General features: G+C 36.0%; 4 protein-coding genes across 5 annotated transcripts in view; 2 read left to right on the top strand and 2 right to left on the bottom strand.

Moving 5' to 3' along the window:
• Positions 1-7,518: 7,518 nt before the first annotated feature.
• On the top strand, positions 7,519-8,150 carry Smp_128610 (cytochrome-c oxidase; the record flags this gene model as incomplete). Its single annotated transcript, XM_018788866.1, has 3 exons — positions 7,519-7,746; positions 7,780-7,978; positions 8,011-8,150. 3 exons carry the CDS (start codon positions 7,519-7,521, stop codon positions 8,148-8,150), a joined length of 567 nt encoding a protein of 188 aa, XP_018654366.1.
• A 151-nt stretch (positions 8,151-8,301) lies between these two features.
• Smp_012050 (bola-like protein my016) lies at positions 8,302-8,607 on the top strand (the record flags this gene model as incomplete). Its single annotated transcript, XM_018788865.1, has 3 exons — positions 8,302-8,389; positions 8,427-8,515; positions 8,551-8,607. 3 exons carry the CDS (start codon positions 8,302-8,304, stop codon positions 8,605-8,607), a joined length of 234 nt encoding a protein of 77 aa, XP_018654365.1.
• Positions 8,608-19,207: 10,600 nt separating this feature from the next.
• On the bottom strand, positions 19,208-46,691 carry Smp_128600 (putative chromodomain helicase DNA binding protein; the record flags this gene model as incomplete). Its single annotated transcript, XM_018788863.1, has 18 exons — positions 19,208-19,800; positions 23,225-23,512; positions 24,416-24,737; positions 25,427-25,559; positions 26,245-26,397; positions 28,335-28,597; positions 29,665-30,330; positions 33,470-33,753; positions 34,715-35,210; positions 37,389-37,539; positions 39,230-39,547; positions 39,682-39,855; positions 41,114-41,235; positions 41,993-42,155; positions 43,151-43,287; positions 44,345-44,536; positions 44,974-45,463; positions 46,375-46,691. The coding sequence occupies 18 exons, from the start codon at positions 46,689-46,691 to the stop codon at positions 19,208-19,210; spliced, it is 5,262 nt and encodes a 1,753-aa protein (XP_018654364.1).
• A 21,210-nt stretch (positions 46,692-67,901) lies between these two features.
• Smp_012030.1 (putative zinc finger protein) overlaps positions 67,902-72,089 on the bottom strand; it is a gene marked incomplete at both ends in the record, with an annotated part of 15,466 nt that continues 11,278 nt past the window's right edge. The window contains 2 exons of one of the 2 annotated variants that reach the window (XM_018788861.1): positions 67,902-68,275; positions 70,278-70,506. In XM_018788861.1, the coding sequence (XP_018654362.1) occupies positions 68,145-68,275; positions 70,278-70,506 (360 nt within the window). The remainder of the gene's footprint in view (positions 68,276-70,277; positions 70,507-72,089) is intronic. The other variant, XM_018788862.1, reaches the window with a different exon arrangement.

The raw sequence follows: 72,089 nt of genomic DNA, 5'->3' as shown, positions 1-72,089 counted from the left end.
GTACGGTCTATGCTCCTCCACGAGCGTAACAGATATGAGTGAGCCAGAATGTTGTTCCACACAGCCTTCCGTGGCTCATGTGCATTTTAGCGGTAAATAAATCTCCAAAATCAATATCTCTGTAAGTGTTTGACATTGGATGTTGACAACACCAATGTAATAGACTCACCTAGCTGAGGGCGCCCGGTAGTGCATCCGTACTAGACCACGAGTGGTCTGCGGCAATTTTTGATAGCGCTGTCCGACTTCATTAAACGAATGTCATGCATTAATCTTCTCACTAAAATCGAGTTCGTCATGATCATCTACACGTATCAGATAAACGTTGGTCTGCTTTACTGTGTCAGTTGAACAGCTTTTACCTGTATCTATGAGACACTCGTGTATTATCTCACATAAGTATGACACTTATTACACATTCACTAATGATGTACCGCTGCCCTCTATCAGAAACGGCACAATTTTTCGCCACATTTAAAGTCAATCATATACCCCCTCAATGTTATTTTAAAAAGTAGAAGTATTTCTAAAAATTGACACATTATTTTGTACAGGGAGGCCTTGTAGTGATTAGTTCCATGTCAAACGCATATCGGTTATTTTAGTTTCCGGACGGACCAATTTATTCATGCTTCTTGAGTTACCTTTTGACCTTGTCCATTAATCACTTATAAATATTGATTGTTTTAATATGAGAGTATATATGTATTACTCATCCTATTCATTGACGTTTTTGGTTACTTTTGTCTGGCCATAAATATTGAGGCTCAAATAAGGAAACTGAGTTTACACACTTGCCTTCCACGATCTAATCCTCCACGTTGTTACCATTGTTGACTATCTGGATCAATGAGTGTATGAAATATACGTATCACGAACTCATCCTACCATTTGACGCACTTAATTTAAATAACCTCCAGTGCGAAATAAGTGGATGATAAGACTAATCCGTTGATAGTGTGCATATTTTTTAACATCGTCAATCGGTCGGACTAGGGTCAGATCTACTTCTGTTCTGAGAGAAACGAACAGTTAATGCGAAATTCGAGAACAAGTAAGTCCTATTGCACTTAATATAGTATTTTTACTACTATTGTTAACTTTATGTTCTTGACTGTGTTATCACAATGTCGGGGTTTGATAGTCAAACTACAGAATGTGTTATTTTTATTCCAAACTTAAGCTTATATATGCTGATACCTATTAATTGATTATGCCCGAGTACAGATAGTACATCATAATTCAGCGAGTGTGTAAAACCCAAATTAGTTATTCCACATAAAAGTACATATTTGGAAATAGAATAGCCTACCAAAGCCCCTCTGTGTGGACTTCCGTTCAGAAGTTTATATACATAATCCTACTTTGAGAGCAAACAGTTTCTGACCTGTTTTCCAGCTTGAGTAAGTTCACAATGAGATTATGGTAGGTTAATGAACGTTCAATTGGTACCAATCAGTGATCTTAGAGTCAGAGGTCGTCACTTTTTCATCATTACAAACGTCGTACTTCTTTCATCCCCCTTAAGCAACATTCTCAATAGCTCTGAATAACCGCCGTAAGATAAGGTGAAATTGAGAGAAACTTCTCCTCCTCGTTTCCGTTTCGCTATGTTTTTGGAGGGATAAAAACTGTTTCAAAACACAAAACGTAACACAGGAGCACGACAGGACGCAAGTTTTTTCTGTTCTTCTAGCCTCGGATTTGAGACGAAATAGAACAAAGCAACCGAATCACCTTGGAAATAAGTTCTATGCAAAATTGTATACACCATAAGTATCTTAGGGTGAATCGTTCGTGCGTACAGGTCAGCAGAAATTCGCATGCTCTTTTCTTGTTGTTGCAAATACTCAATTAAAATATAGTCCATTCAAGGGTGTCTACCGCATAATCCCCGACTGTGTTGATCCTTAGATGAAAACAATGGTATACAATGATCGGCCCATGAAATTGCCTCTGTACATATCACACATAAACAACTGATGTTTCTATTCACATATATATGTATGAAACGGACTTAGTCAACTTTAGAAAATTGCGATGTCCAAAAAAGGAATGGCTTTATCCGTTAAAACTGATGCAGCGGTCTTAAAAATAAACAGTTCTGTCGGTCATAAATAAAAATATATTTCTAATGCCCCAAAAAGTAGAAAAATTAGGTTTTCTGACGGTTCGTGACTCAGCGTAAGCCACTTCTCCAGAGAAAAAATAACCAAACTAACATTAATCCAAGTTTAAATAGTACAACAGACCAACACGAATAGTCTGTGCGGTCAATCACAAAAGCCGAAAAAGGCAACACAACGGTGGTCATGAATAGAACAGACAAAACTAGTAGAGCTCTTGAACATCTCTCAACAGGACCATATGAAAAGACCAATCCAATAAATTCTCAAACGATTAAAAATAAAGTCAAGCAGAAAGAAGTGAACTTTTGAAGGAGCCAAAACCAGTCGTTTGGGCCTCGCTTGGGTTCGCTCTGTATTCCAAATCATGTAATACTTCACGGTTCTATGGTTTGCCTAAAATTCATAAACCATATATACCTCTAAGAGCGATAGTAGACTTTACCAACACACCCACATACGCTTTATCGAAATATATAAGCAAAATATTATAGCCACTACAGCTTAACTTACATAATATGATTAAAGATACATATGACTTTAAACCAAAATTATTGGAATTAATTATCGAGAAGAATGAAGTCATGGTAAGGTTTGATGTCGTCTCTTTATACACCAGTATTCCCATCGATAAATGCTTGGAATTCGTTAATGATTTACGAGAGAACGACAATATCTTTCTGACAGATGTCCTTTAAGCATCACTCTAATCATGGGATTCTTGAAACTCTGCTTAAATTCGACTCTATTCACTTTCAACAGATTGTTATACAAGCAAACTAATGGTGTAGCAATGGAATTCCCCGTGTCCCCGATTGTGGCCAACCTTTTTATGGCACACATAGAATCGAATATTTTCACCAACGACATTAAACCACGAATTTGGCTTAGATATGTAGATTATACATTTGTGGTGATAAAAAAGACTCCGCTTTCAAAACGGATAAATATAATTTCATCTCACATGAAACTCGCGAAAGAGAATAAAAATGAACATGGTGAGCTACTTTTCTTAGATTGCTAAGCGAAAAGAAATGTAAATGGAGTTTTAAATCTATCCATCTACAGAAAGCCCACGCACTCTAATCGCTATATTGACTCCCATTATTATTATTAGCTTTATTCAACATTATATTTTTGATACAATGTAGAATTCTCAGCACAAAGTACTTCAACACGTTTCCGTTTCTTACTTCTTCGTCCTTCCTGACGATAAATATTGAGTGATCGCCAGTTAGAAGTTAGCAGCCCAGTCAATCGACATCTGAATAATGTACATTCTTTTCGCAGCATAATGCGAGCAACCACAATATCTCTGATTAGGCCTTCTGTAACCTTTACAGCGAAAGGTTGTACACTTTTCAGAAACGCACCTGAATAGGTCGTGCAATTAATATCTATAATGATGTATTAAAACAAACAAAATTAGATAATTTGTTGAAATATCTAGATGACAGGAACAGGCAGCACAGATGTTTAAACAGGCCTCCAATTTCAAGTGTACATCTTTTTTTCAGTACATCTTTTAAGTGCTAAGATCTCGTTAGCCTTAAATCTTTTTGGGGGAGCCAACAAGATCACCCCTTCAGAAGAGGACAAACAAAAAGAACAAAAGAATGTAATTAGTATCTTACAATTTAATACTTTTCCTATAAAGAATAATAGAAGTTTATTGAAACGAGACAGTTCAGTACGTAATAATAATAATTCTAATGAAATGCTATGGATTGGTGCTGCAGCCATAACATACCGTCATGGCACGACAGAAGAACTCCTAAGAATCCTAAAACAACACTGAATTGAAGTATATTACAAAACAAAAAACACACACTTCATAAAACTTTAGTTTGATTAAAGGAAAAAGAATCCCATTCACGTCTACACAGAACTGCTTCTACAAATTAGGTTGTGTCAATTGTGATGTCTTCTATATTGAAGAGTCATCTCGTGAAATCGTGACTCGTGCCAAAGAACATATTAGGTACACATAGAAACCTCCTAATAGTCCTGTAGGACTGGATAGGCGTCAAATCAGATCGGCGATAGCAGTTCACGCAATTTTCAACGATCATCGAATCGATTTCAAAAATATCAAAATACGACAAAAAGGCTTTTCCAATTACAAGGAAGGAAGAGTCGCCAAAGCTTTCCATATAATGCATAATCCTACTGCTCTCAATGGAAAGGAAAGCCTTACCATACATCCTACTTGGATTATCTATCCTAGTCACTTAGTCTGATATCATTTAAATTTCACACTATCACCTTACAAATTAAATTCTATCCCTTGTCATTATAAAGGTCACACATTTTTCATCCTTAACAGTGCACACATACACACGCGAACTTACATACATGTCGTTTATGAATCACCTTGACCGAAATGAAATGACACGACACTGATTTATTCAGACCTGTTTTATGATTGATCGCACAGAATATTTATGTCGTTCCGTTGTACTATTTAAACTTGGATTAATTCGGTTATTTGTTCTCTGAAGAAGTTGTTTGCACTGAGTCACGAACCGTCAGAAAATCTCATTTTTCTACTCATTGGGATATAACAAATATATTATTTATTTATAACAATCTCCTCTATGCTCAATTTATTCAAAGTTGTCAAATCGAAGTTTGAAAGTGATATCTGGTTCTTCCGGTCTTTAACATTGATGCCAACATCACATCTAGGTTTTTGGACTCATAATCGAATTCGTACCGCCGTTAGGGCTGTGGTTTAAATTTTTTGTCGTCATTTTCACATGTACAAAACGTATGGCCGTGGGAAACTCGTAAGCACGCATATATCAATCCTTATGCGCACAACATACATATGATCATCGCATTTCAAGGGTCTTTTCTACATGTCATATGAATTGGTGACTTGTTTACGCACAGTTACACCTAATCGTTGTAATATACGTCACAAGTTATGATTTTTGTCTTTGTTGGCTGTGTTAGAACTTAACACTTCAAAGGATCGGCGATAATATATTGATTGGAACATTGATGGCTTGCTTTGAAAGTTGTGCACAACGATGTTTAAATCCCAGGCGATGGTTGCTACCAACGTACGTTGGCAGTACGAGGACTGAGAGTTGTGTTTTACGACTACTTTCGGACAGCAGTCCGTTTATATGACTGTATTCTCATTCAGTGTTATAATCCAACTTTTGGAAAGATGGGAGAAGTTCTGTTAGGCATGAAGTGTGTGATGAATTTTGTGTATTTCTATCATCTCTATGATTTTCGTAACATTAGCATTTTAATTGTATGAACACTTGTATAGAAGCTCTTTCTACTGCGCGAGTATCAGTCCAAGCCCTTCAAATGTGTGCGAGAATGAGGGAGTTTAAGTGTCAAACAGATGACTGCAGAGCCGTAACATATTTAATCATCGAGCACCACTACGTACAGTTAACCCAACGAAGCACAAACCAGTTTATGATGAGCCGTGCACTGTGGTCTAATATGTAGAGTGGAAAAATAAAGGTCGTGAGCTCCGAGGCATGAACTAAAATCATACGCAAAACAAGTCTTTAAAGTGTTGCAGCCAACAACTGAACGCGATGAACAATACCATATACAACACACTGTGTTTGTATAGCAGCATGTACTCATGTCTTATAACTCCTGAGTACTAAGAAAATCCTCTTTCTCCGGTAAAGGACGATCCTGAGATAACAGTTGCTTGAATTTAACGCTCGAAACTCAAAGAAACCGATAGAGGTTAGTGAAATAATATATATTTTGTGGCATATCTGAATAGACAAACATGCGGAAACGGACTAGAGGAATTTGATCGTCAGTGCGTGTCCGAAAATGCACCGACCTGATCCAGATCTAGCACTTCGTGCAGCAACTACGAGTTCGAGTGACATGCGTGAACATTCAAAAAAGTTTACAGCTCTTATTGCAATTGCTTTGAAATGTAGTTCTATACTCTTATCAGTTTGGTTTTGTCATACATTGTTATACAGGTGAAATGGTCCATTAGATAGTGAATATCCGTTTAGAGTTATTGTCTGAGATATCATTTGTATTAAGGCGGCCATGATAATCGATTAGACAATAATTATAAAGCCATTCTTAGGAACTACTTATATTAAGACCTAATACATTATTTAAGCAATACAGTATATATATATATATATATATATATAGAGAGAGAGAGAGAGAGAGAAAGAGAAGGAGGGAGTTGGGGCAATATATCATAAGAAATCAGTTGGGGAGTGAAGTACTTGAGTCTCAACACGAGAGTGGATCCCTGATGCAAGCTATCGAGGATTATGTACCCACTCATGTCTGTTGGGAATGGTGTGACCCTTCAGCTTTGGTTGAAGTCACACCCCCCTAATTAAAGTGCACAAACCTTCCATCGTATCCAGGTACTGTGGCTGCTTTGATGAGCGCAACTATCATATATAACGGTACGACGGTAATGTAATAGTAATATTAGTTAGAAGAAACAGAGTACAACACTCACTGCTGCTGCGGGTCTAAAATCATTTCTTAACATCTCTACATGGAAATCGGATCTACTTATCTCCTGTTAGATAGCGTAAAGAGATCTTGCTACTTCAGCCTCATTCCATACAATGATCAACGAAGATCAAAGATTGCGTGCGATGCTATCCTTTGTGTTTTTTAAGGAATTCGAATCGTCTTTTCAAAACCGGCCTGCCATCTCTATACAATTACCTGATTTGGGACGCATCAGGGTTGTCCGAACCATGTGGAAAATACTTGTATCCGAATGGGTGAGAGTTTCTGTTGAGTATACAGTTCTGAACGATCTTGAAATTCTTATTGGATATCATACAGGATTTTTTCTCGCTAGACCATTGATGTTGACCTATGGAATCGACGTTACACTATGTTGTAGTTCCTGACATTCTTGTGTGAAGTGTACATCTCGGAACACCTAGGGGCATTAACAAGCATGAAGAACAATTTGATCTGCGGTTATAGAATATCCAGGTTGGCACGTAGTCAATAAACATCTGCATAAGTAAAACAATACGTGATATAATTGTGAGTTCTCTCGATAACACGGTTTTTTCTGCTTAGAAAATACGAAAATGTTGCTCAAATCTCATCAAACATTGTAAAGCTTCAGGATTTTACAACTCGCAGAGAGAAGAAATCGTCCTTGTCATGAAGCCTTGTAGGCTAGCCAACCATAATAATATCTAGGACAGTGAACGAATCCTCAAGGGTGGAAGCATGAAAATGAAGTAAAACGGTGTTATAAATCGTCATTTTTACTAGATTGTATCATTTAGGCAGTAAACACAGTGTCGTTTATTCGACATCTACTTTAAACGAGCTCATATTTCGGACCATTCCTATTGAACATTGAAAGCCGCCCGGTTTTTGTTTCGAGCGCGTTGCAATGGTGTTACGGACCTGTCCTGTGTACTTTACTTTATGTAGGAGAGCAACGGCTGCAGCAGTCGCTCCAAAGGACTCATGTTCAGTGCTTTCGCCATTGGAGCAAAAATTCTACCCACAAATAGGTAACCGTGAAATAGTGGGTTTCGGTAGGAATGGGATTCCTATGTATTATGATGATTTGGCGTACCCTTACCCTTCAATCAGATTTCGCAACCATACCCCTGAAGTAAAACGTTTTAGTGGGTTAACTTTCAATTAGATTGCTAAACTAAGGGAGAAAGAACAAGGGGACTGGAGTAAATTGACAACCGAAGAAGTAAAGACATTATATCGTCATAGCTTTCAACGTACTTTTGCTGAATTAGCCGCTCCAAACGGCCAATGGAAACTTGGACTAGCATATGGTTTAATTTTCATTAGTATCGGCCTTTCCTTTTACATATACATCCGTACGTTTGGTAAGTTGTGGTCATAGAACTCATAACTGTAGTTGTAATACCGCCGAAAAACGTACTCGAACTGCCTGAGTATAAAGATGCAGTTTTATACAAAAAAGTGTTCAGTCGGTCAGGATCAATTGGTGATATCTATAAGTTTGATATTTCTAAGATGCGTTGGAGAGAAGAATAACTTGTTATTAATTCGATGTAGTGTTAGATGTAACATTTGAAATAAACTGTGTTAGTACTACTTGGTCTTTAGTTATATGCTTACTTATATATAATGACGATTTGTATTTCTGCAGAAGTTCTTCAGTTTGGGGCTTCGATTTATTCGGTGCATGGCAACTGCCAGAGAGACAAAGATTGAGACTATTTTGAAAGAAAACTTCCCGAACGCTAGGCTTGTGTCTGTTTCCGACGTGAGTGGTAAGAACCAAAGGTTTTTTCTAAATTTCCGTGGCAGGTGGTTGTGGAGCTATGTTCGAAATAGTTATTGAAGCCGGAGAGTTTGCATCCTTGTCCGTTTTACAACAGCATCGAGCTGTTAAAAAGGTGTGTAACTGTGCAAGCATGTTTATTTGTTTTAGGCCTTGAGGGATGAAATAAAGGACATGCATGGACTTACGATCAAAACTAAGGCATGAAATGACTTGTCAGTCGTCTTATCATCTATATATAATATTTACTTGTTCGAAAATGTAGAAGTACTGATTTCCTATCTCAACATATGTATGTTTGCTTTTCGTGTAAAAATATTTAATTAAAGATTTGCATTTGGCTAAGAATGGTATTCTCTTTGCGGCTGGGAATTTTCGTCTGTAATGGCTATTATGAACGCCTCGATCCTTGAGAAATCAGACGAGGAGGGCATCATTTTTAACAACGCCTATGATAAATGAGAAAAACAGATGACCCTAACGAGCACTACCTGAAATTATAATTCTAGTGGTAGTTCACACGGTTCACTGAACCGAGCAGTATATTAAAGTTTAGGAATGCAGCTATGACTGTGAGTTGATGTATATGTCTACATTCATAAACTGGCAAAGGGTAGATATTTGTTAACATGCTATGCCTCGTTTCCCAGTTAGTCGTTGGGTGGTTGTCCAAACTATTATTCTAAACACTGTTTTATTCGACCTAATTTCAGAGGACTATTTGTCGTTTCTCATAAGCTGAGACTATCAGCGATCGAGACCAGTTAGATGGGATTACTTCAGTTCCCATATTCTCGCTAGAACTTAAGTCGATTTATTCTGAAACCTGACCTCCATTCTTAAAGATTTTAAGAACTAATCTATTCGAACCTACTCTCCCTAGTTTTAGATTATCCATAACCTTCCCAACTTCTTTCAATTATGTGCCTTTTGGCTTTCCGGCTTCCCTTTTGTTACTTCCTGTGGATAGCATACTAAGGATAAAGGGTCTGAAACACCAGGAAATATATCAGGAGTCGTTTTCAAAGCTTATTAGTTCCAGATATTCCCCACATGATGTGTAAACTTCTGGTGCAAGTTATCTTAAGAGCATATCGTTGATGACAGTGTAGTTGTCAAGTCAATTTCACTGAAAATATGAGTGAATGTGATCTATATTGCGAAGAGTCGTTGTGCTAAAAACCTCTAGATTGTGACTAAATTACCGTGTCATTATTGGCATATATGGTTCTGTACTTCTCTTTCCAACTATGTCTTTTATGAGGTATTTTTTATTTCTATGTAGAATTAGACTGCTGTAATCTACGTATGAGTTGATAAGTTGTAACGGGAGTTATTACCTAGCTTTACATTAGTCTTATAGGAATCCTTATTTCAGCATTGTTCGTCTGTTTAATGTTTTCAGTTTAACTTTTAATCCAGTATTGTCATTCCATATTTTCAACCACTAAAATCTTAACCCCTTGAAGCTTGTAGTTGTGATCTCTTTAATCTGAATTAAAAACTGGGATCCAGTATAGAGAGAACTCCAACTCTTGATAGTCTGCTTATCAAAGTTTCTTCTTTAAATATGAGTTGACTACTATTGCTGTCAGAAGATAGGCTAGCACTGACTTGCGATGGCGGTATACCGACTACAGTACGTTGTGTTTTCATATTCTCCCTGGCAGATGCAGACTACCTGGTTGGGGTCCGCGTGACTATCGTAACCAATGGTTGGAGACTCTGTGTGACATGGCTCAGAATCGATCACAATGGCGTAGGTGTATACACTCTTTATCTTCCCTTAAACCATGAGATTAAAACTGCTTCATAACTTTTTTCCTTCCTATACTATATCCTTATATACAATCTTTCTTTATGTACTACCTACACTAAATTAACTACTTCTATGAATCCGGTGTTCATCTTGTTGTCCTTACGAGGTATGTCAATTTGGACCGATGCATATATGTGCCTGGTCCTACGTTGTAACTGACTGACTAACTGATTCTCCCTAATAAAACCGTCACGGTTTTACTCTTGTGATTTATTGCATGGTAAGAACCGTCGACCAAGAATCGAAGTTTTCTTTGGCAACCCTACACACGTGCCCCCAAATGCCCTGGTACGGCCGAGAGTGGGGAGAGTCCGCTCTCCCTCTCGAAATGCTCTCACATGGCCACGCGAATATATAGCCTCTGCCAGGGAAGTCCTACTCACTGCCTTCTCGTGGCGGGGGTGTTGTTTACGAAATTGAGAGGACGAAGAACGAATGTCCGGCGCTTTAACCGGGTTGGTGGACATGGCGAGTCCACCTAGGGGAGCTGGAAAACCCTGATTCCAAACCAATGGTGCACACGGCCTCTAGTATCCTGAGGGAACAAATGGTGTATGAACCAATCGTTGGTCACCGGCTACCATGGGACTGCATCTCCTTACGATGCTCCACTGCCTTGTGGACTAGACCTTCAGGTCAAAGGCTCGGGGTGTGGCCCCCTAAGAAAACTACCTGCTTCGGTTTGGGCACCTGGGCAGTGTCACAGCCCTCACACAAATCGAATGAGATTTGTGAGGCGCATATTTTTCTGGTGCTTCCTTGTACCAATAAGTATGTGTTTAAATAAATATACTATTGGCTTATTAAGACAAAAAGGGACCCGCTTATTACTCTACTTCCATTTATTTGCCTGACAAACTTTCATACACAGGGTATTCATCTGTTAGGCAATTGACTGTGCCATTCCTTATCGTCCAAAACGTATCCTATATCACTGACTTAAAAAAACTCACGTTTTCTATTGAGTTTGTATTCGTATGCTTTCTGCCATTATTTACTCTTATGTCTTACCACAAATTGTAACCTGTAGCTTGGAGGAATTTCCATTTAAGTTCCCAAAGTTAGTGCTATAATTGATAACCAATTAATTGTAGCAAAAGTGACTAGGGTAGTTGTTATGCCCAGTGACAACAACAGTGTGCCTACACTATAATATACTGTGAAATTTAGTTGTGTTCATTTATATTGCTTACTTACGCCTGTACGTTCATTTGTATTACAATATACTTAATTCACTACTAAAAATTGGCACGTCGCCATTCTGAAAACAGCACTAATGTAGTACATTTAGTTGTTTATTATAAAAAAAAATAGACAACAAGTGAGGTGAAAAACTCATTAATCTGAGGCTTTTTTAGTTATTTAATTTTGCTCACTATGACTGGTTATGGTCGTAGATCGGGGTGGTACTACTCAGTGGCTTGAGATTCTGTCCGACATGGTTCAAAGAAGTCAACAGAGATCCTGTGGTAGTTTTCTTTTTCACTTTTCATAGGACTGGAGTGAGGCCCCCTAAATGAAACATAGTTCCTCAATCTTGTTAATTGAACTGTATCTGCCCAGTCAATCAAGCATAACATAGCACCTAACACATTTGTAGGTTGGTTCAAGTTTCCATAACCCACTAGTACTGTGAGACGAAATTGTGAGGGCAAATCCTAGATTAGTAGAGGTTTCTGCTACAATATACTATTCTTGATCCTTCACTCTTTTTCAGTTTTTTTCTTGATTTTACTCTCCTTTAGTTCTCATTCTTATCATTTTGCATAGCGCATACCATATCTTAGTTCCCGGTTGTGTGTATTGTGTATCGAAAAAATAAACGTAAGCAAATGAGAGAACACGACTTTGCTTGACACAAGCTTGTTTTCATGACACCCTTTGGCTTGTAGGTATAACTAATTGAACAGTGGAATAAAGAGCTAATTTGTTGTAGGTAAAGCATGATAACATCAGTAATGAAAATCCACATATATTAATGGATGCGACAAAATTCCCAAACAAGTTCAAACTATCTTTGGGTTTATACGAATATTCGTCAAGGTTAGAACGAATAGGTTGACAAAAATTGGGCGCCGAGTATAGAGAAGTCATTATGTGTGAAGAATTATATTTGAAATAGTCTCAGATATTAAAATTTAAATAATTCCAACGTTTCGTCCAGCTTACTTGTCTGGGCTTCTTCAGGGAAAATAATCAGAGAAAGTGTTTTTTTAACAATCATATCAAAATCTATACTACTTTAAGTCAATCACATTTGGATGTTGAGTTCGTCACGACACTATTATCCGTGTAGAAGTGTATGTGCAGCGATTCTGGGTGGACGAAATCTGGTTTCAGTAAGCTGGAGACATCGAACAACCCTCCGTTTCCTATTGTGATCTTCTTTGAAGTTCTCATATTCACACTTTGTCAACATAGCCTTCGTTAAACGGCATATGTTCTGCCCTAGGGGTGACGATTAGCCTATAAGCGTCCTATTTTGGAATTCAAATCTCGTTAGGCTAGTTATGTTTCATCCGTGTAATCTCAGAGACTTGCATGCAGCGAGTTATATAGTGAATCTGACTAGGCTGGAGAGTGGTCAAATGAAGCCAGGTACGATTATGCTGTGATTAACCATTGTATTTTTCGTTAAAAGTTATATGTGTTTCATCACTTGCTTGATGCACATAATTCCTTTTATAATATTGCACACAAAAAGTACCACCCCTCAACTGTAGGGACGAAACGAAGGAAGGATAGCATTGTCAATGAGTAAATGAAGGAAAACGCTATTTGAGAAAACAGAAACCACTCAGATAATGTATGCCTTTGGAAAACTTATTTCGGGGAAGTTCATCTCACTTTTATAGACAATTACAGCACGATCTTCATTGATTTTCATGTCTCGATAATATAACTGTCCACTAGTGCTGTTGATAGTTCTACTACTCTGAGATCTCACCGGGCTGCTATGGAATGGCAACTGATGCACACATTTGGGAGGTCTTACTTTACATACCAATAAATCCATAAATGATGTCTCAGGACGATCTTAGAGCGTAACAAAATCTGTGGTTGTGTACTTACTGAACCTGTAAAGTACAGCGTTTAGTAGGTTTGCACCGAGCATTAAGTTACCTTGTGTGCTGAGAAGCAGTATGAATCTGAAAGTAAACAAAGGATGGACTTACATCTAATAATGAAAGCAACTGACAACCAGAAATATGTACCTGGATTATACGCACTGAGACACGAAATAAGAAAGATTGGGTGGACACAGTTCTATTTTCGGCGAATTCATTTTTAAAGCTCTTGAGTCACAAATATATACTTCGTATTTTGTCTGGACGACATTATTTCTATTTTACAGTATTGACCTTTCGCTTTGTACGTCATGACTAATGAAATCGATAATAAGTCAAAGCAAAGAGAAATACCAACACAGGTCTTCTTTACATTCAAACAATTATTTTCAAAATACTATTCTGGTTCACTCATTGATGTACAGACTTACTTTGTATTCTTTTGATCACAATTAGATATCAAATGTCCAAAATAATCGTGCGCCTAGTCTCTTGTTATGACATATTGCACCGAGTATTTTCCCATGCTCCTGATAAACAATAAAGCAGTCGATAAACTAAACCTTCCAATCGATAGATAACTAATTCGAAAATAGTTGACTGACACTCATGAACAACGTCCAAAGATAACAGTCAATGGCTAACAAGAGAACATGTAAGAAAATAGACAGATGGAAAGTTATTTGATGGGACAACATTAATCTACTTATGTTCCCTTAATGTAACCATGCCTAGTATTGTTGAACGACATCAGCATATTCTAACCTTACAACTTGTCCCGAAAACTTCAGGCTCAAGATCCTACATATAGACGTCCAATAATTCATTATTCTTGCTGAAATAAGCGATTTCAGAATGGCTTCTCAAGTTCAGTACAGATTAGTTGAATGCGTTTTTCATGACAGATCCCATTAACGAAAGCCATGAGCACTTAGCAGTGCTAAGTGTTCTCAATCTGGTAGGGATCTGCATTTGTGTCACTACCAGTGATTATAAATATTGTAATTCGAAATGAGTGAGACGTCTGACGCTAACACAATCACCGAAGTTTGCATAAAATTCCATTGGATTTCATAACGATCCACTAAACATTTCGGTGAAAATACGGTCAAAAACCCCGAGATTTCAAATGATCTGAGGTTTTCCCCAAATACTAGTCTAATTTTGAGGAAATCCACAAAATGTTGAGGGACTTTCGAGGTTCTCTCATTACTTCATACAATTTACATAAACATTTAAGAAATCTGATTCGATTCACTGAGGAATACCGAAGAATTCTTCTGAAGACGGAGTACTCTAGTAATACTCATATTGGAGTCCCTAGGACTCCCACATACTTTGAAGGGATCTTGTGAAGTCCGTTGAGAAACCCCAGGAAATTTTACTGAGAAGTCATCTACTTTATCTATATTTGCAACGAAATCGCATGGTTTACTAATTATAGCAAAGAAAATGGTAGTCGTGGACTACTCTATATTATATCACGTGGATCCGAGAAATAGCTTGAGAATAAACAAATAAATGGACGGGTCTTGGAAGATTGAACGTGAACCTTTAAAAGTGCCACAGGTATTAAGAGTTCGACAACACCTTTATATTCGAAGTATGCCAACCCGGTCAAATCGGAAGTCAGAATTGAGGAGGTTCGGATTTATATTTGAAGGCTATCGATATCTTGTGAGGCGTTTGATCCAAGCTGGTTAACGATTGTACGGGATGCCTAGCACGCCGTACCCACTCGTGATCTGGTGCGGATGCGTAACCAAGCGACTTCAGTTAAGTGTGTCCAGTAGAAATAAAGAGGTCGACACTAGTGTCAAGGACTTACGAAACTATTTATTTGGGGGATTTATTCACTGCTACAACTCACTCCCCCTCTAATGGAGTAGTGATGACCCTAAGACGTGGACATTCAGAAGTTAAAACCAAACGAGTTTTTCGTTGGTAAACACTCTTCTGATAGCTCGTTATGTTCAGCAACATCTGGTCGTCATTCACTGATCCATGGGGCCATATAGTACATAATAGCAATGCAAAAAATGACAATGAGGATTTCGATTCATCGTACACTTCGTCGGAACTATAGGCTAGTAAGACTTACCTAACAGAAGACAAATGATATTGTTTTAAGACTGAAGACAACAGTCGCTTACTCAAAAAGGACATAGTTTACAACACAACAAACCTTTCTACAGTAACATTATTCACTAAAAGTCTGCTTGGAAAATAAATCAACGATGTCATTAAATTTACTATGACTTAGGACATTATTCCAGCAAACAATGGACGTTCGGTGTAAGCAGTCAAAATTATCAAAAAAAGATTCCAACCAGAGCAAAATTCACAGCATAATCTGGTTGTTTAATACAAATACATCATAATATAACAAATTCAATGACCATATGAACGTCAACATGACTGTTTTTACATTAGGTTTACGTGGAAACGTTGAGTATAAATCCACTTCAATACGTATAGTTGTGCTTGTGTAGTTTTGACTTCCTTAAATTGCACTATACCGGGGATTCTTAGTAAGGAAATCAATTTGAACACTTCTAATCACTATAATAATTAGTCCTGAAAATCTTTCAGCTAGAAAAGCAGTACAAAATTAATGGTACTTTACACAGAATTCCCGAAAAAAAAGTATAAGGACCATATATTTTTGACCGATGAGACCAAGATTCTATAGACACTACCAGGATTAAATAGACCAATTTTGCTCTTACACTTATTCTTGATATGTCTAGAATCTCCGCAATTATCAAGCTAAATGGACACTTCGTCCTGATTGGTCGCTAAATAGGCTGCCGAAATTATAAACGGGAGTTGAGTTTATTCCTAGTTATATAACTCACACGACTATTTTAGACGCGTCTAATAAGTATGGATGTCTAATTGTTTAAAGGATTCTAGCTCTTGTTGAAAAAAGCAATACCGACTTCAAGATCCTGAGTTTTCGTCGATAGGAATTAAATTTCACATATATTTGTCGCATCACATACTCCCAATAACTCGATGTACTGACGGACACTTCACAGTTAGGTATCAAGGCATTTCGGTGGATGACCAACTAAAAGTATATGCCACATTTTATACGCGGACAGCAATTTCACCTATGATTCAGTTTATGCTTTCTAGATAACCAGCGAATATCATTTGAGAATATATTTTACTCGAAGTGATAAATGCACCAAATGTTCTTGATAACGACTGGAGGCGAGACTAAAACTTATGGACGAGCCAATCTGAAACGTCTGAGGGACCCAAGGTCACTGTGCCAATTTCAGTACCTGATGCTCATGCACGATTGGATCACAGAGGATTCTAGAGAAGACGTGACAACTAAGAGGCTACAATGAATGGGGCTACTAAGAAGTCCCTTTATTTGTAGTTGCGATAATCAAATGACTTGTAGACCTTGGGCAGACTACCGTGATGATGTTATCTTTCGGTGTATTATATGTTGGAAGGAATTTCTGCTAGAATAGGAACTTTTCACCCGATCCAGACTGAGACTAAGACAAATTATAATAATTGCTACGAACTGTCTAATAAAAGCACCAGTAACATTGACTGCAGATGCTACTGAAACTCCGGCTGCCCATTGTGAGTATTGTAGGGATATATGCGTGATAAATATGACAGGCTTGCACAACCAGAACACAGACAATATTGAAGCTGTAAGTTTCTGCGACCTTATCATGGCTCCAGAGACCGATTATTGTGGAGCCATATGAATGAGTTCCTCTACCGTATGCATTACGATTTTAGAAACTTTGAACCTCTTTCTAACCTTGGAAAGTTTTCGGACCATGTAAAAGAAGTGTATCCACTTTAATTCTTTGATTTTGTATAATATATTTTTACTCTGCACGAAGTATTTCCTGATTGGTTAGCAGTTCCCAAGGTCACTCTTAAATTATAGTCTCGCCCTGGATTCCCGTTATTCATACGTATCGTCGCAAGAGCCAACTAAATTTTCAGCCTTAGAACATGCTTAAGTTGCATGTGACTTAATGAATCCAAACATTTTGATCGAGAAAGCTACATTAATCATTCGATACACACTATATTAAATAGGGATGGAAATACAATTTAGTGTGATTGAAATGAGGCAGCGTATATACGGTAGTTTTGGTAATAAAACACGTTAAAACAACCGTCGATGCTGCTTTGTTGTCCATTCAAAGTGAATTGTGATTGGTCATTTAAGTATATGCATGCCTTTGATGATATACTCGGGTCCTAATCTATATCATGTTTTATGTAGAACGGCTGGATTATTGAGTGTTTATCGAATGAATAGTAAATGCCAACGTATCAACACATTTACCAACAAATGTCAATAAAAATCTACCTGTGCACTGTTTTGAGTATCTAGAACATCTGTCAAAGTAAAGAATCGGAATGCATATTTACCAATTAAATTCTTTTTATTCATTCCCCTAAAAGATTCTTGCAAATAATTTTGAAGTGTGACAACAGAAATGCTGAAGTATACAACAATGTACGATTTCTTAAAACAACAGAGAATTGCAAGGAGGTTCTAGAATGAAATGTGTTACATGTTAATTACTATCATTCCTGAAACTTTTTATACATATTGACAGAAGTATTAATGTCATAATACAAATAACTGGAGAAAAAACTGTGCTGTACGTAAAATTACTTCGGCTTATATAAACTAATTTTTTTCAAAAACAAATAATTATAAAGCAAAAATACAAAAATCAAAAACTAATTTATAAGAAATATCTAAGATTACAGATGACCACGGAGGAGGAGGTAGATAATCAGGACGAAATCCATAATGGCGAAGATTTCGACGTACAACCTAAGGGAAAGAAAAATCTAAATTAATTTATGTTCACAAGGGAAAACACGAGCATGTGAAACTGTATATTTGGTCTGAACTTTGTGATAATGTATGCGTCTGAAAAATAACACAAGATTAAAATAAGAGACGAGAACATCGGCACACCATAGCGGCAAGAAAACCCACCATAGGACTATATCCTTTTGCTTTGTACACAGTAGTATATCCAAGATCTTTTCATCCAAGAGAACAGCTATACTTAAGCTGAAAATAATTCCAATTATATGAATCGACAATTCAAATAGAGTTATATAGAGCCACTCTACCAATTCCTTGACAGATATAGTCATTCGATGAGTTTAGTGATTAGATGAATGCTGACAGGATTTAAATAAAGATGGCATTCGAAACCTATGAATAAACGTTATTAAATAATCGATACTGTAACAATGAAAAAACGATTGAGGACGGTAAATCTAGCAAATACACATTTTACACAGGATCATTCATCAAACTTCCTTTTTTGACAGGGTTTTTAACGTTCCTATCTTACTATTACACCTGGATTATGCAAACTCAAGACGTTTAAAGTACCGTTCGGTAAGAACCACTGCTCAGTCGGTGCTATAAAATATACTGGTGATATAGTTCCAAACAAATAACACTTAGTATTAATATAATTTAGTGCGTGGAGTTTATATAGGGTTTATATCATAACGAAAGATTAATTTAATCCTACGAAATTCCAAGGAATAATACAGTAATCTAAGGATGCGTTTACATTAACATTGTTATGGATTTGTAAATTAGTTGTTAGTAATATACATCAAGTACTCTAGAATAATCATTAAAATAAATCCTCCCTAAACGGTCAACATAACTAATTAAGCAAATGCTGTGAACCTTAATTCCCTTTCATCGTAAATTAATTTTAAAAGTACCTTAGGTACATGGTTTATACAAGAGTAGAGTAGATAAGCAATTCAATTTCGACAGAACAACATTGTAATAAGCATGTGATCATTTCTTGTAAAACAATAGAGGCTATAGAAAGGGAATTTTGTACAGAATAATTTCAATGAAAATGGAATATATAGTGAATTATTCATTTGGATGAATCAGATCATCATCCCTTGAGTTCGGTAGATTAGGTAATGCACAGTGTTCATTAATATCATTATCGTTATCAGCACCAATGTTAGACTGTATGTTAGTCTCGTCGTAATTGCGGTTCGCTTGCTGATCAGCAGTACTGTCGGTATCAGGAATACAACTCGAAACGTCCTCGTCATCAGACAATTCGATAAAAATCCCCTTTTCAAATTGTGGTGAGCCATTGCGTTTAAGCGATTCTGACCGAGGCATCAAACTATCTGGATGAAATTTTTCCATACCAGGACGACTTATTTTATCAGCAGGTGTTTGACTATTATCGTCTTCATGTCGACTACAACCAGTGTTATCAATATCATCATCGTCGCATAAATTGACTTCTGTAATTTCTGCAATAGTTTTTGGCAAATGATATGAACGACCACTGTTGATAATACTGATATTATTTGTATTTCCACTGGATATTATATTAAATGTTCCTTTTGGATTGGAATCATCGTCTCCAGTGAATGTTACTGAAGCGGGCATACCAGGAAGATCTGCGTACATATCCTCTAATAATTCTTGTAGATTTTGTACTACTGTAATTGAAAAACAACAATAGTAGTTGTACTTAACCGATTACAATTAATTCAACATTTCATAACGCAAACTAACAGACACAGTACACTAAGAAAGGAGAAGGGATGAGTAGTTATTATAAAAAATTATTATATTTTGGCCGTGTAAACCTGTACAACAATTTACCGGATTTACACTAATGAAACAAAGTGATTCTATGTGATAAAAGAAAGTTTAACAGAGAAAAATCCGTAGAGTGATATGGAAATGCTACAGAATAAATACATCCACAAAGTTCGAAACCTAAGTTAACGCTAACAAAAATTAACGTTCGAGGAGTGGAAAAGTATCGAAATTTTCTCTACAGAATTATCGTTCTTTTCATTAAGATCCAGAAACTGAATGATCTCTCAGCTTATTACATAAACATGTAATTGGTTATCATAGTTCTTTGGAAGACGGAACAAGGTGTTACAGAAAGCAGAATTCAATGTATTGTCGCTATATAAGGATGAATTTGACTGAGCCTGTAGCTCTTCTGGGGATACTGCCGGTTCAAAGCCCAGGTAAAGTAGAAGGGCGTGAGCAACCTAACTCCATAGAAAACAAGCTTGCTATGTGCATTCAACAAATTGGTTATAGGTGGGACAATATTTCCACACGAACACACATGGATCTCACCGGATCACACCACTGAGAACCAGATAGATGATATTTGCATTAGTGAAAAATTTGCAAGGTCAATGGTAGACGTGAGAACCAGAAGAGGAACTAACATAGCTTCAAATCACCACCTGGTGGTTAACAAGATAAAACTGAAGCTAAAGACGCATTGGACAACTGCACAAACAGCATTACAAAGGTTCAATACAGCCTTTCTTAGAGATACTGACAAACTCAATGAATTCAGGATAACTATCAACGAAAGGCTCCAAGTCTTACAAGATCTACTCAAAGAAGAGGAAACTACTATGGAGGACAACTGGAAAGCGATCGAGGAAGCACTAACTTCAACGTTTCAGGAGGCTCTGGGTCGCAAGAAGCATCATCATAAGGAATGGATCTCTGTGGGAACGCTGGACAAGATTGAAGAAAGGAAGAACAAGAAAATAGCAATTAACAACAGTCAAACACGAGCAGAGAAAGTCAATGCACAAGCAGACTACGCAGAAGCAGACAAGGAGGTGAAGAAAAGCATTAAGGCCGACAAGCAGAAACACATGGAAGAGCTAGCAACGGCAGTGGAAAAAGCTGAAAGAGAAGGAAATATAGTACAACTATATGACACGACGAAGAAACTGACAGTGGAATACAGTAAAACAGAGAGACCGTTCAAGGACAAAGGAACAGGTGGGTAGAACACTTCGACGAACTCTTAAACAGACCAGCTCCATTGAATCCACTCAACATTGAAGCAGCACCTATAGACCTTCCTTTAGATATCACTCCATCAACGATTAAAGACATCATGATGGCCATCAAATAAATCAAGAATGGGAAAGCAACAGAATCAAGACATTGAAGTAACAGCAAACATGCTTCACCTCCTATTCAAGAAGATTTGGGAGGAAGAACAAGTGTCAACAGACCGGAAAGAAGAACACCTCATCGACATACCAAAGAAAAGGGGTTATGGGCAAATGCGAGAAATACAGAGGCATCACACTACTATCGGTATTAGAGAAAATTTTCAACAGAGTGTTGCTGAACCGATTGAAAGACTCAATAGACGCCCAACTTCGAGATCAACAGGCCGGATTCCGTAAGGATCGGTCGTGCATAGACCGAATTGCGATACAACGGATAATCGTTGAAGAATCAATTGAATGGGACTGGTCGCTATACATCAACTTCATTGACTATGAGAAGGCGATTGACAAAGTGGATGAGGGGACCTCATGTAACCTTCTTTAACACTATGGTGTACTAGAGAAGATTGTCAACATTATCCGGAATTCATACGACAGACTACACTGCAAAGTCGTGAATGGAGGACAGCTGACAGATGCAATCCAATTAAGGACCGGAGTCAAACAAGACTGCTACTCTCCCCTTCCTCTTTTTTCTGATGGTCGACTGGATTATGAAGACCTACACATCTGATGAAAAGCATAAAATACAATGGACAGCTCAGAATCAATTAGAAGATTTGGACTTCTCAGATGAGCTGGTCTTTTTATCCCATACACATCAACAAATGCAGGTCAAGACAAACAGTGTAGCAGAAGCCTCTGCATCAGTAGACCTCAAAATACACAAAGGAAAAAGCAACATCATTAAATACAACACGGAGAGCACCAACCCGATCACACTTGGTGGAGAAACTCTACAAGATGTGGAAACTTTCTCATACCTAGGGGGCATCATTGATGAACAAGGAGGATCTGATGCAGACGTAAAGGTGAGGATTGGCAAAGCAAGGACAACATTCCTACAATTGAAGAACATATATAACTATAAACAACTATCAACTAATATGAAAGAATCTTCAATATGAACGTCAAGACAGTCCAACTGTGCGGAGCTGAAACCTGGAGAACTACCACAACCATCATCGAAAAGGTACAAGTATTTGTGAACAGTTGATCACGCAAGATACTAGATGTCCGTTGATTGGATACCACAGAAACAACCTACTGTGGAAGAGAACAAACCAGATTCCAGCTGAGGAGAAAATTAGGAAAAGATGTTGGAAGTGGATAGGATATACATTGAGGAAATCATCAGATTGCATCAGGAAGCAAGCGCTAACTTGGAATTCTGAAGGGAAATGGAAAAGAGGAAGGGCATACTGTGGAAGGAACATACTGTGTCGAGAATTGGAAGCAGATATGAAAAAGATGAATAGAAACTGGAAAAGATTGTCCAGGACATAGTTGGATGGGGAATGCTGGTGGGCGACCTATGCTCCTCCACGAGGAGTAACAGGCGTAAGTAAGTAAGGATGAATTTAGTCTGCTTATTCCACCTAGAAATTTAAGTATACCTTCAGCAACGCTCATTTAATGATATTATCCAATACGAGTAACGGTTCAAAAACACTAATAATCACAGACCTTTTGAAGCTTATCAATAATATTCATCGGAGAGAAGTTTAAGTGTACTATGAACAGAATAGTAGTGAAAGTTGTAATCAACAAATATTCCAGATCGATTTATTTGATTTTAATCTTTTTAGCGAATTGAGGAATTATGAAAGCTTTCTAATTCGACCTGGGTTTCCAGAAATAGATTTACGAATCAAAGCAACAAGTTTTGCTAACGAAAGACTTGGAGCGTCATATGGAACATAAACGACGTTTCAACAATACCTAGCAATATGTTAAATGAAAAATAAATAGTGTAATAAACGTAACAGATATGCTTATTTATGTGTGATATGTTAATGAATAATAAATAAATAAAAGATAACTTTTTCTTTGCTCCAAACAGTTATAGACAGACCTGTACGTGTAGCTTCTCTCGCCCTTGGATCCTTAGGTAAAGCAATTCGTTTACGAGCTCCTGTTTGAATTAATTTATTAGACAAGCAAATAGCCAAATTTCTAATACGAACTGGGTCCACTTGATTTTGAGGCATGGTACTACTAAGAGCAGCCTCAGCGACTTCATACAACGTCTGTTCGACAATTAATGCTTGTTCAAGTAATTTCAAGCGATCTAATAGGAATGCTTGAGCTTCAGTTGATTCAGAAGGAGTTTGACGAGAAGCGGATGATGTGTAATGTGAACCTTCAAAAGTAAATTTAGGTAAGTAAATTATACGTCTAAAACAGGAATTCTATTCAATAAATATTTGCGCCTATGTAATAAATCTTACACAATGAAGAAACCCTTTAAATCATTAGTAAGTAGTTCAAGAGTGACAATTAAAAAAGCCTTTTCAACTTACGAAAGGTACACAATTATATTTATGAACAATGCACAGAAACAATACCCAGTTATAAAGTAGATTACTGTCCTGAAGTTTCAAGTGTCAGAAATAAACGACTTAAACAATTAAAAATAAGATAGTGAAATCAGCTGATAGTTGGGAACTGTAAGGTGACTAAACACCTGACGAAAATAATAAAAATGGGAAAGCAGAACAACTAGGTCTGAATAACGTATGCAAAATAAGTAAAAGTGTAAAAATCGTGTGTTAAGATGATAGAGTGAATATGTTAGTTTTCAGTAAAGAGTTGAGGATTTCATCGGTGAACTGATAAAAAGAAGTGTTGAGATGCACATCCTAGATAGCCAGTTACATGTGATAATCAAGAGCTATTATTTAAAAAGAAAGTGAAGAGTTACGAAATGCAGAAGAATGAGATCTGAGCGGCAGCAACAACGGGCGAAGTTATTTATGATCAGCATAAAATAAAAAGATTGGAGGATTTTCAAGAGAATAACACTTGTTACGAAAGAGATTGGCATCAAAATTCAATAACCCATTTGCAATTACAAATATTTTGATAGATCTACTGATAAATCGGACTTTCAGTAGAGACAATGACATCAATTGGGTATATGAGTGTGTTTGAATAAGACGTCAGAAATGGGAAGAAATGCTTTTTCTACGATTATTATTTTACGATATTTAGAAGGAAAAACCCAATGAATAACTACCAAGAGAAAAATACGCTCAACACTTACTTAGGTCAGTATTCATAAGTTTATGCATATCCTTTAGAACTCCTGATAATCCAAAATTAAGAATACGAAAACGTGGATCAGCTAATATATCAGCCCATCGAGAATAGCCATGAACAAGTATGCCAGCAAGTAGCCAGTAATCATGACGTGAATGCCATATTCTCTGAGTTTTTATGATTAACTCTGAATTTCTCGCTATTTCTGAATGGGACTGAATTGTTTGACAAATATTACTGATTTTCGCATATTCTTCATTCCACACAGAACGTAATAACGTTAAACCACCTTCGTGTATAGCAAATTTGAAAGTGGGACTTTGAATCTTTAAAAGAAATTGAAAGGAACATACAAATCATTGCAGAATATAATTATTTCTTACATATTTGCTCATGACTAATTTGCAAGAAAACATTGTATGTTATTTCACAAGAAACTGATTGACAGTATTGTGGAGGTAGGTGATATGACAGAACTGACATCAACTGTAGAACTAACTATTTCTAAATGTTCTGACTTAACTTCTCAATACTGTCCAGTGCAGATAACTGAGTTTTATAACTTTGAGCTAACAACTGACATTCTCTTTTAGTAGTCAGTATGGATTAAACAATTTATGATGTAATTGACTTGCCATTTTCCAACGATTATCATCGAATATTTATTCTCAATCTCAACGAAATTATCAGTTAAAGACACAGCTTCTCTTTACAAGATTGGATTATTATCAGTTTCCATGGAACTCAATCAAATTAAATACTGGGTCGAACTACTGAACAAGTGATTTTATTTGGTAGCTTGCACATAGCTCCGAGTTTTGAACTGAAATGCCGCTAAATACAGTACCCAGTTACCATGGGAAAAATGACTATGAAGTTATTAATTCATTTCTAAGACGCTTCATCCCTAGAGATACAGCCAGCTGTTTGATTTTGCCTGTGGATTAGATTGTTAAACCTGTATAATAATTAAGAATAAATACTTGCATCCAGATAATAGAACAATAAGACTAACATCAGTAGAAATACTTGTCGGCCCATTGACATCTTCATATTGTAATACTTTATTCCTAATCAAGGCCATCACTGCAATACGTGAAAGCACCGCAGGAACACATAAATGTTCTTTAGGTAAACCATCGGACCAACTAAATACAAAGTAAATAAAAAAACAAAAAAAATGAAGTAGAAAGAAAATCTAAAACGATGCGCCAATTCTGAACTACGGGTGTGACATTAGAAAGTTGGGAAAAGAATACTAGAAAAATCGCACGCTGACAGAGTTATACGATCTTTACTGTTTTAGAAGTCTGAATTAAAGTTTGTGCAACAAATAAGTGTCTTTATGTAATTCGTTATAAAAGCTTAGTAACATTCACAAATAAACGCTTGTTTTTAGAGAATTTATACATTTTGTCTTTGATGGGAAAATGCAATAGAGAAAGCGAAACTTTATTTTGCATGACGTTTAATACAATGTCCTTAATGCAGGTAAATGGAACAAGAAAAATATCAAGCCCCAAACAGTCTCCAATTTTAATGGTCGGTAATAAAACTATTATTGAGAATATTTTAGGCTTTTTTCAAAGTATTTACTAATTTTTCTAGCTGTACGAAATGATTAATCCATGACGAATCTCGCTGATGAAATAAAATACTTACCAAAAATTACTACCTAAAAAATTCAGAGATTGAGAGTTTCACCAGGTGACACACAATTCCCTATATCCTTTTTGATCATAAGGAAAAGAAACGAGGAATAGAAATTTATGCATGCACAAGAAACAACTATTCAAATAATTTACAAAATGAAAAAAACACCAGAATGCCGACCTTTCTTCAGATTCATCTAATCTATTCGGGTCATCGTATAAATGTTTCATGTATAGACATACGTAACCAAACAAGTGAAATTGAGATTTATAATATAAGGCTGGTGGAAGCCAATCTTGAGGTGGGACAATACCAGGTGGTGGAAGACCGAACCTAAAAATTGTAAAGAAAACGTAGATAAAGTAGCATTGAGGAATCTTGGTGAGTCTAATTTCAAAAACATGTATTCAATGAGGGTTTCTATCTTTGGAATTGAAGAATACAGAAGTAAAATTAGGATTCATTGCTTAAAATAATATAATAAATTTGGTGATAATCAAGCATGTTCAGAACACTTTTAAAGTCTAGTTATAGCAACAACCATGAGCGGCTGCTAAAATAATTTAGAACAGTTTCTTATTTTATTCAGCTGATAAGAAAATCTTTGATACGAATATTTTGCGATACGAAATGGAAAAAGTTACAAAGTATATGCTGTGTTTACACATTAGTTATTGGTTCACCTCTCTTGATGTTAGCGAATATTTGATAGGAACACTTACCCATGTGATTTTAATTAATTCCACCATGAGAACCCTCTAAATTGTCGAAAAGTCTTTTAAACGACTTCGTACAAACTCTACGTCGTTAGTGAAGACTTCTGAATGACAGGCGATGTATGTGAGCCACAACCTAGTGACTACGTTCATAACCCCATAGAGACTTGTATGATTGCTCATCATTAGTGTAACTGGTATTTCCAAAGTAGAAACAACTAATAATTACAGGGACAACTTATGGAACTTTCTGATATGGGACTTTTGATGTATGGTCCTTGAAATAGCGATTTCGATGATTAGTTCATCACTATAATGAAGCTCTACTAAATCCCCGATGGACAAGAAGCATAATGTCGTATCTGAATCGATGTATATACGACATCCTAGCGGACTCCATCCATCATTCCATGAGAAGTCATCAGTAAGAACTAGCCTTTCTTATAGGAATACATGTATTGAGCTAGATTTATAATTCCCCTGAAATTCTCCAGATGGTTCATTTAGGTATGAGAATGAATGGTTTAGATCATAACACATTGTTTCAGACATACGATGATGAAAAATGTCAAAAAAGAAATATAGATTCAGTAGTTTTCGTTACCAATCACTGGGTTACTGACAGCCATATGTTCATTATCTTTTAATCAACAGTTTAGGACTCAATTTTACCATTGTATACCATGGAAATGATTCGCCACAAAAATAATCTTTGTAGTGTACACAAATTATTGTTTTTGGTAGATAAAAGCAACCCCATTTCAGAGATTCATTTGATTATTAGTAAATATATGAGGTTTAAAAGTATTGCTAATCATCACTACAAAATAATTAATAAATTACCTAATATAAACTCCTTTATACAAAAATGAAATAAATTATGGTTTAGATATTCCGCCTCTATACAAAAGTAATAATAATAATTTAAATGAGTTTTTAAGTCCGTTATTCATGAAAACTGTCAACCTAATGCTGGAGACTTTTATATGATTCACGGATAGTTTTTCCAGCTCCATAATTAGATGATAAGCTCAGTTGAATCTTAACCAAACAGCTTTCTGTTGGTCACTTCAATCTTTATGATGCAAGTGATTTCTTAATAGGAATGATATCCAAATACTCACGTGAGATACTGTATCAAACTTTAAAACTTTATATTGTTACTAAAAATGTTGTCTGCAGACAACAATAGTGGGAAAATTAGGTGACACGAAAATCATAACCATAAAGTGGATTAGCTGGGGCTTATTGAAATTTAATAATAATAATAATTTGTTATTTTGGTCGCCAAGTTCGAATATTCCGTTGCAAGTAATAAAGAAATTACTGGTAGATCATAGAAAAATATCCTAATACGATGGTGAATCCAACGAATGAATATTATAACAAAGAAGAATAAACGCCAAGTAGTTTACTAGATATGAGATATTGCAGCAAAATACTATTTGATCAAAAAGGAATGACAAAAAAACAAGGGATTATTTTCATCTGGAAAAATCCCATCTTTATAGTTGCAAGAAGCGTAATTCCATAGAACAATATCTGAGAAATTACCTCATAACAGCATTGTTGAACAATTGACGATCATTAGGGCCAAAGTTATAAATAAATAACTCATCCCGATGCCACGTGATATGCTGACCAAGATCGGAAACTCGTGCTCTCCATTTGGCATAAGTATCGGCTGTGGGATACCAACAAAGTGGATTGACTACATTAGCAGATGATTCCCAGAGAAGAAACTCTTCACTGTCACTGCTATCAACAACAGCTTCTGAAGTTGGCAAAAACGCATGAGTGCTAGACCTTCGAGTACGCTGTAAGACAAGTCTTTGTATGAGGTTAATGAATCCAGTTAAACTATACAGTTATCAACTTATACAGTAGTTAATACATTTTTGCTATGATAAATCAGGAACACTATCAATGTCGATCGCTAATCGTTAAGATATAGCTTCATGGAAAAAATACGTAGATGATTTATGATTGGAATTACCTAACCAACCAGATTGGTAACTTAAACAACTCATTATGAAAACAAGATCCATCAGTGACGTAGATTTTTACAAATTCACATTACACTGCAATAATATGCAACGAAGACGTGCGGAAAAACCAAAATCAACACACCTCTAATGCTTAAATAAATCTTAATAGCTAACATTTTTTCCATACAATTTTTTAGATAACCCTTATGCTTTGAACTTGAAGATAGGCTTAAGGACTAGGAAACGAATTATTGCATAGTAAATAAAAAAATAAAAGTTTTATAAACAATTGGAATTAAGTTACTTTTCCATCTTATCAGGGCTCTGTTTTTTAGGCATCTTTATTATCTAGTACTACGTGGTCTTCACTTTGCAATAAGGGTCTTATTTTATTTTCTTTCTTATGTCATTCGTGTTGTAATTATTATCCTGAAGATTACTGAAATTATTTTCTTCTGATTGGTAGAACCCTAATAATCCTATAAATCAGTATGAACAGGAAATCGTTTTTGAATAGATATAAAACTGTCTAGATTTTACTGGTGGGGGACTCTTTTGAGGGTGAACGTGAGTGAGCAAACAAATGTCTAGATAGACGTAAAGTATATCCGAGTGACGATTGCTCACACAACCCAATTAGTAACACCAGCTCTCAAATGGAATGATAAAAGAGGACAATACAACTGGCCAACAGTGTTATTTTCACTAGTTAATGTACTAGTATGCAGTAGTAAAGATAAATTAAGAAAATAACTGATGAACACATTCTTTTATTGTGTGGCTTGATTACTAGGTATATAGTATAAGACGAGCATTCCCCGGTATCTTAAATGCACTAAATTATGAACGACATATAAAATCTTAAATGTGAATTACATAACATAGCAAAAACTCACACTTGATGCTAGTGAATCTTTTACTTTAACTGGCTCTGCTGAATCAGTTTCGTCAGACGGCAGATAAGGGGGATCATCGTCACTAGTAATGTCTGGCATGGAGCATTCCTCTAAAGAATCTTCGAAATCTGTAACGTGGTAAGTGCTAGACTTCCCAAAAGCATTTCGACGATATGGTCTTTTAGGAGTTACTCTTGATGATCGAGCTCGTTTGACAGATGCAGACATCCGTTTAGATAAACAAGGTCTAGCTTTTGGTTTTTGATGACCGATGTTTCCATATTTGTTTTGGAGTTCAGCAACTAACAATTCCAATTTTTCATCCTCGAATTCGTGATAAAGATTGAACACCTTACGTTTGTCTTGCCGGGACAAGCGTAACTTAAGCACTTCACGTACAGCTTTAGTTCTGTCAAACAGTTTTTCTTTATCACTAATATATGAATCAGTCGAATTTCCATCATCCTTTTCTAGTTTCAATTCTTTGCTGATGATACCATCATTATTCAAATCAGTAAACTTATCACCTACTGTATCTTCAACACTTGGGTTATGCATGCTTCGATGGTTTCTTCTGGATTTGCTTGTTGCTTCGACTTCAGTATTTAAGAGACGCTCATAGCGTTCATGAAGAAGTCTATCCCAAAAGTCAGCATACCCGATAGACTAAGAAATAATAAATGAAAAATTGCAAACAACTTCACTGATATAACATATTCTGTGGCTAAACGATGAGTATCATAAAATTGCTGTTAAATAATATGTTGTTTTAGAAGTCTTTGACACACCATCAGCAATTAAAGGGAAATTATCAAGTACGTCAAATATTAATTAAACTTCGACTGCAGTATCCCTTGAATTACTGCTGGTCCTGAACCCGGGCAAAGGAGTAGGGTCAGTGATAACTCTTTGTCATTCAATAAGCTGCAAAGTATGCACTTAGTTACGCCGGTTAAAGTTATCATACCCCACCAACATAAAACTGAATTTGTTAGGCCGAATTCCCCAGAAGTATAGGTGGTAACAGTACCAGTGGTGATAGAAAAGATTAGCAATGGAAGACATGATCCAAGAAGGCATAGATTAGTGAAATAATAAAAATTATAAGGACTTCGGAAGCTCAGAATTTGGAGGAAAACTGAATGGAGGCACCTATACCATTCCAAACAATTTTGAGCCATGTTATTCGAAGTCTCTAACGATTGGTTATGGTAAGTATATGGACTTCAACCAGGTAAGTCTATGCCTAATAATATGCTTCAGTTTAATTGTCAATGATTTCACGGGCTGACGCCATGTTTTGGTTTGGACGCCCCTCCCTAGCTTTCTTCCAGTGTATTCCTATACCAGATATCGCCCGACGGGGTAGGCGGTGGTTGGACATGTGCAACACATTTCTCGACCACCTCAATTGATGAAGACTAACTATCTCACCAATCGATTTGCCATCCTGACCTAGTACCCTATTCCTAACCCAGTCAATCATTACTCGGTAATCCCAAAATACGCGACCAATACTTCGAAGAAAGCTATGATCGAATACTAGTGACCTACGAATATCCTCTAACCTTCACCGTCAGCTTTCCCACCCATAAAGTAGGACGGCGCGAACTACTGCATTGTAAACTCACCCTTCGGTTGGAAGATGGATATCTCATTTACGCCACAAATGGTGAAAGTTGATAAAGGCTAGTCGAACTTTCTGAGTTCGTGATGAGATTTCGCGAGACATTAACCCACCGAGGTAAATCAGACTTCGAGAATAAGTGGAGTGATAGATACGCTCAACTACTTCACTCAAGTTCAAGAGTTGATGCAGACCCATCCTGGAGCATTTTCTTTTAGGTGAGAGAAAAACGCATCTCAAACATGTTTGCATGGTTGCTTAAGGTGGTCATAGATGTCGTAACCTTCGCCATCATCATCTGCGTATTTTAAGACATCAAGATAATCTCGTAAAGAGTTAGACGATGTGTGTTATCACTAAAAGGATGCCTATGACAAAGTCAAAAATAGAAATGGGGAAAGCAGACAAACCTGACGAAAACCTTTTGAAACTATCAGTTTCTGTGACAGTTGACCATAAACTCTGACTCAGTAGTGTTCGAATAGAAAGCTTGCACAAGTGATATATATATACATATATTTGCACCTTTCAATGACAGACACTGCCAGAGTAGCTCACAGTCAAGTATTAAACTCTGCCTTAATGTCAAGGAGTACAACTATTTTTGAACGTCGAAAAGCATTTGTATTCCAGAACCTAGAGAACGGTGAATATTTAGTCTATACATCCACGTTTAGATATGAAATCAGCCTGGTTTTCTCGAGTCTGCTCTTTATGAACTCTAAGTAAGCGTCGAAGTATTATTGAGGTCAATATTTTCAACATTATATTAGTTAAACTGGTACCTCTGTGATTGTCACAAAAGGACTTTTGTCCTTTCTTATAGACCGTGATGATCAGCGATCGTAACCAACCATATGGGATTGCGTCTAGCTACCAGATTCCAGTTAAGATCTCAGGTAAATGTAACTTCTAAAACTGGACCATTATCCTTAAAAATCTCAGGGGTTAATACACTAAACCATGATTCTCTCCGATTTAGATTCGCTACAGCCTTTTCAACATCGCTAAGAGGTCGAAGATGCATATCCATTCGTCATTCAGGTTGCTTGGAGATAGGGAGTAACTAAAGTACAGCTGAAGGCGAGTTGAACTGTTTCCTAAAGTGTTTTTCCTATCGACACAATCTCCTGGATTAAGAGTGAATAATAGTTCTGTTTTTTTTCCGAGATAGTTTCACTAACAGCCGGATTTTTATTACCCGTTTCCTTGATAAATCTGAATAGTTGTCTACTGATACCTATCGCAGCTATCTTTTTCATCTCTTCTGCTTTGGCTACCCACCACTGCTCACGATCATTACGTATGCTTATAAGCAACCTACGTTTAAGCTGCCTCCGATCCTCATAGTGTTTGGAGCCAGATGGGATGACTTCCCGAGCATCTATCAGTTCTTTCGACGTCGCTGAAACCCAATGATTTTTCCTAAGCTTTTGGTTTAAGTTACTATTAAATATCACGACTGTTCCCACAGATTTTCGAACATCATGCACAGACACCTCGAGGTGGATGTCGCTTTCACGGTTGACTAACTTCTCTAGTTGTTCTTGAAATGTATTTTTAAATTCTTCATCAAGTTAAACTGTTAAGGAATTTTTTGATTGTGACGTTTCTACGTTCAGTAAGACCCAGATAAATACGTGCTCGAAATAGGGTATCATTTGAGTTAAGATATGTGCTCCAGAATAAGCAACAGTCTTCTACTGAGCCCCCTGAACGATGAAAAATGGCAATGTGATCCATTTGAGTCCATCGATAAGTTGATTGTTGGGGTCGCCGCGTAAGACGATGTTTTTCCTCATGCTTGAAGTTGGTTCGGGCTAAAAATAGACGGAAAACAAAATGAATGGAGGATGAGCAATCGAAGTCAAACATTAACACCCTCGGATCCCAGTTCAGTCCTCTAGAAGCTAAGTGATCGTGAGCGAGACCAAAAGGTCTTGGGTTTTAGTTCTGTGTGTGGGATCGTGGATGCGCATTAGTGAGGAGTCCCATATTAAGACGAAACGTCCGTCTAGTGCTTCTAGGTTTTTAATGGTGGACTAATTTAGATCGGTTTATGATTTCAATAAAATTTAACAGTCTCCTCGACCCCATACAGAAAATTAATCTAAATTCGTTAGTTATGAAGTCAACAACTGATGGAAGAAATATTGATCTTAATAAAACCGACCATACTTCAGAATATGTTCCATCAGTACCCATGGTTGGATTGACTGATTCAGGATTTTCTTCAGAGATCTCCATTCTGTTAGCCTGCTCTTCACTATCTTTTGTTACAAAACCATCCACAGACTCAGCGTCCGTTTCGTCAAAATGCGCTACTCGAAACCCGCTTAAATATTCGTTAAAAGCTGAAACTGTCTCTTCGGAATCAGCCATCATTTTTGAACGATCCAGGAGTTTGGAAATAGCCTGTGAATCATATACAATTCTTTGATAAGTATCCTTCGATTCAATCTCTACAAGCAGAAAAAGGGACACATTAAAAATACATGATAAATAGGGTTGAAGTTTACTAAAGATACAGATCATCACTCATTAGTGAAAAGAATCAAAAGAATAAAGACAAATAGAACACCTTATAAGTCATCTATAAATAACACTGACTAGTTATAGATCCTAATAAAAAGTACATTTTTGAACTGTAAATAAATCATTGGAATATTTTTTATTACTAAATACCTTTTGGCAACTTATTTGATCTTTACTCCCTCGGCATAGATACGAGAAATAAGTGATGAAGTAATATGGTATTCTGAAATATTTTCCGCAGGAATGCGAATACTAGGTGTTACTTGAAGGTATGTATTGATTAAGAATGATTACAGCGATAAACAAATATAGTTGGTTGTGGAACTATCAAGTGAGTAAAATTGAAGATAAACGTGAAGTCATAATTACAAATACTAGGACGAATTCTAAGCTTGTGAACCTTCAACGTCTGAGTTGACCCGTAACTAGCCACCACCTACGGGTTAGAATAGGTTTGAAGATAACTAAGCAGTCCAGAAAAATCCAGGATGAACACAGTCTCCTTCATTTTGTATACACCCTTAAATAGTGAATTTAATGTTAATTCACACCTTGGATTATTGTTTCTTTTGAACTATATTTATAGTATTTAGTTTGCTACTACAAGTGTTAATACAGTTTTATATGTTCTGTTCTTAAAACCTTTAGTTTCACTCATTGTGTTGATGTGTGCTGTGAGGAATTGGAGCGTTCTGGTACATTAAAGTATTTAATAGTCAATTGAAAAAGTAGCAAAATCGGGCACTTCATAAAAATCAAGTCATTATTGAGGGTGGAATTAACTAACACTAGTACTATTAGACATCGACAAGCAAGTAGGGTAGGAAATCCATAACTAACCAGTTCAAAAATAAAAAGTTTAGGCAACTATAATATAAACAAGCGTACCATCTACTCGAGCCGCATCGTACAAATCCTTTGTAGTGTAAGGATCATCTGAAGCAAATAGAGCTTCTACACCTGAGCGTAATAGTTCGTCCATTTCTGAACGTGTTAGCCTGCTTACTGATTTAGTATTAGATTGTCTTTGTGTTGATTCTACAAGATTAGTATCTTGATCAGATCTGGAGATGCAATCTTGGTTAATTCTAGAGTTATCAACATTTGAGTCTGTTTTTGGTGAGTTATTGTCTTGAGTCGAGTCATGCTGATTTGATGCAGGACTTGAAGAAATTTCCGGTGCCTTTGGATATTTCTGATTATGATCGACAATTAACTGAGTAAGGGCAAGTTTACGCCTAGCCACTTGAGATATTTTCTCTTCAATACTGTGACGTGTTATGAACCGATAAATAACAACATGCTTGGACTGACCAATTCGATGAGCCCGAGAAAGGGCTTGTAAATCCCATTGAGGATTCCAATCGGAATCATACAGTACGACCTTAAATTGAAAATAAGACAGAAAGTGATGAACACATATACATTGGTCGTACGCATAGACCAATGAAAATCCATCGTAAATATATTAACCGCAACTACAACGTGTAAAAGATTGCGATATTAGACAAAGCGACTGAATGATAGCATTCTAGATTGAATTTTCTTACTAGAAATCTGGTAATCTCTATCAATTAAAAGGCCCGAAGAGAACCGCAACCAGCAGTTTGACTTGATAGGCCATGATAAAACAGCGCAGGTAAACTTTACTACCTTTATAAACGGTATCTGATGGGATCACCGGGTAATTAATAGTGATGTTAGACTCAGACTATTAATGAATGATGGCAAATTAGTTGATGAGGTTGAGAATCTTCATCAACTGAGATGGTTGGGCCACGTGTTACATCATGATGGCCATCAAATAAATCAAGAATGGGAAAGCAACAGAATCAAGACATTGAAGTAACAGCAAACATGCTTCACCTCCTATTCAAGAAGATTTGGGAGGAAGAACAAGTGTCAACAGACCGGAAAGAAGAACACCTCATCGACATACCAAAGAAAAGGGGCTATGGGCAAATGCGAGAAATACAGAGGCATCACACTACTATCGGTATTAGAGAAAATTTTCAACAGAGTGTTGCTGAACCGATTGAAAGACTCAATAGACGCCCAACTTCGAGATCAACAGGCCGGATTCCGTAAGGATCGGTCGTGCATAGACCGAATTGCGACACAACGGATAATCGTTGAAGAATCAATTGAATGGGACTGGTCGCTATATATCAACTTCCTTGATTATAAGAAAGCGTTTAGTAGTTTGGATACGAGAACGTTTTGGAACGTTCTTCGACATCACGAAGGACACCAACCCAAACACACTTGTTGGAGAAACTGGGAAAGGTGGAAACTTTCATGTGCCTTGGCAGCATTCCTACAGTTGAAGTGGATAGGACACATATTGAGGAAGTCATCAAACTGTATCACGAAGCGAGCGCTAACTTGGAATTCTGAAGGGAAATGGAAAAGAGGAAGGTCAAAGTACACACTGTGTCGGGAATTGGGAGGAGGCATCTAAAGGATTGTTCAAGACACAGTTCGATGGAGAATCCTCGTGGGCAACCTAAGCTCCTCCACGAGGGGTAACAGGCGTAAGTAAGTATGTATTCATTAGTCATGAAGAAATGGACAAGCAGTTTATACAGAAAAGTTTGAAAAGTATCTCCTACGGAGTTTCTAAGTGTTTGTTAAAACACAGACCCATAGCCATAAGCTGTTTTTAGTTTAACCTTCATGGTACTTTTATTACTTACTTATGCATCCTCTCTTAGTCTAAACTGGATTTGGTGCGGCATAACTCATCTAATTAATAAAACAGTATGACCGATTTACAGAAATAGTGGAATACGACAATGAAAGATGAAAACGACCAATCATTATTGATTAGTAAATTTTTAGGACAAAGCATCCACCATGATAATGTCTATAATACAAAGTCTGCATTCACAAACTCAAACTGATTACGATACAGACATCCACAAAGACTAGTACGACTATGAGTTCAGCGTCAACAAGATGCTTAAGTTGACCAATTAATATGCTAAACATGTCTCGAATAATGAAGAATTTCTAGTGCTAATTATACTATGAATGAAATAAACATTTAAAAAATACGAATTCACTAGTAAGTAGTGGAGAACAAAATAATGAAGTTTTTTTAGTACTATTAGGGTGCATGCTACTTATATTAACGATTATAAGTAGTATGTAACACCGATCAGAAGTGAGAGACTGCCAAAAGGAGGTTGAGAAGATTGAATTGGAGAAAACAGTAAGGAATTGAGAAGTAGAAAAATCATGAAGGATTTAAAGGACAATTGATGGAAGATTCTCAAATTAAGTATTTAACGTATGGTTTTCACATTTTACCAAAGAACTCAGTAATTTTGCGTTAGATAACAAATAAGTTATCCTCACCAAGTCTTCGTTCACTGAACTATTATTCAACACTTGACCGGAAGTAAAAATGAAAGTATACCGAAATCCGACAGCCAACCAGCGAAATTCTGAATGGTAACTATTGTCAATTCATATCAATTTTGAAATACAGTTGATTATATAAACTATATTCAAATAATAGTAAAAATAAGGCTACACAAAGTGGTAAATAATGATTTACTGTATCAGCTGAAGCAAGATTGATTCCTTCTCCACCGGCTCTAGTAGATAAAAGGAAAATGAAATATTCTGAGTCGGGTGCATTGAAACGATCGATAGTAACCTGTCTTAAAGGACCGCGCACACGACCATCAATGCGAACATATTTATACCTTTTGAAATAAAGAGAATGAAAAGTAACATTTCTATTCAGTATACTACAATTAAAACGATTCTGGCACAACAGTACAGTTTCATTTAACAACAAGACATTTTAAAACATTTGTTAAACGCTACAGGTTTTACGTATAAGACGAGACAAATATTCCTACTTTATTCTAATATAATAAAAATAATGGATATACGAAAAGAGACAAATACATATTCTAAAAAACGCTCACAAATTTCATAACTCATGAAAGCTTGTGGTGGCTTGGCATCAAAGATAATTCCTTAGGCTTCATATATCAATCGCCCTGGTAACCGTTATTAAATAAATCCCAACAGTGTATGAATTCAGAAGACGACACGAAGCGCTGACTACAGTTTATTATCGAATAGCGCAGATCACAAAGCCACAAGCACACCAAGTGAATTCGAGAAAAAAAGCTAATGCACGTGAGATATATAAAACAAGTAAATTAAGAGTCGGATAGAGTTAATTAATACGTATATGGGAAATCGAATGTTTCATCGAGCGATATTTAAGCAACTAACACATAGGCTAGAGAGAGGGAAACGTGAGTAGGCTATCACATATGATCCAGCATACATGATCATATAGACATAATAATAATAATACAGATAGACAAATTGTTACCGTTCAAATAACACTGCCTGTCAAATAAGTTAATCGAAGGGCTTGACAAAATTTATCGTAAACAGACTTAAGTGTAAGAGAGTTGATATAAGCTGACTTTCCTAAAGCAATCCAATCATGACCAAAAAATTTACAAGACAACCATTGTACTTATGGTCTTTGAAATCAAATATTCAGTAATTCACCTCTCCTCGCATCTAACATGTTGGAATTTTTTCACCACGGTTCATTCTACATTATCATGTGAGTTATTTAGGACTAAAATATTAAGTTAGTAACATGAAATATTATCATAACTAGTTATTTGGGTTAACACCATAACTTTAACTACACCGTACATAAAGACATAAATGCAACACATTTCCTCAATACCCAACAGAGAATCGTATACCTTATCATGAACTAATAAAGTTTTTGTTGAGTGAAACATAATCCTAGATACGTGGAATGAATGAAAGTGATTAGTTGTTCCGGAACTGTAGTACATAAAACACCTAAATAACTAATATTTGACAAGTAGTTTGTAGAGTTCAAATTTTGCTTGAAATCTATGAAAAATGGAACTTTTGATCTCTCGTACCGTCAACACAATAGGAAGTCAAAATCTACTTATGTGGCACTGACCCGATATTAACATAGTAAACTTTTTCTTAATGCTGAAAGTCTAATGTCTCAAACAAAAAACATCTACATAATATCAAACTTTGATCGTGTTATTTTGATTAGTCAATAATTTACCAACTTGAACAAAAGATCATTTCAAAACTTGGTAACCTAGTGCCAATCGAACCACAGAAAATCAACAAGGATTTTCGCAAATAATGTTATTTCAACATCTATTGAGATGTAAATCAATTTTCTTAGTAAACATCAACTCCTTGGCACCGTTAAAAACACAGTAAAGTAGATTAGGTTGAATAAACTGGAAATTTGATAAATTCTAATTTTAGAATATCCCATCGAAAAATTCACTGTCACTTTGATGATAATGCGTTAGTAAAAAAAGCTAACATATATATTATTTTTTACAAGGAAACGCTTACCTGGCATTAATCATAACCTGTTCCAATAAATCCAACATCATTGTGAAGCGGGAAAAAATCAATACGCGATGATCATCAACAAACAATCCACGAAGTAATTCCATTAGTACAACCAATTTACTGCTAACTTGTACCAAAGCTTTAGGTTCGTATGGCCCATTTGTTTCGTCGTTTAGGTTTAGGCGTGGTGCAATAGAATCTCCAATTTGCATCAAATATGGATGATTACAAACCTTTTGCAAATGTACAATACTATTCATTAGATTTCCACATCGTAATTCTTCATAATTACTCGTTAGAATATATTTATAAAGACGTCTACAAAAACAAACCAATATATATTGTATATGTATTGATTAACGTGAGACAAGGATGCAATTATATTTAAAGGCTGTAATTTAAAAATAACCAAAAAAGTTTTAAACATTACGCTAAACTAAAAAGACACTCACCTCTGAAGTAAAGTCATATCAACTGGGACAACAATTTCAGTTTTCTTTGGTAAATCTTGAATTACATCACACTTTAATCGCCTTAATAAATGACGATTGAGTAAATCGTGAAGATGTTTAATACGATCAGTTTTTGGCATTTCAGCCCATTGTTCACTTAATGCTCGGAAATCACTTTTCATCAGAAATAATAAATAAAGAGTAAATACTGTGTGACCGTTAGAAAGAAAAGCATTAGAAAATAAAAATAATTTTAAAAAGATAACATATAATGACTACTGCAATGGCATAAAATCTACAAGTTAGCTTTATCTGTGAAAAAAAGAAATTCGTATCATCAGTTACTCTGATAAACTCATTATTCACTGGAATCCAAAATGTATTCAATGCCGATAAGGTTTTATCTATTTATCTTCATTCAAAGAAGCATAAAAAACAAATGCTCAACGTGTAGGACCATTATGCCGATATTCAAAAACATTCTCAAGTTTCATAATGCTGATAAATAAACAAAATGAGATTGAGCATATATACTTAGAGTAAATCCAGTTTGTAAGAATAGGGTTCAAAGTCAAAAACTCGGAGACAACCGTGATATGTATTTCTATCCACTGATATCAACTTTAGGCACAATAATTTTCTTAAAATTTATGAAAGCCAAGTTTTGACGCAGATTTTCTTTCTAAGTGCATACGGCAAATTGGAAAAATAATTGAAACTAATTAGTACGAAGCCCAAGAATCAGACCTAACGATCAAGTCTTAAATCATTGGGGAGTAAGTGACCTACAAACTGGTTTTTTCTAATTCCCCATGACAATTTAGCATGTTGGTTTTGTCTTAATATTTTTTTACATAAGTATGTCATTTTATTGTATACAAAACTTATAATTCTGCCTAGTGGTCCTATCTTTGACTCCATATCCTTTAGAGGCTTAATTCAAAAGATAAGTCTCGTGAGCACCCGTCACTTAGCCACAATTTGTACCACTGTTTTTTACCTATCATTCAGTATTCTTTTCTTTCATTTGAACAATCGATAATTCATTTGTCAAACCACTGTAATCATACTCTGTAACCCTAAAAGAAATATCAGTTATTTTAGGTATGGATATATGTATAAGTGAAAGGACGAGAACATATGAACAAAAGATGGTCTGACAGTAGAAGGCAATAGTTTCAGCATATATGAAGAAGAAACCGATCGGGACGAAAACCACTAGGCCAAACCGAAGAAATGATTTTTTGGAAGATTTGGTGTCATTTAGTGGATATTGTAGTAAATTGGGCTTGTTGTTGACATTTCTGTGTTCTCGAACATTATCAATCAAATTCAGAAATGTGGATACCTGCTACTTCAAAGAGAACCATAACAGCAGTTCACATAAATAACAAAAATAAAAATTATGTGTTAAATGAGGAAAAAAACTCACGTGAATTTTTTCGGTTCAACAAAATTTAATAGATGAAATAATTCTTCTAAACTGTTCTGTAACGGCGTTCCAGTCAAGAGGATTTTAAATTTAGTATGATACTGACTAGTATATCTGAAAAACTACGGAGTGAAAATAAGATAACAATTTAGTGCCGCATAATATAGTAGGTCAAATAACAGGAGTGCACAAATTTTACTACTTATAATTCACTTGTATGATGAAAATATTTGACATTTTCACTAGTTAGTTGTTTACCATAAGATGAAGGATGTAAAAACTCATGGGTATATAGGAATTCATTGTGACCCAATTTGAAATCCCGGTATGTGATAAAATTTATCTTCCTTAATGTTATTGAGTCCTCTCAGCTAGATGGTTTAATTTCAGAGCTTTTATTGTCATTATAGACATCAACATACCTTACTTTATGCAGTAAGTTCTAATGATGTCCAGAACGACAATGAAAATGATGTAGTCAAACCATCTAGTTCAAAGGACTCAAAAACACCAAAAGTATTCACCTGGGATACAAATCTTCCTCATCATTTCAAAATTCAGACTTTACCATCATCTACCTAAATAATTAACGATCCAACGGTGGTTAACGATGTGTATTATAGGTTATTTATTGAAGACAGATCTCTACTATTGATACTCGAAAATAGTGGTTTCATATCGTGAAGTGGCTGATTTTAGGAAATCAAACCCCTGAAAATTGAGCCAGTGACCAGAGGGAAAGCTAATCGCCCAGAAATCTCTGGGCTGTTAGTCGATTCGTAATAAACCTACTGAAAGTTTCAAACTGGTTATTATTTAATTTTTCTCAATATATTGTATAAATAAAGGAAATGGACACACAAGAATTGCTTTACGTACACGAGACTGTTTATTTTTCAGACGGTGAGCTTCATCCACAACTAAAACACTCCAATCAAAACTCTTCAAAAATGAACGATCAATACAAGCTAATTCATGGCTGGTGATCAGTACATGGAACGCAGGTATTCCTCCAGCATTTCGTAAACGAAATTCATATTCTCTAAAGAAAAAAAGTGATTAATTAAACAACAGAGAGTAGTTGAGAAATATTTAAACAATGAGTTTATTAGTGTCAGATATACACGAATGAAATCGAAAAACTGACGAATTAATATAGGTACTACGCTTTGTTTCAAGACAATGGTTTTTAGCAAATATGTTAACTTTAAGCACAAACAAATAAGTTATCTTTTATCGACGAAAAGTACCTGAATCAAAATTATTTTAAAGTGACCAGATAATTAATAAAAAAATAGTCAATCTCAATAGTTGCATAAGAGGAACAAGAAAAATTATACCTTCAAACCGAAATTCGCAGACAACGTACGTTGACAAACTTTGAAGGGAATAGAAAAAATACTTTTTATACTCAACTGATGTGTTTCCTGTCCCGCTCAAATTTGCATATAACCTCAACACCACTTTTTATGTGGTATACATTAGCAAATACCAAACGCAGCTTCTGTATTCGAGATGAAAATTCATTAGTAAGCAGCTATTCAGGGCTAACACAACCTAAATAATCTCGCTTCACATTTCTAAACTAGTTATCAATGCAGAAGGATCAAGAACATCATTTCGTATGTGGCAGACCCGAAACACATGGCGGAAATTTTCAGGATACCCTTCAAAGATTTCAGAAGACCATCCATGTAACCAGTGATAGGATAACAGAATCATTTCATTAACATGCTTCAGGTTAATTACAAGAACTATGGGAAAGAAAAGATTTCTAGAATGGTTGAAGCTTAATAGGGTTAATTATGAGTACGTCAGTGAAAAAGCTTAACAAGAAGAGTTGGTTCGGATATTTTTAGTGGACAACGCTTGTTGTGGGAAATTTTCACAATTTTTAAAAGGTTAGTCAGAAAACATTACCTTCAATAGAAAAATATGTATCTTCTGACACTACTTTTAAACATTGAGATTTCATTGATATTTTAAAAGTAAAATACACTTATTTACTGAAACAGCAAAAATTGCACACAAACTCACCGAAGCATAGCACGAACTTGCTTGTCGCCACTGTAAACAACGATGTAGAAATCAGGTGCCCAAATCGAAAATTCCCTATCCCAATTCTGTAATGTTGACAGAGGCGTCATTATGATAAATGGCCCATAGTCATTCTCCTAAATAAAACCCAAATTACCGATAGTGAAGACGCAGTTTGACAATCTATCTGTATTTTTACAAATAAAGGTAGCAAGCATTTAAATTCGATTTTATCGGATCCAAATGTTCGAATACTACTTATTATTATTACATGAATGAAATGCAATAAAATAAGTCACGATCAATCGTACTAGGAAGTGAGCAGATTTCAAAACCAAATGCAATACACTATTGGACGATTTCACAACTTAGGGAACATCCATCCACAATAACAAGTTTTGTAGACTGTATGGTAAAATCTAGACACTAAGTGGTCGTTTTCTTTCAAGCACCTGATGAAATAGAATTTTACTAAAATGTAAAAATAACTATTTCTATTGAAGTACTGGTGTATAAGTTATTGTCGAGTAAAATATTATTATTATTGTTCAAAAACTCAACCCACGTCTGATAAGATTTAGGTTATTTATAAGAGTTTATTTGAACTGCTAAGATATGTGGGCTATTCTAAGATTAACTTCAAGAAGCTTACATTTTGTTTTATTGCTGGAGTCACGCTAAATAATCACATAATTAAACATACGATTGGACTGTATTTATCATTAACTAAGGAACTAATAACATCCTTGATGTTCTCCATTTCTTTATTTTAGTTACTATTCATTCCAATAACAATATGTAACGTGAAACTTTCTGCCTCTGTTAACTGTTTATGATCTGCTGTTCTACTATGGCTATATGAAGCAACTGTCGTACCCATCCCTACAAAGTGTACGTAAAGTATGTAATAATCCACTAACAACTGCGGTGGAAATATAGACATTATAGTGTGCAAAATACGTGAGACGCTGGAGCCGGAGTACGGAGACTAGTTGACCACTATCCCATTGAACTGAATGGATAATGAAGGGAATTGCACAACATTTCACAACGACAGAAGCATTTTAAGATTCCAAGTACGAAACGAAACCTAAAACTACAAACTATTATCAGGTTTTTTTAGCAGTAATCCTTTTAGTGTTTCTTGGTAAAACATATAACCAATTATATCAAGAAGAAATAACCATCACATACTTCCTTCCACAGTGAATATAGTAAAGCTATCACTTGAACAGTTTTTCCAAGGCCCATTTCATCTGCCAGAATAGCGTTGATATTATTATGATATGCATGCCATAACCATCTCGCGCCTTCTATTTGATAGGGATGAAGAACTCTACGGTGAACTGGGGACAAATAAGAAGGTTGTTCACCGATCCATTTGGACTAGATCAAATAAAAAACGAAGTTAATAACTCTACATAATATCCAAAACATCTCATATTACATAAGACAAAACGGACCCACAAGAAGGTTATATAAGAGAATTCACTTATCTAACTTCACCAATTCTTCCTGGGATCATTTCTAACCAACAATTTTATATTTAGAAAAAACTACGGAATATTCAACAAATGTGAGATATGTGAAGCTACAGCTTAGTTCCTTAAAATCATCCTAAGTGGGATTCATAAAAATAGGCATCATACATAGTCTTGTATAGGGATGGAGGACTACTTCTGGAATAAGGTAATTTACTTAAAAAGTACACGTTTACATCCTCAGATTCGACCTACATTGGTTAAATGAGGACTAGTGAAAATAAGTAGCTGTCTAAAACAAAGTACAGTAGATAGATGTATGTAACAAAATAAAGAACATACTTTCCAATTTGCGGTACTTCTATTCTTTCTTCCCGGTGTAAGTTGATTTCCGTACGCATCACATAGCATGGTCGCAACACGAGAACAATATGTATCAGCTAACCTAATGATATGTCGCCTCACTAGACGTGGTAATAAATTGCGTCCGCAAGGATCAAGAACTTTATACACACTTTTTTGACTTTTATGATCAACTCCATGAGAGTTCAAACTCAATATATCTGATTCAACTGTCTCCCATGTTGCATGAATATATGGCAAATGCAACCACTTGACAAGGACTTCTCTATATTCTGGCCACTTCATTTTATTAGGTGGTCGATTAGATTTGTCTTTGTTGTCGATCCCCTCAACCTTTTTAAACCTTTCAGGAGTGAATGTTTCCCCAATAGCTAAAACACGTTCAGGAATAAGTGTGTGACTTTCGACACCCCAACGTAGAAGATAGCGACGACGTGAACCAGCACGTTTCGGATAATTAGCGATCCACCTTTGCAAATAGAAATCAGAAAAATACATTGTTTCTGCGACAGGAAATTCAAATAAGCAAGTTAAAAATAGCTAAATAAATCATAAGACAAATTAGGTTCAAAAACTACGATCATTGTGTATTTTGTGTTACAGATGAAAGTGGAAACAACTACAGTACTTGAACGTACTATAAGCAATCACAGTAGTCGAGAATTTATGAGCTTACAAATTAGCTAGGGATAATATAAACAGATTATTAACCTACTTCTTTGCAATAACAATTTACTAATCACGAAAATATCTCCAGGGTGTATCTAACTCATGGAGAAAGTAATTTTATTATAATAAAAATCGAGTTAGTAAATTCTTTGACAACACTGAATAAATTAATTACCCAAAAGGAGGTCCCTTGAGCACTAAGGATCAGCATAAATAAGGTTCAATATGACGAATACACTAACTGATATGCACCCACTAGCGAATATAAACTAGAATGAAGTCGAAACTATAAAGGGGGAATAGCATAAAAACTGATAGCCATTCCACACTTGAATTATGTGCACAGATAACTTAAACAGTGACTTTGGGAAAGACTATACCCACAAAAACTAAATCAAATCAACATAAGTTATTTGGAGAAGAGAATTCACGACTGAATGTTAGTTTGAATCATTTACTTATGCATTAAATATTTGTCAAACGGTAAATAAAACGATGATTAAATCTTTGAAGCTAGGGAGATCTTGTTCAGTAAAAATAAAAGACTACAAACAAACTAAGAAACATAATACTGAAGTACATTCCATTTTGCGATACATTTGAAATGAGAAGGTACGAAGCTCCACTGATTCACTATCAATGTTTAATAAGACAGTGACAAAAGCAAACAAAGGAAAAAACACATACAATATTAACCATATTTAAGCTTACTCATTAACGTCCAGCTCAGCATCCTTACTCCATTTGCTTAAATTATCTTCATCGTCACTCTCTTCTTCACTCGAATGAGAAACCAATGTTGTTAGTTTAGACCCAGTGTTTACGCATTTTGAGGTGGTATCATCGTTAATGGAATCCTTAATTTGTGGTCCCTTATCATGATCTCCATCCTCCATTTGGCTACATTCATGGTTTGGACTTAATTTGGGGCTATTCGTATTTAAATTCTGATTGCTGGTTTTCTGTTTAGTCCTGAAATAAGCACGCGCTTTACTCGGGTTAAGGGTGAAAAGAACTGCTCCACTCATCCACGCGCAATGCCAGTAGGATTGATCAATAAATTTAACAAAATATTCTTGTTCAACGATTTCTTTGTTGTTGGATGAGAAACTACTTACGGCTTCACTGACTATAAGTTAAATAAAAACTAATTTGAGCAATTAAGCATAAAGCTTGACAGAAGTATAAAATTAAAAGTAGGACACATTAGATAATAACATGATATTACTAATTTGATAAACAAACCGCTAAAAAGCTTTGGTGTGAAAGTAACAAGTTATTTTACCGTCTAGTTAACCAAAATATTAAAACAATTCGTGCAGACTTTATTTTTATAACAACAGTATCTGTTAAAGATTTCCAAGGATATTAGTTGGTTGGGGTTAGCTTGGGAGGTAATCCGGAGCACTAACTATTTATTAAATGAAGCTTGTCTGATATCATGGAGTAAATAAGTTCAGTCTAGTGATGTTTTTATGCGTCTGGATATTTGGGCTAACGCTAGTGAGGTGACCACTAGAGGGATACATGACTATATTGTTTTCTGCAATATATACATGAGGCGTAACCACTAAAAATAGACATATCAAGCACACGCATTTCAGCATAGCTTTCCTAAAACATTGCTTACTTAAATTAAAATTAAATTTGAGATTGATCGTCGTTATATATTGTTACACCATACGTTGGAGATAACATGAGTTCTGGTCCACGATGTAGACGTGGGTTTGAATCCCACCTTCGACATGTGCTTTGCCCCTAAATGACCCGGTACGGCCAAGAGTGGGGAGGGGCCATCCTCCCTCTCGAAATGCTCTCACACGGCCACGTGCATACATTCGCTGCCAGGGAAGTCCTACTCACTGCCTTCTCGTAGCAGGGGTGTTGTTTACAAAATCGAGAGGACGAAAAGCGAATGTCCAGCACTTTAACCGGGCTGGTGGACACGGCGAATCCACCTAGAGAAGTTGAAAAAACTCTTATTCCAAACTAATGGTGCACATGGACTCCAGGATCTTGAGGGAACAAATGGCGTACGAACCAATTATCGGTCACCGGCTACCACGGGACTACATTTCCTTACGATGCTCCACTGCCTTGTGGGCCATACCTTTAGGTCAAATGCTCGGGGTGTGGCCCCCTAAGTCAACCACCTGCTTTTGTCTGGGCACCCGGGCAGTATCCCAACCCTCACACAATTCGAATGATTTATGTGGCGTATATTTATTTGGTGCCTCCTTGTAGCGATGTTTGTGTTTAAATAAATAAATATGATATAGAACACGAGTACTTTGTTCAACCTCACCTATACCAACAAATATGGATCAAAATGGTGAAACTACTTGTGCTATACAAAAATATGAAGACTAAATAACCCAAAGATTTAAGATGTAAGGAATTAGCAATATCAATCGCAGTGATATGAGCAAAAGCACGAATCTAGCTAATCCTGTTCTATCAAGATGTTTAATATTTCCTGTTCCGTAGTGAGAAAATTTGTAATTTACGCAAAACAAAGAATGTCAGAAAAGTTTAAAAGTACACTCGATGGGTTGAATGTTTCTGTAAATATTATATATGAGTTATAAAAGTTGTGCGACTACCACGACGCGCAATGCTGACTAGTATTAGGGATGGTTGGAAGAGAGTTAGGGGTAGCCAAACCAAAACATGGCATCAGTGCTTAAAGTCACTAACCTCTAGTCTGAGCCATGTTGGTAGATCCAGACTACCTGGTTGGGGTCCGCGTGACTATCGTAACCAATAGTTGGAGACTCTGGGTGACATGGCTCAGAATCGATCACAATGGTGTAGGTGTATACACTCTTTGTCTTTCCTTAAACCGTGAGATTAAAATTGCTTTATATCTGCCTTTTTTCCTGTAGTATATCCTTATAAACAATCTTTCTTTTATATATTACCACCACTAAATCAACTACTTCTATGAATTCGGTGTTCATTTTGTTGTGCTAACGAGGTATGGCAACTTGAACCGATGCATATATGTGCCTGGTCCTACGTTGTAGCTGACTGACATAAAAGTTGTAGACCCATTTATAAAGTTTTATAATAGAAAAGGTCGAGTTTTTCATCATTATTTATTTGTTGCATATTGATTTTGGAGCAATCACATGGGATTTTAATGAGAAAAAAACTAAACTTTCACTCGCTTAGATAACATACTGTGAACAAACACCTTCGTTATTTTATGATATTTATCAAAAACTTATCGAAATAGGCATTCCACTTAGTGATAAGCATTTTATAGTGACTAAGTAATATCAACAACTTTCAATAACAGTGAAAACTATCCAAGACCCCGTATACTGAGTTCTTGTTATTTAAAAACGAAAATTAACCGCAAATACATCATCTTTAACTTTAAAATGGAGGCTGTAAGAACTTTCAAACAAACCAATATAAAACAGGAACAATTTAAATGTTACGTATCGATGTACAATGTTTGAACAAATAGAAAAAACCAGACTATAGGCTGTTCAAAGTAAGATAAATAATTAGCCGAAAACATGATAGCACGAAAAAGTGTGGACCGACATATTTTACAATATAGTAAGTCATATAATTCCCCTGTTATATCACAGTTTTACACGAATAGATCTGTTTTTATAAACACGAGAAGACACGTTAGTATATACAACTGTTCAGGTTTTGGTTGATATATTGTATACGTTTTAAGTTTAAATTTGTGATTCAATAATTAAAATTTCCGGGTTTTCAGTAGTACTTTTTGTGTGAGTGCTAATGATAACACCCGGCTCCGCTAACCGAAGTCGGTGGGATGGAATTAGAACACGACTCCTTTAAAAACTATCTATGATAAAATTTTTAAGGAAAAAGTAAGCATGACTACTCACTCGCTTTCGTAATCTTTGAACTTTTTAATTTACGATTCCCCAATATTTGTTCTACGGCAATCTACAGATAGGAAACGCAATATTTGCAAAGTATTGTAATTAAATTAGTTGGGAAAATACAAAATAAACTTTTTATAGAAGTGCTGGTTATAATAGGAGTCAGCAGATAATTTGATATTACATATATTGACACATTCCTCATAGCTCTCTAAAAATGCTAATTCCTTTTATAGTCCATTTTAATACGAAATTAAAGCTCTGAGTGATTAGAAGAACTGATCATTTGTAATAAAACTTACAGTTATAGTAGGTATCATTACCAAGGTTTGACTTGATAATTTCGAATAAATTGAGCATCGGGTGGATTGTTATAAACAAAATAATATATTTGTAATATTCCCAATGAGTAGAAAAATCTGATTTTTTTAACGTGTCGTGACCCAGTGTAAGCCACTTCTTCAGAGAATAAATAATCAAATCAAAATTAACTCTAGTTTAAATAGTACAAAACTTTAGTACAATTATGGTGTTTAATTCAAAGAGTCGAAACAAGTTTACAAAACTGTGCACAAAAATAGAGCCAGGATTCAAAATAAGTTGCTCACCAACACAATGCCAAAAACTAGTCGAGTCCTATAGCTCCCGAAAATAATTGTAAATATATCTTATCTAATAAAAGTGAGACGATAGATGGATAGACAGGCTCTAACTAAACGTTATGCATGTACGACCAAAGTAATCGTAATAAGTGGTTTTTATCACAATCAGTCTAAATAGAAAAACTATTTGAAATGGACTGATCTTAAGTACGTAATCGTCCACGAATACCATGATAAAATAATTTTGTTCCTCCTCATTTATAAAATATAGAAAGTACTGAAAATTGTGCATAATTTAGTCGCACAGCAAGTACACCACAAACCATTTTCTAATGCTTTAGAACAAAACGTTTTGATCACATAGCACTACAACGCTACGCAACGTCTGTACGCTGGCCCAAATAGAGAACACGTAAATGGCTGAAATATTTTATCGACAAAAATTCACTTTGTTAGAGGTAGCTTACCCATGTATTAATTGATGATTCTTCAATTTCCAAATATTGACCAGGATCATGCTCATGAAGAGAGACATAATCATTCAAAAGCTTTTCCCATTCATCCTCTTGTATCTCGACAAATCGCTTTCTTATAGACCTTCGAGGTCTGAGGTTTTTATGCTGTAAAGTGGATGAATCATCGTCCTCAGGAAAATATGAGTGGGTTTGATCTGGCTTGTCTATGTCTCCAGAGAGACCTCCGTCTTCCTGTTGATTAGAGGATTCTAGAATCTCTTTTTCATGGAGTGATGTGTCGTTGTTCAGCTTATCTGGTGGCTCATGTATCGAGTAGTAGACTTGCTGAACCGGTGCAAGAGTATCCGATTCAGTCTTATTTTCGTCGTCGTTTACATTCATAGTTATATTTGATTGCATAAGGACGTCGCACGGTTCGTTAGTACTAACAGGATCTGATTCCATTACATAAACTTAGCAGCAGTAAACACGAAATAGACATTCAAACATTTCAATTCATTCAATCATCCAAAACCCAAATTAAAGGATCTTTGGTCGCCCGGTTTGCTGGATTTTCACATACAAGTCAACCAAAAAGTAAATAATGATTTGCTCTGCTAACCGAAAATCTCCCAGTATCTGAAATCATCAAAGAATATAATCCAGGAAATGAAGCTCCTAAAATGTGTATACTAAAATTGTGAGTCTTTAATATACTCACGAGAGAATGCGACTAAAAAGGATAAATTCAAATTAGCAGAGACTTTTGTTGCCAAGGTTTTAACAGGCACGCTACGTAAGCGTTCCACGAAAGATTTCAAAAGTAACAATTCACAACACTTTAACTACAGTGTTTCTACTAATCACTCAAAAATATCAGTCAAACATAATCGGTCCATAAATACTACTATATTTTAATATATTTTTAATATATTTTAGTCACCAGAGTGGGTATTTATTGATCCGAGTTGCCACACCCCACAACAGCACAACAAAAGGATGCACCCAAGATGAGAATATAATATGAAGCGACACTGAAAACAAAGAATCTAAATATGAGAAGCATATTTCGGAAAATGCAAAGAAGCTTGAAGCTGTGAGTGACATTTATTTAAGGCTTAAAGAGAGATACAGAATTACCCCAACTGCGTCCATGTGACAGATTTCGTGTCATGTAGCCCAACATCAGAGAACATTGAATGTGAGTACTTCATAGGCGTCAAACAAGTCTTCACCTAACAATGAACTAGATTGATGATCAATGGCTTAGTGGACTGATACAATATCTTGATTTTTACAATATACTCTCATATTGGATAGAGTAGCATGTCGAAATAGGTTACCGGGAACACATGACAAAAATCTGAAGGTTTTTGGCCCCCAAATGCCCTGGTACGACCGAGAGTGGGGAGGAGCCATCCCTAAGAAAACCACCTGCTTCAGTCTGGGCACCTGGGCAATATTACAGCCCTCACACAAATCAAATGAGATTTGTGCGGCGCATATGTAGTTGGTGCTCCCTTGTACCAATATTTATGTGTTTAAATAAATAAATCACCCTCCGCCAAATGTTAGAACACCGTCACACTTATTACAGGCCAACAACCGCAGTGTTTCTTGACATCAGGGTTGCCTTCAATTCGTTAGACAGGACTGTTCTCTGGGATTGTCTATTAAAGAGAGGTGTGCCTGAGAAGTTTATTAACATCCTAAAAGCCCTATATACAAACACCTCAGGCAGAGTGCAGAATACAGCCACGTTTCTCAATTGTTCCATTCAAATAGTGGGGTTAGATAGGGTTGCTCAATCCCACTATTCTTCTTCAGCTTTGCCATCGACTACGTTCTGGAAACAGCTCTGAAGGATGCAAGTAATGATGTCGATCTGTTGCCTGGAAAAAGACTTCTCGACCTTGAGTATGAGGATGATATTGTCTTACTGTGCGATAGGATTGTCAGTACAAGTTATTTCATTTATAATAATTCAATTGGTGTCACCATCTTGAAACACCGACTTCGGTGATTTGGACATGTTCTCCGAATGTCGTCCCAGAGAATTCCACGTCGTGCATTATTTGTCGACGCTGGGACTGGTTGGAAAAAGCGGAGAGGTGGTCAGTGTATGACATGATGTCGTGGTATGAAAGAAAGCTGCAAAGGGCTGTCCTCTGTTGGTCCTTCCCGACTCCCTGGCTGGGGTCCAAGAGATGGTGCAACACAGTGGCTAGAGACGTTATCAGATATGGCTCAGAATAGAAGCCAGTGGCGATCCAGCTGTAACCTTTTACTTTCTTCATAAAGAGTGGTTGTAACTTCTTTAACTGAAAGAGTTCTTCTAGTTGTACATCTGTTTCCCTTACTATTATTCTTATTATTACACTAACATACACTAATCTGTGGTTGTTGTTTTCCTTTTCTTTTTTCTTATATGCACCTTACCCCTTTTTTCTTCCTATTATCATCGTTTTGTGTGGCGCCCCTTTGTACCAATCTTTATGTGTTCATATAAAAAAACAAAATAAATGCCTAGGCATTATTTGACGGTTCTTTTATGAGAAAGCAACTTATCCAAACCACGAATACTTAGGGCATACGTACATCTTCAAATATTAAAGGTCGTTTCTTGAAGATGCGAAAAAATACAGGGAAGAGTGCCAAATATATGCGCCTTAGTTGATAGACAGAATCACTCCTATATCATGTATACTAAGCTGGTTTGGAAAGTCAGGGCCGTTATCAGAGGAAATTATGTTGAAGGTGAAGCCCTAAGAAGTATTGCTGATACCACTTTATTGTGACAAACGTAACGAGATGAATAAACATTAAGCTTTCCTGCAAAAGAATTTTTACGCATTCTTTCTCATTGCATACACTAGCTTTTTCACTACAGCATATCAACTAGTTTGGGAATCTGATTTATGGTAAAAGAAAGCAACAATGTTAATTAACCATGGTGCACACACGTAAGACATATTTCAGACCCAAAATACTTCGTCATATAGTCGAGGTTCACAAAAAATTTAATAAGTTTCAGCTACTCTTTGAGAAATTATGAAGATATCTAAACTACAACTTCAGAACATTTTTACGCAGACCGAAAAAGGCATTAGTAAGCCAGCAACACAATTTATAGTTTCACGTCAACCTAATATACAGTATCCTAAAGCAAAGAATCGAGGTAAGCACACAAACGAGGGTTTAGAGCCAAAGTCTAACCAGCTTCTGTTCGCAAAATAAGGAAACAGAAACACTGAAAATGCCGGAACTAGAACCCATAAGCTAATATTCTAGGGCAAAAAGCAGCACAAATGTAGCTTATTAAACCAATACTACAAGAAAGATCCCAGAGTAGCAGGCCTTTTTGTTCGACCAGTAGATAGTATACAAATCCAGTGAGACTATAATTTATGGACGACCATTGAGCGACGCTTTAGTGACTTTAAGAATATCCACTTTACTAGAGCTAAACCAGGGTTGTGAATCAGTGTGAGGAATTAAGATTATCTACAGTTGATAATTAGGAATTAGATTTAGAGTTTTCATCACGAACTGAAACCAGCTAAAATATCAAGGCGCGGCGAGACTATAATTCGTGAAAGAGCCAATCAGAAGCGTTGGAGGGATTCCAAGGTCGCGGCGCCAATTCCAGTACCTGATGCTCAAGCCCAAAACGTTCTATAACCAAATGGATGAATGAATTCCACGCGAAAATCCAGGGGCTGTGATCGTTAGTTTGATATGTTTGCCCATAAATTGTAGTCTCGTTTCAAATCCAATCAGCGTAACAATAGACTAATTACAAGCTAAATAAAAATTTACGAAAGCGCGTCGACACATAGTAATGCTACCGGAGCCCTTGGTTTACTGAGTAATAGCCGCTCAAATGCAATATGGAAGTTTAGCACTCTACAACGCATTTCTGATAGATATTGGTGTAATATGTTTGGAACGGGCAGCTTAAGTTGTAAGATTATGGAGACAATGATAAACTAGGAGGTCCATTATCTTAAAAAAAAACTGCACCCATGACTGGAAAACTGCCTTTGGTATCGTTTTTTAGCGGCTCTCGCCTACTCAGAAGGTACTTCGTGTACTATGAGGATATAGGGTGAAGCGTGAGTAGAGGGTGGCAGGAAAAGATATCAATATACGGGGGCCGACGACCTGGTAAGCATACAAAACGAACTTACAGATTTAATGAAAGCAACAGACACTAATTAGAAATAACACGAGCCTCAGATTAGGGCAATTTGGTAAGTGAGATCAGGAGCAGATAATCCAATCTACTGCAGCCGGCAGTTTGCCTAAGTAGCGTTAACTGTTGAATTAAATGCTACAATGTCTAATATCATTGAAAGACGGTATAAATCAACTGACCCACTTTGATTAGCGTCTTAGGAATAAGAAGTGGTTTCAGATATCTGTGAGCGTCTCAATATGGCATTTTATTAACTCTACTGGATTTTTTTGCCTCATTCGACAAGTATTTTTCAGACTGACAGTTTGGACAATAAAAAAAGCAGTAACCTCATGAAGACTCTGTCTTCTTGATTTATCAAAACTGTAGGATTATAATGAAGACAGGCGAATGGAGAGAAAGTGTTGAAATTAGTAAATAACATGGACGGGAATTAAAATCGTTCAAATGGTTGTGGACGGAATAGAAGAAGCTTTCGCCTAAAGGGCTCCTGTTTCTAATAGCAGTGGATCACCAATACCTCCAGACAGGAACCTAGGTTGGTCTCTTTTGGAGTCTGCAGCCCCACAATCATTGGGAACTAAACCGAAGTGTTTTAGGCGTCTCACGATGTGAAGCGTAACCTGAGCACCCACTTTCGGGATTGAGAAAGTTGAAATTGGTTCATGAGACAAGATCGAATAAAGCGCATGAACCACACAGTAGTCTCAGTAACTCCCGGAAAACAGCACCTGGTCTGTGGCATTAAACGTCGGACCAAGGACAAACTTGCTTTAGTAGTTTTTATGTGGACTGCGAATCGTCTCGTCTCATCCACCTTTTAGGACCATACACAAACCCAGAACTATGTTAAACAGTTATGTTTAAATTAAAGAGAGAGAGACGTGCCTCCTGTAAGATCTGGTTTCATAGTACGAAATTTTTGAAGATCCGTTCCTTCCATTGTTCATCTACACTCCATGTAACGGAGCCGAAAAAGCCATTTTAGCTAAACGCTACAATGCCTACTGAACGCCCAAAATAAATGGTCTTGAATAGTCAGTATCAAATTTTGGGCACTGATGAAGCTTATTGTCTTTATTTCCAATCATGAAAATGATGTCATTTTTAGAGAGATATTTGTTGGTATATGTCTTCTGAATGAAGCTGATTTCATTAAAATACAACGTTTATAGTAAGGTGACATTCTGCCGTTTCACAGCACAAGAAGGTCATCTAAATCAAAGTCGTTTTTATGCAAAATATGCATGCAGTTTGACATCTCACTCCAACAGTTAACATATTCTCAGTAGACACTAAGGTTAATTCCACAATAACTTGTCTTCGCGGTAGATGTAAGTCCTATACAAATATTTCCCTGTCGTCGAAAATATTTCACACAGTACTTAGACTGTTATTAGGTCATGATCATGTGGCTCTGCGTTTCACTTATGTGGAAGATCCTAGTCATTAAACACGTGATTTTGAAACTTTTAGGTACATGCAATGCTGATTAAAGTTATGCCATTGAGATGCGTCGTGGAGTAAACGTAGACCTAAATTTGCACTTCCTTTATACACTAAATGACCAAACTTTACCTCATCAGTTCTCGTGTGTTATAGGTGCTTGTGTTGATTGGCCTATGTAACATAATTGGTATTTACCTGTACGTGATAATAAAACTAGATTACTACATGAAGGTGATGCAATTGGCATTTGGATTCTTGACCAAAGAAACTCCTGAGCTGTCTTAAGGACTCTTAGCCTGTTTTGCGAACAGTGCCCCGTCAGACGAACCTGTCCGACTATAGATTTGCCGCAAAAGCTCTGCCATAAAACATTGACTATCTAGTGACTGTACGGAAGTGCATTTTATATTATGTCGAGATCATTCAATAGGTAGCGTTGACTGCATTTAACTAATGCGATACTTGCAGGATTTCTGATCTGCAAAGCTTCGGTTGTTTCTTCATCTGTTGTACACATAATATGTTTGTAGATAGCGTCGAGTCTTGATGGACTATTATCACCACTACAATGAGATTACGCGCCCAAAAAACGACTTGGTCCCTTTGATAACTCGCAAACCAGAAGACTGTAACTGGTCCAGATAAAGTATATTTATTGGCGATCTCGTTGTATCGAAAGAATATTGAGACGTGCCAAAGATTACAGGCAATAAGGGCAGAGCGTAAGAAAGTTCGGACCAAACAAGGCGGACGACCGAACGAAAAGTGACTTTGATACAGTTAAACAACAACGAGTACGACAAAACAATCACTGGTACTATTGGTTAGAATAATTGTTTCCGTTATTCCAATAGCGTTCTCGTCGAGAAATGCGGGTCACTACATGTTAAACAGTGGATAAAAGCCTAACTAAGAGATATCGATTGGTCTGGATATTTTTCTGCTTGGATACCTCTTGGTAGGACGGGCCAACATTTTTCCATCATCTTTAAAATAACCAACCTAACTAAAAGAAAAAAATGAAGTGAAGTATTTAGATCGTAAAGAATGTTTTGATTCATAAGAATACAAACTTCACTTAGTCATACAGTTTTTCACTGTACCTATTGATAAGGCTTCTAGGGAAGCACACGGTCTTCCTTAAGGGACTTCAAAAATCTAAAATAACTCTCTGGCTTGCTCTTGTTACATTATTGATTGTTGCCTAGTTACTTATTTTGCTAATATCAATGGTCCAAGTTACTTACCTTATAGTTAGTGTGTGTTTTCCAGAGTACCGAGATTTAGGTGGCGTAGGAGTCCATCCATACTTAGTATTCGTCCTAGACCCGTTTACCTATTTTAAATCGGAACAAGGAAAACCTGTTTTGAATTCTGAACAGTGGGCATTATACCTCCAGCTCAATATAAATTTAACATGATTATCACCACCAACATTAAACAGCTTACTTATTTCTGAAAATCAATCAACTAAATAAAAAGCATGCGTTAATTATTTATCATGCCGCTTTTATGAAAGGTTTGAAACCCTCGTTTCGTAATGATAGTAGATTCAAGCATTAAATACATAGCTAATGACAATAAGTCGGAATAATTCAACGCGGTGTGAAAATGTAGACTGTATATTTTACTACTAACTAACATTCAGTGAAACTTGTAAGATCCAAACCTAGATTCCAATAGGTCTGGATGTGGCCAAATAACGGGGGAATAGCTTTATAGACTCGTGACCCAAATCAAAATCAGAACAAAGTGTTTTGGGTAACAACGGTTCTAAATTTCATCATATATACGAATGTACAAATTTACCTAAACAAATATTACCACCCGGTTATTCAACCAACAATCGATACCAAAATATTCAATCTTAATTACAATGAATAGCAAAGTGGTAAGAAATATATGAAAATTACCGAAAACACCAAAAGGTGAGTGCTATTCTATCCCTTCTAGATAGATCAAGTAAGATTCTGTTTGAGCGGCATTTTTATAACACAAAGTGTTTCAATTTCTGGGAAAGTGCTCCAAATTACATTAAAAAATGCACGATCCCAGTCAAAATCAAACCGCACAATCAAATAGCGAGCAGTCAATATGGCAGCCGCCAGAATAATAACAATTAAAACAAACTAAATACAGTTCAGTAAGGAACATAGAGACTCAAGAAAAACGATAAGAAAAACCAAGAAAATTAAACGTTACAGTCTTAATTAGCGTCAAAAAAGTCAACAATATATACAAATAAAGAAACCACAAGGAAGAAATCACAAATGTACGCATGGAGGGATTTTCACTTTCAAAATGGATCTAACAAAACTGTAATATTTAAGGGTAGGTGATTCATGGTCAACGGATTATCTGGTTTCAGAATAGAAAGATTTCAATTGGTAAATAGAGTTACTTACTTTCGTATTTTATATAAGTGTTATATATCTAAAATTCTTTTATCAAATGATGGAATATTTGTGCTCTTGACTGAGAACAGCTTCGCTCTTCACTTTTTCTGTGTTATTTAATGAACGTTAAGTTTATTTGATTCAAAATTTTCCATGGCATCATGCCATAATGCAGAAATAAAGACTGATCGTACTAAGGAGATTGAGGATACCACGGATATTCTAGTTTTACAACTAGCTACCAGTGGTATCTTCTATATTCGATCGTTCCCAGTCAGATAGAAATCAGAAGTCAGACGAGAAGAGGCAGGAAAGATATATTTGACTCGTTACAAATATATCGAGGACCTTTTCTATAAGCTGGCTAATGAAACGTAGGAACTGTGTCCCACACCGTGTTGAAACGTGATCTGGTGCGGATGCATGACCGAAAGCCTTCAGCTAAGCAAGTCCACTTAAACAACATGGTCAGCATCCAATGTCGAACACTTAATGAGCTATTGATTTTGGGGAATTATTTACCGCTACGAGATTATAAATGGTTCACTAGTCAATTTTACACTAGTTACTGCCTAATCATGGAATGCACTTTGAAATTAATTGAATGTAATTTGTAACTGTCGTCATGGTGTTACTAGAAAATTATTTCTACATGTTTTGAAACGTTTAGTAGCTAGTCTGGATAATAATAAGATATGAAGCTCAAGTGAGGTAATAAAAATATCGACATATACACATTAGTGCTGATCTTAAGAGTAAGTTACTTGACCAATGTACGGAGTTAAGATATTGTGTATAATCCATTTAACGAAAAACCAATTCGAGTGACAAAAGAACTAAGTCGAACAGTGGACCCAGTCATAAATAATAGATGATGACCAAATCATATGACACAATTATCACAGAAGATGTTTACACAGGTCCAAAACAACATCAAGTTGGGTGATAAGCTGGTTACTGCCTTCTAATTGTTCCATAGATATGAAAAAATCAGCAACTTACCAAAGCTTGCAAGACAAGTGAATGTAAATAAGTACAGTTAAACAAGCTCTAACGGTCCTACTCTCCCGTCTTCCTCTACAATACACATAATTTGTAAATGTCCAGCCTAGCGGATAAAACTATCGAATTATGCGGCAGACTTTCTGAAAGAATGCCATAGTACCAAGTACAAACTACAATTAACTAACATTAAAGCATATTCCATTAATTGAATAAGGTTAAACATAGAATTTATACTCGTTACTACAGCGAATGGATCCTCTTGGTCTACTCTTATTGTACAATAATTACTGATTTGAAACCAATGATCAAACGAAATGTTGATTAACGTTGTTTAAGGTTCTCCTCAAAATTCTGGTAATGTAAACAATTCCTACTCGTTGTTAATCAGACTGACTTGTTTATAGGCAAAATAATTACTATGGGAAATTAAGTCAAGTCTTGGTAATTTTGTCCTTTTCGCCTATGTGTAGATTTTAGTTACCTATAAAGGTCTATATTGTACTATTTTCGCGTCGTGTGGATTTTCCATAACACAGTTAGAGTATGAAATTTCTGATTTTTATTATAATCTAGATTGAACTTGTATTCATCGGATTTAAATACGAGTTCAGACTCAATAGATCGGTCGACAGTGTAGTATTCGGTTTTAGTCCTGTGGTGAGTATCAACTATGAGCCGCAGGAGCTTCCGACATACGAGTTCCTCTGAGGAAAAAAATGAGCATCCTCAATTTCGCTATCAGCCACCTTTTGTCATTTCACGCCATTAAGTTCTTGTATGCACTTCCGAGGCATTTATTGAAAAGTTTGTCCACTGATATATTGTATTATTGCGTATATTAGTTCAAAATAACTTACTATTTTCATTTACATACGATTACACACCAGCTGAGATCTTCAAGCAGGTTGTCATTTTAATTCATCCCTCCCTTTCCAAATGAAGTTTGTTACTACTGACCGAAAGAGACCACAATACAAAACAGAAAGCTTGGAAAAATGAATGCCTAGAAACAACTAGTGATCGAAGTTCTGCCACATGGGCGGAATTTCGGCTTTCCATTGTGCCGAAAGTTTTATAAGGCACAGTAGATAGCTTGAATTTCCGTGGTGAATGTGCTATAAATCGGTTCGGTATCTTACAAAACCCTATAGGAAAATCTTAAAAGCCGAAAATTATTAGTTGCTTCGTTTTTCAGAACCCCTCCGGGTCGTATACGTTTGAGGCGGTGGTCATGGATGTTTGGATGTCGTGGTGTGTCAGAACAACCAGCATGACCATTGTCTTTTACGTTGGTGAAAGCTTTTCCTGTGCCATTATCAGATTTCATTGCTTGAGATTTTTCATAGTGTAACTCAGCCAACTGTCACATGACAAACGCTCAGTTCGGTATGGTTTTCCGGCAAATCTAATGTCAGTCGAAGAGTTTTAGTTGTAAATAAATCTCCGTACCTTCAGAGTCATAATAAATTAGTAGTGGTCGGATCTAGGTAATCTAAATAAGACGCATCTCTGCTTCCTAGTTGTCGAATATGTTGAATGACAATCGTTGGATCAAGAGATACGAAGAGGTTTCGTTTTGTCTCGTTATTTCTAAGTACTTGAAGAAACGTCGTGTTGTTGGAGTCACTAAATTACAAGGACCAGCTGCTGGATAAGTCTCTATCTGTTCTTACAGCCCGACAGTCAGCGTATGTGTGTCCAAGGCTGGAACCTATGAGTTTGCCATCGATGAACCACCAGAAAATTTGAGTGACATTTTGTACTCCTCAAGACCTACAATAGAATGCACAGGGTTTGAAAGGGATATGGTGAAGATTTAATGATTATCATGTTCAGCTATCAGAAATCCGTACACTCTTGAACCATGCATGTTTTCGAATAAACAGTTATCAAATTATTTCAGATGTTCAATCAATGACCTCGTTTGACCATGCGAACATCCCGTTTACTGGAGCATGCATCCCCATACTGTGACCTTGTTCGAGGTTTCATAATGTCTGAGATTCATGATTTGAGGTTGGATTACAGATTCAACAGGAATATCTGACGAAAGCATGGAAGTTATCCACTCTTACACATTATAAGTGAAAATATTAATTGAAATAATCTCAGAGATTCAAATTTAAATAATTCCAGCGTTAAGTCCAGCAAGCTTGCCTGGACTTTTTCAGGGTAATAATAAAAATGAAGATTACCAAAGAAATATATGTCGTTTAAGATTCAATCGAATCAAATCTATACTGTGTTAATTCAATCATATTCAGATATTGACTTTAGTATATAGGATAACATGAACCAGTTAAATGGTTTCACAAGATGTATACATCTACCAAAGGTCTGGTTACGGCATGTAGATGACATTGTTATCATCATTAAACGGAATGGTCAAAAAGAATTATTTGAAAATGTAAACGGCATTTCTGAGACTATCAAGCTAACAAAGGAAACAGAGTCCAGTGACCAAAACTTAGCGTTTCTCGATTGTTTGGTTGAGCGAAGACATAGTATTAGATTAAAAATAAATGTACTCAGGCAATAACACATTCTGGGAGGTATTTTTATTATATTTCCGCTCATGCCTTTTTGTACGAAAGTCAAAGTGGTAAAAAATTTAATTTGCAGGAGTATTAGTCTTGTTTCAGATAAGAAAGACTAACAGGTTGAGATGAATGGTGTTTTGTCTAAGCTTAGAGATAGCAATTACCCCAAAGAGTTTTAAAGATAATCGAAAATGGAAGAAAAACTAAATTAGGATGGGTGTCGAGAGATTGGAAGTCCACGGTGGTCATCCCATACCATAGTGAAACGTAGGAAGAAATTAAGAGGATAATCAACAATCATGATATAAGAGTGTATTTTCGGTCTTCTGACACTATAAGATCGGCATTGGTGAAGGATAAGGATAGATTTCCGAAAATGAACTACGTAATATTATCTATGAAATCAACTGTCATGATTGTAATGCAGCTTATGTGGGAGAAACTTTAAGACAATTGAATATGACATTGAATGGACAAAAACGATGTTTGAAGAATGTTCCAGAATTCTCAGTTGGTCTGAAGAAACCTGAGAATAGATCGTCGATAACGTTAAATGAGTAAGAAACAGGACACAAGATCAGATGTGAAGAGACCAGAATAATTCAGAAAGGTAATGACACGCACAAATAAGACTGACTGTAGAAGCGCTGTATGTATGAGAGAATAAGAACAGCCTGAACAGAAAGACTGGTTTCCAATTGACAACTAATTGGTAAATATACGTTAAAAAGTAATTGGACCCATTTTTGATCCAACCTGTTCTTTACACATGCATTATTATTCTGACTGGAATTAATGTGGGTTATTTTAGCAATACAATTATCTATTTGATGATTCGCACTTTACATTCACAAAGGTGGTTCAGAAACAATTCTTCAACCTTCACTTTTATTCTTTCTTCATATAATAAATTGAACGCCTAATATCAACTATTAATAACTCAATCTTACACATACATAAACACAATGCACTCAGTCATGTGTTTTCGCATTGTGAACTTTTAACATGATTCGCACTTAACCGACTCACGCTATCCTATATACTAAAGTCAATATCTGAATACGATTGAATTAACACAGTATAGATTTGATTCGATTGAATCTGTAGTACCAGTTCATATGTTAGGCCCATATACTTTATTCTAGTTACTGGCCAAGCCAATTCACCTGTACATTGAGTCATCTTTTGATCTTGTTAATCATTTGCTTATTAACCTTGAGTACTTTTTATATGAGCGCATATGTGTACACTTCGTATCTTATTCATCATATGTCTGTACTCATTTTTGCCTGCCTATAAATGTTAGTTAACGCTTGCTTAAAATGAGTTGGCTTCCCAGCCATCTCCACTATGCGTCATCTTTCCTTCTCTTGCTTACATTTGCTAATGTGCTCACTGCCTTCTAGCCCATGTTATTTATCAATAAAAATGTAGTTGCTGCTTCCCTTTGCCTTCTGATATTATACACCGTTAAGATTGGTATTAATAACGGTTATCGAAGCGAACTATGACTGAAGCACTCCACTACAAATCCTAAACGCCATATTTTTCTTTGATAATTTTCATTTTTATTACCCTGAAGAAGTCCAGGCAAGCTTGCTGGACGAAACGTCGGAATTATTTAAATTTGAACCTCTGAGATTATTTCAAATATAATTTTCACTTGTGATAGTTTCTCTATACTCGGCGCTTAATTTTTGTCAAACCATTCGTTCTAATATTGACGAATATTCGTATGAACTCACTCTTGTTATCGTTGTTTAAAGTTTTTTTAATAGCTAGTTGTTGGTCGGACATCGTACTATAGTAAGTGGGTTTCCTAGATCTAATTGTAACGTTTTGCAACTAAATATATAAAGGATATCTTTTTTACCTAAATTGCGACTTGCTACTTCTCAATGAGCTCATAAGCAAATCGTTACATACCTAGCGAGTTTAAATATCTGCTACTAGTTTCGACCCCAAGATTGTTTACAAAAGGTTTATGTTACTCCGTTTGCACTTGTAAGTGGATAGCGTGGGGCTGCTAACTGTTAGACCCTCTTTTTGTTTTCTCCCCATTTCTTGTCCTCGTCATTTAGGCTTCTCTGTATCATACTTTAGTACAAAAAAAGCTTAACGCAAAATACGAACCACGCTTTTCTACCAGAGTCCCTATCGATCCTATTTCTTATTCTTTACATCACACAGTCTCACATTGGAAAAAACAGGAGGCTAGATGGCCTGTGTTAGTACTGACGTTGATGATCTTTCAGTTGATTCAATCTCTTTTGAAAGAGTTGACAGATAGATTTGATAAATCCCATTCGTTGATGATTCAATGTGTACGTCAATAGTTAGCTGACAAGTAATTTGTTCTGGGTTTGTGAACTTTTTCGAAGTGTTCTGTAAATTCTCTGTTTTGGAGGACAAGGAAAATGAGGGCATATCAGATGTAAATTAGTCACTAAGCACTTTGAAAACCGTAATCAAGTCACCTCCAGTTCTTAGATGTGACAATGGAAATAGGTTTAGTTTAGCAAGTTGAGCATGATACGGGAGCTTCGCTATTCCAGGAATCAGCTTAGTTGCTGTTTTCTGAATCTTCTCCAAAGGCTCACTATCCTTCTTTAGGCAGGAGCTAGCCGCTTGTATGCAGATCTCAAGTTTAGGATGCACGAATACTGCATAAAAAGTCAAGAAAGTTATAGCGCCGATATGGCTTAGGGCCCTACGTATTGACCATAAAGTCCCAGAACTTTCGGTGGCTAGTGCACGGCAGTGTCCAGTAGTTTTTCAGTCCTGGCTACCGATGACTCCCAAGTCATTGTGTGTCTGAACAACAAGTAGCTCAATGTTATTCATCATGTAAGTATCTGTACGTTGATAACCAATATGCATCGCAATACACTTTGAAGTGTTTATTGGCAACTGCCAGGTTGGAGACCATTCAGATAATTTATCCAAGTTTTTTTGAGACCTTGAACTACCACCACTACTTTTTATTGTTGTGCACATATTGACATCGTCAGTGTGTAACAAAGCCGGTGATGAGACCAGGAAGGTCATTTACGAACAAGAGGAACAACACTGAACCAAAAGCTGCACCCCGAGGCACTCCACTTAGCACGGCTTCCCAGCTAGACAACTTTGAGTTCACCCGTACTCCTTGTTGGCGCCCAACTAGGAAGTCGTTTATTCACAATAATAGATTGACTCCGACCCCGACACTTTTTAACTAATATAACAGTCGGTTGTGAGGAACTTTGTTGAAAGCTTCGCTGAAGTCAATGTAAGCTACGTCGAAGAAATTGAATTTACCATTGTCTTTTTTAAAAAAAAAAGTGGAATGACTGATTGGAACTTGATTTTATTGTCATGAATTTAATTAAAGCTAGAATAAATATTGATGCGGAATAATATGAACTCATTATATTTCGTGGTTTCTCGTCAGCTGCTTACAATCAAATATTTATTGGAATTTTAGCATTGAGATAATAAATAGTGTGTCCTTTCAGAGTTGACCTTTAATCTCCCTTACTCCTATCAATGAGGACCCAGTTGTTATATTCAGAAGTCTTCAGAGGGACCATTATTCTGTTTGGAAAACCTGCACCAGGAGACGTGTTGGTTTAGTGGATATAAATGCCAGCCTATGTGTAGTGCAAGGTTCCAATACAGCAACAGTGATGTCGGCACTTGGATTGCATTGCCTGTCGAAACTTCACTGTACCAGCATTGATCTCGATTATCAGATAGTCTTAATCTCAAGCTTGTTTTACAACAGATTGTTGTCAATTGCTATCGTTATTAAATGTAAGTGCATTTTATATGTTTACTAAGGGAACAGCAACACACTGAGTAACAACGCAAAGCAAACGGAAATCATGCAATAAGCTGAGTCATCGTGACAAACTGTAAACAGCTTATAGCAAGCTGAAGTAAAACCTCAGTTAACTACAAATTCAAACGGAAAACAATCAGTCGGCTGCCAAACACATGGTATATACTTTAATTGAGTGCTACGTTGACGGTACTGGACATAGTAAAAATTTGAGTTCACATGACATATTTTTGTGGGGATTAATGGATCGGGAATTGAACTGGACTGAAATAATCTGAAGTACGGAAAATCAAAGTGCCTAGTGACCAATAGATTTCATATATGAATAACCCAGAAATAATTGTGATAAGCAGCATAATTGTATTCAACATATTGAATAGAGATTCCCAAAAGTGTTTAATAAAAACGCTGGTGGTTACAAAGAGACCAAAACTCAAGCCGACCCGAATTATGCACGTAGCAGTAATGTACAGTGTACTTATTGTTGTACACAAACATTGTATCAATACAAGATAGACAGTTCTGTAGTAATTTAAACAGACAAGGGTTTAGAATCAGTCATAAATGGATACGAGGAAACCAAATGAATTGAATCAATGTACCTAATAGCCATGTGGTTGTTCTGGTCTTATAGTAAACCACATGGGTATATAGTTGTACGAAACTGACATGTATAGAACCCCAACGAGAAAACAGTTAATTGGAGTTAAGGTTATACTGCTGATAACCCTAAGTATCATAATTGCGAAGAGCTCATGTTTCGAAGGAGCATCAACAACAGTTGTCTATTGTCACTGCTGATTACAAACACTACAACCTGGGATGGGTATCACAGTGACAAAATGTTCATTTAAATAGTAACTTGGAAATTATAGAAGTTTGGTATCAGAAATTACTATTTTATGAATTACAGATAAATGACCTAACTAATTAACGATGTATAAAGTAGACTAACAAGATGCCATAATAAACCTAATGTGCCTCAGACTCAATGTTAACTTGAACTAAATAGTCTACATTAGAGATTTATGGAAACATACAATAATTTGAGAGGTTAGTGTAAACATCCACACTTCTCAAAACTTATGATCAAACTAAATTACTGACTCAAACGACATCTACAAGTCTTGGAAACAGTGACTTATGACGAGATATCTCAATTAAGCACTCCTTCCGGGTATTTCGACACACCAAGACAACCCATTCAACTGAAAGGCATACAACGATTAACCGCTGATAAAAACTACAAGCCTTACAACGGGGAGCTTTCTTGCCATATTAACAAGACTACCTATTTCATGTTTTACTTAATAGTTTGTTCATCCTAGTAACACTAATGTTTCCTTTCTTAAAGAATCGCTAGCAGATAAATACTAGGTAACCATTTTTGTCTGATCAGATAGACAGTTTGTTCAACCTTATATACAATAAGGTTGACTGTGAGCCGATTGGTTACAGACATCATAAACAGACTGTCTTTTTGCGAGCACAAGTGAGCTGGTTATTGTCTCATTATATATTTTTACCTACACATAAGTACATTGACAATCTTCTCGTTAAATATGCAGTCTAAGATCTCATAAAATCCTAATTATATATACTAAGATCAATAAAAAAATAATAAGCGTGCTTGCTTATATGTAATTTTATGACAACAGTTATATTGTCTTATCAACTATCTTAGTCTACTTGATATACCTTCTTCTTTGACTTTGTTCTATACATATCGAGTTCTTTATGGTCGTTAACATAGAAGGTCTGAATTACTTTTGTTATTCATTTGTTAGAATAAATGCTGAAAATATCCATTTACCCAAAAACTATTAGAAAACTTCCCTGCTGTAATTGTAATCTGATTTTCTGTAAGGACAGTATAAAACATTGTTCTATGTGTAGATGATAGTAACGATTCAGCTTATGAATTACTTGGTAAAAACCTAGTATATTTCAGTTTAGATGATATCCAAATGTTCATATATAACCAATTTTTTTATGAGTTGTGACTTGTTGCGTACGTCGTAAAGTAGGATTACAGAGTTAGTATAAACTACACAGAATGTATCGAGCACGATTGATATTACATATAAGTCTGGTCCAGTGAGAAAAATAAAAAAAAACTATGAAATCATTTAAATTCCATATTATAAATTATTTACAATATACTGTGTCGTATTACGTGACCAAATCGCCCCTGAACCAATTTGGATGAGATTGTAAAATAATAGATCATCATTAGCGTCATTTTTCTGATTATTTAAAGGGATTGGGGAAGCTGAAGATAAGAAGTAAAGTTAAGCAATTACTATAGATAAAGCAAATTCTAAAACAGGAGTTTCATAGTAAAAATAAGTTTTTCAAGTGATTTATATAAACGACCAGTGACTTAGATAATATTTCGTCCAACAAAAGTGGTTTTAGTTACAGAACAGACTATACGGAAAAAGGTAAGTGTTAATGTATGGATAATTCTGTTGTGATGTGTGGCAACTGGGATCAAATACACATTTAACCCAAAACTTACTGATTGGATAAAACAGAGGGATGGGAATCAACACAATATGTAATTTACTGGGAATTTCCGAAATTAGGAAAGTGAAAACTTGGTGACGGTTTAATAATCGTTAACAACCAGAGTTAGGGAGATATACGCCGGCCTTTCGGATTCCAGAAAGATGCTCATTTAGAACCACTCTCGAACTCCAGCGCAGATGTAATTTCGCAGAGCTACGTGAAACAACCGGAAATACTTTTGTGGTGTGGGCCACTTATATCCACACAAGTAGTATATAACGATGGTCGGGCATTGAGTGTATTTCAGTAGATTGATGAGAAGAGAACGGGGACGGGACGCAATCGGTATGAAAATGCATAAACAATAATAATCAGAAACGATGGACTGATATTTTTAGGAGGAACAGTCAAGATTGAGACAACTGATTGATAGTTTTGCAAATTAACTGTTTACTGTATGGTTGTCAGATTTTACTGAGACGTTCTGTAATTTTGTGCCTAAATACATTCGATTGTCCCCACTCGTGTTGTTATTCACTACACTTTGACCTCTTGTTATACACATATATACTTTAGAGTATAAAAATTAACGAGAATGTTATGAGTTGGTAGTGAGGGTAAGTTCATGTATGATGATCGTAATCACTCTACGAGAAAAATAAGTGAATAGCGTGATAAGAAATTCTGCGTGCCACACGACCACCGGTTTTAAGTTTTTTTATATGTCAAGGGAGTTTAAACTATGTAAGAAAAATTATTAACAACTCAGTATCTATCAAGAAATTTCAATTAAAGGAATGGGTTGAAAATGTCATCTGTAAGACAAATATATGGTCTAGTTATATCAGGGCGCTGCATATGTAGGCAAAACACAAAAGAACAATCCAAATAAAATATATTTCCCAATCAACCATTGGTAATTTAAGGAAATAGTTATCGAAGATGAGAATGCATGATGATTGTGTCACATCGAGAATTGACAGAAACTAAAAATGAATTACGATCCAGAGAAAACAATGGTCCAGTGGCCCATGAATTTTTGGTTGATGACCGTCCGTGAAGAAATAACCTTCACAATATCCTGATTAAGTGCCGACCACTAATAATCACCTGTCTATAAAGTTAGTGACTACTGGCTTTCCTAATGATAACCAGTGCTTAATGCTTGCTAATTTCAACTAACAAAGCTTAGTGTTCACTGCACTAGCTCAGATAAATTCACATTTCAGCAACCTTTAAATCGGTACACTACTTGATCTTATTCTTTTCTAATCTTTTTCCTATGATTGGTATCACCGTACATCCTTAGTCTAGCTGATGGTCGTTTAGTATGCTAATGTAATGTGCTGTAATTTTGATCAGGATATACTTGGTTCACTTGCTACTAAGTTCTTGATTAGTCAGTTACCTAGTATGAAGTAGAACTTTACCGGCCATAACAAGGAGTATAGATATAGCTAACAACAACGGAGGATAATCGAATTAAAGCACAATTTACCTAAACTCGATAATTAATATCCACTGGTGGCTTAAATGGTAAGATATTACCTTAGAAACTTGGACGTTGAGTATATATACCTCTGAAGAGTTACAACAAGATATCACACTGAAATCATCTATACCCTCATAATTTTCAATGATTCTTCAATTAATATTTGGTCATCGAGGATTATAAATTTTAAGTAATGAATTTCCATAAACATCATCAATTAAAGTTAAATAATAAGACTTGTGAATAAACTGGGATCATTTCTTAGCCTCACATCCAATCTTATCCTCCTCAACGGGGTTTATATTTTCCGCTGAATTCGACTCTTTGGCTTCTATAATCGCTAATTCATTTTCTCCAGAAAGATGTGGTCTACCGAGAGTTTCTATCTTTTGGTTTTTACGGCGGCTGGTAACAGATGGTTGCCTAACAGCAATGTTCTCTGGTGGTTGGGTTGAATCGATTTCTGGACAATATATACCCAAAAGACGAGTGACATCACGCTGCAAATTAAATGTTACCAAACAAACAAATCAATAGGTGTGTGCATGAAAATATTATTGGAAAGCTATAGTTACAACAGATTTAAAAGTCGAAACGAACTAGTCCCTTTGGTAAATTTGGATAACGAAATAAGACGAAGACATTAAATAGGAATACTGTGAAACTATTCGCTCTAATTTAGACGAGAGTTCTTATATATGAAATAAGACGAAGTTTATTAGAACTTTATGAAATAGTGGCGAAGTAAGTTTCGAACACTCTGATCATACATTAACTTGTCAAGACATTAATATGTGAAACTGGTTTGCGTAAGTATTTTATGATTCACATTAATTGATTGATAACTTAATTGTTATTCATAAAAAAGTCAGACAATTTCCCCTTTGATGTGAATTTTCTGACAATGAGCAATTCACTTATGAGGGCGAGTACTCCGACAAGTTGATGGAATAGCTATAAGTTAACACTCAAGACCACAACTAGCTGGTATGTTTATGGTACATACAGAAAATTCAATTATAGACTAAATTAAAAAGATGCCCTACTTAAGTATACAATAATTAGAAGACGATGTGAGTCTGATTGAGCGCATTTCTGTACATCAATATTTATCTATTCTCCCATTGGTTGTTAACTCAGACAATCAATAATTTATCCACAGTTGATTAACGCTCATAAATATACATGGACTTTTAACACTCACACTACTAACACACACACACACTGGTTTCCCTGTATACTTGCTTTCTTAGCGCTTGCGGATCTTTACTAATCGTTAACGATAAACTATCTCTACAACTGGTGTTCTGACTTGTGAATAATCTCGAGTAAATTCATAATACTAATAGAGAATTTAGCCTGCGTGAATGCTCAGTTAACGGGATACTATTTATTGTAGTCAGATATAGAGGAATAAACCTCTACAATGTTCATTACTTATGCGGACAGATAAGTACTATGTAGCAGGAATTGGATTAGAATGTTTACCAGCAGGAGTGAAATGAAATGAGGAAAAAAAACGAAGAGCAACAGAATCGGAAGAATGATGAAGTGTGGAAAGGATAAATTAAAGGAGATAAGCAAATGATGTATTTAATGTATGATTTTTATATGCTACAAAGCTACTGTTTGAATTCGCGTGAAACAATAAACTGATTTACCGTACCTCAGTATTCGTTTACTGCAACAGTATTCAAAGAATCTCTAATTTTGTTAATATCAGTCAGCTACAACGTAGGGCCAGGTACATAAATGCACCGGTACAAGTTGCCATACCTCGTTAGCACAACAAAATGAACACCGAATTCATAGAAGTAGTTAATTTAGTGGTGGTAATATATAAAAGAAAGATTGTTTATAAGGATATACTACAGGAAAAAAGGCAGATATAAAGCAATTTTAATCCCACGGTTTATGTAAAGACAAAGAGTGTATACACCTACGCTATTGTGATCGATTCTGAGCCATGTCAACCAGAGTCTCCAACTATTGGTTACGATAGTCACGCGGACCCCAACCAGGTAGTCTGGATCTACCAACATGGCTCAGACTAGAGGTTAGTGACTTTAAGCACTGATGCCAT

The sequence above is a fragment of the Schistosoma mansoni genome, chromosome W, assembly GCF_000237925.1.
Source record: "Schistosoma mansoni strain Puerto Rico chromosome W, complete genome".
Lineage (NCBI taxonomy): Eukaryota > Metazoa > Platyhelminthes > Trematoda > Strigeidida > Schistosomatidae > Schistosoma > Schistosoma mansoni.
Note: the sequence above shows the minus strand (reverse complement) of the source record. Positions and strands in the feature narration are given on the sequence as shown.